The following is a 72,089-nucleotide window of genomic DNA, read 5'->3' as shown; positions in this document are numbered from 1 at the left end:
CAGACAAATCCCTGATACCAAACACACAAAGCATATTTCAATTTCATATTCCCCTGTTTCTGAGATACCCTAAACACATCTGTGCACACACTACCCACACAATCCCTGGTCTTTACTTCCAAGAACAATTTTTCTCTCCCTTCAGGATCATCTCAAGCCCCACCTGGCACACCCCGACCACATCCCTCAGGGCCACCAGTCAGCCTCTGCCTTCATTACCTCTCTCAGCTCTATGCAGATGCATTGGACCAACAGGGTCATCCCCACCTAGGACCAGAGCCATGAGCATAGAGGCCAGGTCGCCTAGTGGACCACCTGTCCACCTAGTGGACCATCTGTCCACCTATTAGACCATCTGTCCACCTAGTGGACCATCTGTCCTGGCTTAGGGACCTAATTTGGACTGCCGACTCTGGGGCTGAGCTAAATCAGACCAATCTTTCTCCCCTTCCCTATATAACCAAAGTTTATATGATACTCCCCTCAAGAGGAAGAGTAAGGGAGATGTCCAGGAAGATGCTTACCTGGATGTAGAATCAAGCGGAAGTTGAAACTCTGGATTGTGGGCAAGGATACATGCCATACCACACACTGATAGATGGTCCCATTGTCTTCCAGAGATGGCTTCAGCCTCAGGTGGCTAGTGATATTAAATGTACCATCCTCATTCTTGACCATGTGGTCAGTGGTGATGTTCTTAGAAAATTCCCGGAAGTGGGGATCATTCTGGGTCCACTTTTTCCACGTGATGTTAATATGCTCTGGGTAGAACCCACTTGATGTACATAAAATATGTTTGTCCCCGCTATCTTTCACCATGACTTGTTCAGACAAGTTGCTGACTGGCTGAGCTGCCAGGGGAGAAAAATCATTCTTTGAGGGTAGGTAGAGATTTGCTTATCATCAGCTCAATGTCAGACCCATGGCAAGCCTTCAAGAAAGCGAAGTAAACTGACTGGTATTCTGCTTAGACTAAGTGTTCTGGGTACGTTGGTCCCAGTGCCAGCGGGGGACTGATATGCTGTGACCCTGAATCTCAGGCAGTTTTATAAAGCAGAGTTTCTTAAGCCCCTCTGTGTCACAGATACCTTTGGGAATCTGAAGAATCCCTTGGAATAAACACTGATGTGGGCAGAGACTGCTAATTGCTGCCAGTCTCCATTCTTCCATGACACCTCCAAGTTAAAGCTGCTTCTCCCACCCTCCTCTGCAGCTGGGTATAGTCATGTGACCTAAGGGTCTGAAAGTTTGATTGTAATCAGAAGTGGTGAGAACAACTTCTAAGAAGTATCCTGAAATAACAAGGGTGTCTTAAAGAAAAGAACAGTGTCTCTCCCCCTCCCCTTCCTTCTTTCTACAGAATGGCTGGAATAGCATGTCATGGCTGAGGACAGAGAAGCTGTTTCTAAACACAAGGTGGAAATGCAGGTTGAGGACAGCAAAGTGACAAGATAAAAGGATCCTGGGTCCCAGATGATCAGAGCACTGCCATATCTGCCCTGGGTTGGCTACATTTTTGTGAAAGGAAAATAAGCCGCCTTCTTAAAAGCACTACTGACCTCTGGCTTCCCCTCTCACATGTAAAGATCTTGAAAGTCATCATTTCTATCCTTGCAACAGGAAAGAAAGCTGAGCTGAACATACTGAAAATCCACGGCTTTCTTTAGATTCATGGAAGAATTGAGGTGACAAGGCAAACCACCACCCTGTAAACCAGAGACACACACAGGCAGATTGAGAGAATCACAGCCAAGATCATAAAACCTTAGGCAGAATGTACTAGAGCAATAAACTGGTTGACATACATAAGTACTAACTCTGACAAAATGCTAAAGGATACGTGTGGACTAGGTTGAGAGTAAAAATCTCCTAGAGGCCCAGCCTTAGAGGGGGCCATACACTTTCATGAGTTGTACCTCCAAGAATCGTACCAGGTTCTCACTGTGAAGATCCAAGAAAAATCCCCTCCTGTTTTGAGCAGGGAAGAGAAGAAAGGTAACTATTTCAAAATATACCCAGGACTCCCTGCTGGTCCAGGGTTTAAGAATCCACCTGCCAATGTAGGGGACACAGGCTTGATCCCTGGTCTGGGAAGATTCCACATGCTGCAGAGCAACTAAGCCCATGTTCCACAACTACTGCAGCCTGTGCGCCCTGGAGCCTGTGTTCTGCAGCAAGAGAAGCTGCCGTAATAAGCAGCCCGCACACCACAGCCTGGGAGTAGCGCCTACTTGCTGCAACTAGGGAAAGCCGGTGTACAGCAACAAAGACCCAGAGCAGTCAGAACTAAGTAATCAAATAAAATTAAATATATATATATATATATATATATACACACACACATACACACACACACACACACACACACACACACACACCCAGTGCATTCTCCACAATAAAGGATGCTCTCAAGGGAGAAGAATTTGCCAAAGTCTTATCTGGCTTCCCTGGTGGCTCAGAGGTTAAAGCGTATGCCTCCAATGCGGGAGACCCGGGTTCGATCCCTGGGTTGGGAAGATCCTCTGGAGAAGCAAATGGCAATCCACTCCAGTATTCTTGCCTAGAGAATCCCATGGACTTCCGTCCATGGGGCCGCAAAGAGTCGGACACGACTGAGCAACTTCAACTTCACTTCAACTTATCTGACCTGGGATAGTGATGTTTAGCCAGCTCCAGCCCCCTCTAGCCTTCCTGTCTCACCTAGAAACACTTGTGAAGGTGAGACAGTCTAGGGCTCAGGCAACTCAAAGAATGAGATTTAATCAGAAAATTATCAACAGCTTCCCCTCTATGACACCTTACCACTACATCAACAGAGCCCTAGAATGATAACAGCAGATTACAGCTGAGAGAGCTGTTAAACACAGGCTCGATTTCAGAAGGAGTTCATGAGGAAACTCAAAGAAAACAAGGCAAGGGGCGGGAGGAAGACACCAGAAGGAACTGAAGTCTCTGACAGGCACAGCATTAACATTAAACAGAGTGCAACTCCTAGCCAAAGAAACCCAGATCCTCATACCAAAAGCCTATTCACCTCAGTTCCTATTATCTGATACGTAAGATCTAGTTTTCAACAAAAAATTACAAGGCATGCCAAAAAGTATGAAAAGACAAAGCAAGCATCAGACCCAAATTCTGGTATGACACAGATTTTGGAATTACCAGATAGGGACTTTTAAATAATGATTAGGCACATGTGCCCTAGAGCCCATGCTCCACACTGAGAGGCCACTGCAATGAGAGGCATCCCCTATTTGCCACAACTAGAGAGAAGTCCGTGGAGCGATGAAAACCAAGCACAGCCAAAAACAAATAATTAAATAAAACTATTTTTGAAAACATAGTAGCCTTCAGAGCAAAGAAAATTATCAGGAGGAAAAAACTAAGGAAATCTGAATAAACTATGTAAGTAAGTGTTAGTCACTCAGTCGTGCCCTACTCTTTCCGACCCCATGGACTGCAGCCCACCAGGCTCCTGTGTCCATGAGATATTCCAGGCAAGGATACTGGAGTGGGTTGCCATTTCCTTCTCCAGCGGATCTTCCTGACCCAGGGATCCAACCCAGGTCTCCCACACTGCAGGTAGATTCTTTACCGACTGAGCTACAAGCGAATAAACTATGGACTTTAATAAATAATAATGTATCAATATTGGTTCATTAATTATAAAAATACAGCATAAATGCAAGATGTTAATAGGGCAAGTGGGGTGCGGAGGCAAGAGTAATATGGGAACTCTGTACTATCTTTGCAATTTCTCCATAAATCTAAACCTCTTCTAAAAAAATAAAGTCTATTTATTTATTTAATTTTTGAAAGACAAAAAAATACTTTTATTTTAGGTTATCAGTTGCAGAGGAATTCTAATATACATCCCTACCTCCAAAATTGATATGTACAAAACATTCCAAGTCTTCAGTGAAATTGTGGAGGGCTCACAGATAGTGTCCCCCAGTTATACTGAATTGTACCCCCTCCCAAATTCATATGTTGAAGTTCTAAATCTATTCCCTCAGACTGTGACTATATTTAGAGATACAGTTTTTTTTTAATTAATTGGAGGCTAATTACTTTACAATATTGTAGTGGTTTTTGCCATACAATAACATGAATCAGCCACGGGTGTACGTGTGTTTCCCATCCTAAACCCCCCTCCAACCTCCCTCCCCATCCCATCCCTCAGGTTCATCCCAGTGCACCGGCCCTGAGCACCTTATCTCATGCATCAAACCTGGACTGGCGATCTATTTCACATGTGGTAATATACCTATTTCAATGCTATTCTCTCAAATCATCCCACCCTCGCCTTCTCCCAGAATCCAAAAGTCTGCTCTTTACATCTCTGACTCTTTTGCTGTCTCGCATATAGGGTCATTGTTACCATCTTTCTAAATTCCATATATATGCGTTAATATACTGTACTGGTGTTTTTCTTTCTGACTTACTTCACTCTGTATAATAGGCTCATTTCATCCATCTCATTAGAACTGGCTGAAATGCATTCTTTTTAACAGCTGAGTAATACTCCATTGTGTATATGTACCACAGCATTCTTATCCATTCGTCTGCTGATGGGCATCTAGGTTGCTTCCATGTCCTGGCTATTGTAAACAGTGCTGCGATGAACACTGGGGCACACGTGTCTCTTTCAGTTCTGGTTTCCTCAGTGTGCATGCCCAGCAGTGGGACTGCTGGGTCATATAAGCACATGCGCCGTGAGCTGGGGCAAACCCAGTGTGGTCCATACACTGCAAGCACTCCCCACACACGCCAGTGACATTTGTTTCCAGTGTTCCTCCCCACAGCACAACTGAACAAGTGACCACCTTCACCCCTGTGTCAGGGCAGAAATTAGACACTAAAGAGACTTGCAAACAGAAGAAGCCAAAATAAACAAAGAAGAGGGAACCGTTTTGGAAGTGACAGGTGTAACAGATTAAAACCCTGTAGTGAGCATTGACTAAGCATTGGAAGGGGCCTATAAACCTTGAGAAGAAGTATAAGCTGGAACAAGGAACTATCTGAAACTGAACTGACCCCACACTGCCCTCAACAGCTCCAGAGAAATTCCTAGATATATTTTACTATTATCATTTTTTAATTCTTTATAAGTTCTTTATTACTCCTTTAATTTTCATTTTTATAATCTATTATTACCTTGCAAAAAAGGACCCTATTTTAAAGCAAATTTCATATATATTTTTTATAATTTTTGTGATTTTGTTTTATATTTTTAATAATTGTATTTTTGAGAGTCTAACTTCTAGATTTTTAATATTTGCTTTTTGGTATTTATCAATTTTGTACCTTTAAGAATCTAATCTTCAGTTCCCATTTTTACTTAGGCGTGTGATTACTGGCTTGATTGCTCTCTCCCCTTTTGACTCTTTTTTTCCTCCCCAGGTCACCTCTATCTCCTCCCTCCCCCTTCTCTTCTCTAGTTAACGCTGTGAATCTCTTTGGGTGTTTCCGGCTGTGGAAACACTTAGGGAACTGATCACAGACTAGACTGGTCTCTCTCCTTTTGACTCCCTCTCCTCTCCTCCTGGCTGCCTCTGTCTCCTTCCTCCCTCTTCTCTTCTCTGTGTAACTCCATGAACCTCTCTGAGTGTTCCAGACTGTGGAGAGCAAATAGAGACTTGATTACTGGCTAGCTTGCTCTCTCCCCTTTTGATACCCCCTCTTCTTCTCCTGGTCTCCTCTATCTCCCTCCTCCCTCTTCTCTCCTTCATGTAACTCTGTGAACCTCTCTGGGTATCCCCCACGGTGGAGAATCTTCTCACATTAACCTAGATGTTTATCATCGATGCTGTATGGATGGAGAAGTCTTGAGGCTACTGTAAGAATAAGACTGAAAGCCAGAGGCAGGAGGCTTAAATCCAAAACTTGAGAACACCAGAAAACTCCTGACTCCAGGGAACATTAATCGACAAGAGCTCATCCAAAAGCCTCCATACCTACACTGAAACCAAGCGTCACCCTAGAGCCAACAAGTTTCAGAGCAAGACATACCAAGAAAATTCTCCAACAAAACAAAAAAATAACCCTGAGCACAAAAAAACAGGTGGCCAAAAGTCACACCAAACCCATAGACACCTCAAAACTCACTACTGGACATGTCATTGCACTCCAGAGAGAAGAGATCCATCTCCACCCACCAGAACATCGACGCAAGCTTCCCTAACCAGGAAACCTTGACAAGCCACTCATCCAGCCCCACCCTCAGGGAGGACCCTCCACAATAAAAAGGAACCACAAACTTTCAGCATACAGAAAGGCCACCCCAAACACAGCAATCTAAGCAAGATGAAAAGCCAGAGAAATATTAAGCAGGTAAAGGAACATAATAAATGCTCAGCACACCAAACAAAAGAGGAGGAGACAGGGGGTCTACCTGAAAAAGAATTCAGAATAATGATAGTAAAGATGATCCAAAATCTCAAAAACAAAAATGGAGGTACAGATAAACAGACTGGAGACAAGGATTGAGAATATGCAAGAAAAGTTTAACAAGCACTTAGAAGATATAAAAAAGAGTCAATCAATAATGAATAATGCAATAACTGAGATCAAAAGCACTCTGGAGGAAACCAACAGTAGAATAACTGAGGCAGAAGATAGGATAAATGAGGTGGAAGATAGAAAGGTGGAAATAAATGAAGCAGAGAGGAAAAAAGAAAAAAGAATTAAAAGAAATGAGGACAACATGAGAGACCTCTGGAACAATGTTAAATGCCCCAACATTCAAATCATAGGAGTCCCAGAAGAAGACAAAAAGAAAAGGCCAAGAGAAAATACCTGAGGAGGTAATAGTTGAAAGCTTCCCTAAACTGGGGAAGGAAATAGCCATCCAAGTCCAAGAAACCAGAGCATCCCAAACAGGATAAAGCCAAGGTGAAACACCCCAAGACATATTAATCAAGTTAACGAAGATCAAACGCAAAGAGCAAATATTAAAAGCAGCAGGGGAAAAGCAACAAATAACACACAAGGGGATTCCCATAAGGATAACAGCTGATCTTTCAATAGAAACTCTTCAGGCTAGAAGTGAATGGCAGGACATCCTTAAAGTGATGAAAGAGAAAAACCTACAACCCAGATTACTGTACCCAGCAAGGATCTCATTCAAATATGAAGGAGAAATCAAAAGCTTTACAGACAAGCAAAAGCTGAGAGATAGGGTTTTTACTGAGGTTGTTGGTAAGTTAAAAGAGATCATTAGGTTGACCCCTAATCTGACTCATGTCTTTTTAGAAGATTAGGATGCACAAGCACAGGAAAAAGACAACCAGCTACAAGCCAAAGAAAGAGGCCTCGGAAGAAACCAACCCTGCTGTCGCCTTGACCTCAGACTTCTAGATTCCAGAATTGTGCAAAAATTAATTTCTGCTATATAAGCCACCCAGTCAGTAGTGTTTTGTTATGGCAGCCCCCAGCCCATCCACAGAGAATCCAACCTACTTATAAAAGCAGAAAGAGGAGTTCAAAAAGGTGTTTAGGGAAGAATGTTGCTGTTGTTAAGTCTTGACTGAGCACCTGCCTTAAAACAGCACTGGCCGAGCATTTTCATACATGATCTTATGTAATCCTCGGAACACTGTGAGGCAGGTAAGACTTGTTACCTCATTTTGAGTGGGAAAATTCACAGGCAAAGATATTAAATGGCTGATCAGTCACTCAGTTTGGAAGCAGCAAAGTCAGACAGAATAGGATTCAGACCCATGAAACCAGAGTGCCATCTCTCTCCTTCCCCAGCTACCTTTCAGAGGTATCTCTTCAGTGAAGGCTAACTCCAGACATACCAGGGAAATTATCTAATTACTGTGAATATCTTTTACTGCTACTTTAAATGGACCAAGCTCTATTCTGAGCATTTTACCTGCATTTAAAAAATTTTTTTAATTGGAGTATAATTGCTTTACAATAATTTCTGCCGTGTAACAGTGTGAATCAGCTCTAAGTACACATCTATTCCCTCCCTCTTGAGCCCCTTCATCCCACACCCCCATTCCACCCTTCTAGGGCATCTCGGAACACTGGGCTGAGCTCCCTGTGCTGCACAACAACTTCTTGCTAGCTATCTTACCTGCATTTTTCCGAGCCACTTCCCTACAATCAATTCTCTCATAAAAAACACTATTACATGTGTTTATAGAGTTTCAGCGTGATTAAAAACTTGCCCAAAGTTGTTAAGAAATCCATGGAAGTCCTGGACTCAAACCTATGCCTATTTGACTCCTAGGCCCATGCTCTAAATCTCTGCTCCACTCAGCCCACCCACATCTCCACCGCAAGCCCCATCACCATGAGAATCACAGGGCACTGCCCTCAGACACTCACCTACAACCTCCAGCCAGACAGTCCCCTGAGCCTTCTGAGGAGTAACCACCAGCTCACAGCGGTACTCCCCTGCATCCTCCAGCCGGACACCAGGCAGCTGCAGTGAGGCGTCTCCCATCTCCAGACTCCGTAGAGACACACAGGCTCCACGTTGGGATGCCTCCCTGTGGTTCCCGAAATACTCAAACAGTTTGGTGTAGGTTTCAGACTTTTGAGTCTTCTGAAACCAGGTGATACCCATACTTTTGATGTCCAGCTGTGCTGAACCAGCGATCTTGCAAAAGATAGTCACATTTTCATTCAAGAAAACCATCTGAGTCCTCTCTGCCATCTCCACTTGCAGTAAACCTGTGGCAACAAGAGAAGGTTATGGAAGACCCTTGAAAGAAACATAGTCCTGGTACTCTAAAACACAATCATGTGACTGGAAATGTCCAGGGGGGTGGCAGGTCCAGGGGTGCATCCTCAGATACAAAACCCCTTAGTTCATGGCCCCTCATTAACCCACATAAAATCCTGGAACTTTGTTTTTTCCTTCCCCCAACCAACCCCACCCCCACCCCATCCACCCAGCCAATCCACTAAGATCCAAAATAAAGCAGTTTCCTTTCCACCAACCTGGCCTCTTCACTGGCTTTTGAGGGACCAACAGATGGAGCCCACTTTCGGTTACACCCATGCACTCCCAGTAAAGACTTTAGTGAAGTCAAGATATGCAGGTGGAGTCTATTTCCTTTTCTTTTTAAAGGGAATTTAAGGGACTCTCAGCTAGAATGATCCATGGCCCAATTCCTTCTCCGCTGTTGAAGAGGTTTCTGTTGAGTGTTTTTTGTTTTTGGCCACCACGGGTGGCATGCGGGATCTTAGTTCCCTCCCAACAGAAACTGAACCCCTGCCTCCTGCAGTGCAAGTGGAGTCTCAACCACTGGACAACCAGGAAAGTCCCAGAGTAGTCTCATTTCACATTTTTTATTTTTTCCCTCAGTTCCAGCAACTAGCATGATGCAAGGGAGAAAGAAGTTTACAGAACACCAGGGCACAAACTTGAGGAAACACTTGTTTTCGGGCTCCTACACGAGGGGACTCTGCACAAAGCAGGGATTCTGTATGTAATTGTTCAACAAATCAAGCAGCATTTTCCGAAAGCTACCTGGGGGTTATTCGCGCCCCTATATTGAAAAGCAGAGATACTACTTTGCCAACAAAGGTCCGTCTAGTCAAGGCTATGGTTTTTCCAGTGGTCGTGTATGGATGTGAGAGTTGGACTGTGAAGAAAGCTGAGCGCCAAAGAATTGATGCTTTTGAACTGTGGTGTTGGAGAAGACTCCTGAGAGTCCCTTGGACTACAAGGAGATCCAACCAGTCCATCCTAAGAGAGATCAGTCCCGGAGTGTTCATTGGAAGGACTGATGCTAAAGCTGAAACTCCAATACTTTGGCCACCTGATGCGAAGAGTTGACTCATTGGAAAAGACCCTGATGCTGGGAAAGATTGAGGGCAGGAGGAGAAGGGGACGACAGAGGATGAGATGGCTGGATGGCATCACCAATTCGATGGACATGAGTTTGAGTGAATTCCGGGAGTTGGTGATGGACAGGGGGGCCTGGCGTGCTGCGATTCACAGGATCTCAGAGTCGGACACGACTGAGCCACTGAACTGAACTGAACCCAGCCGACTGCGATCTCACGGCCTAGCGACCGCTACCCCTCCTCCCTCTTTCCTTCTCTCCCGCATCCTACCTGCGATGAGCTGGAAGCGCTCCAGCACCAACACCGACATCCGAACCCAGAGCAGCCACACGGAGCCCCACCGCACGCGTCCAGCAGCCCTCTTCGACATTGCAGTAGCCTAGCTTTACCGGCGGCCTCGAACTTCCTCTTTGTTCCTTTTTCCTCTTAAGAGTGAGCAGTGCCTAAGAAGTGGGTGGAAAGTGTATTCTCTCGCGTCCAGACCGAACTACAGGCGTATTTAACTAAGGGCGCACGTTCACCTCCTTAGGTCTCTGGGACCCTTCTGCAGAACTCTGCGATGTCGTCTTGGGCGCGGCGCGGGCGGGGGGCGGCGCGGGCGGGCGGGCCCGCCCGGGCGGCGGGCGGCGGGCGGCGGGCGGCGGGCGGCGGGCGGCGGGCGGGGGGCGGGCCCGCGGCGGGGGGCGGCGGGGGGCGGCGGGGGCCGGCGGGGGGCGGCGGGGGGCGGCGGGGGGCGGCGGGGGGCGGGCCCGGGCCCCCCCGCGGCGGAGGCGGATATGCGCATGAGCGGAGGGAAGGACGCGCGGACCGACGGACAGGTGGGCGGACGGGCGAGCTGTCTCTAGGATCGCTTTGTAAACGGGGCAGGATCCGATTGCCCCGGGCGCTGCTCTAAGGAAGATCCACTTAGGGTGGCATGATAAACTTGCTGTTGCTGCTAAGTCACTTCAGTTGTGTCCGACTCTGTGCGACCCCATAGACGGCAGCCCACCAGGCTCCCGCGTCCCTGGGATTCTCCAGGCAAGAACACTGGAGTGGGTTGGTGTCCGACCCTCAGCGACCCCATGGACTGCAGCCTACCAGGCTCCTCCGTCCATGGGATTTTCCAGGCAAGAGTACTGGAGTGGGGTGCCATTGCCTTCTCCCTAGGGGATGCCATCTCTGGGGCCGAGTTCACCCATTGCCTTCGAGCTCTGGCTGTTGCCCACCTGCCTCTCTGCCTCCGGTGGGGAATGGGCTGGTCAGCAGCCGGCTAGCTCTCCTCTGGTGTTTGCTCAGTCCTTTGTTCTGTGAGCGGGCCTGTCAGTACCTTATGTTAGAGCTTTTCACGGGAAAGTTCTCACTCTCTCTCTTTCCTCTTTTTTTTTCCTCTCTGGCTATCCCTTGGTTTGGATTGCTATCTCATGTTAGCTCCCTCAGATTGCCCTCGCATTCAGGCCTGCTCCTTACCCTAAGCAATGCAGCCTGAGCCTCCCTATTCAGCCCCTCTTGCTGGTGGCGCACACGAGCGTCTGTGCTACTTCTCTGCTGGGAGTTGCAGTTAGGCCTGTAATCTGTGGGTTTTATTTATTTATTTTTTCCTCCTGGTTCTGATGCTCTCTGAGCTTCCAAAACTCCCCACAGACCCACCTGTGAGAGGGTGTCCTCGTGTTTGGAAACTTCTCCTCTTTTATGACGCCCTCCCTGGGAGGGTCTCCATCCGTAACTCTTTTATCTCTGTTTTTATCTTTTATATTTTGTCCCACCTCCTTTTGAAGACAATGGGCTGCCTTTCTGGGTGCCTGGTGTCCTCCGCCAGCGTTCAGAAGTTTTTTGTGGTATTTGCACAGCGTTCAAATGAACTTTCAATGAATTTGTGGGAGAGAAAGTGGTCTCCCCTTCCTATTCCTCCGCCATCTTAGGACCGCTGCCTGCAATGTTGAGTTTTAAGTCAGCTTTTTCACTCTCCTCTTTCACCCTCATCAAGAGGCTCTTAAGTTCCTCTTTACTTCTTGCCATTAGAGTGGTATATCTGCATATCTGAGGTTGCTATTTCTCCCAACAATCTTGATCCTGGTATTACTGACATCATTAAATAACATCCTCTATGGAAATGTATGATAAATCCCTATACCTACCCCAAATAATGCACACAGTTGTGACATATACATATCACCCTGTAGAAAATTGGAGAAATTGCCTCAAAAAGTAAGCAGAATAAAATTGGCAGCTTTCACTATTTTTATTAGCATTTAAAGATTAATCAAATTTACATTAAATGTCTACTTATGTTATCATCTTCTCCAATTTCACATATTTTGAATTCCTGCAAACACACAAGAAAACATATCTTCTGTTTGCTAGTCTTTCATTCAACCCCAAAGCACACAGCAGACGCTTCACAAATGTTTCTAAAACAAATGAGTTTAACATCGTAAAAGAAATTATATTCCAATAAAAATAAAAGAATAAGGCATATTATACTATGCATGGATCCATTGATTATGAAAAGAAAGGGGAGAATGACTTTGTTCAGACCCCTTTGACAGAGCAGAGGCTGCGCATCCTCAACTCCTCTTGACAGCTAGGATTTGCCTCACTCAGCCTTCCTGAAGGGTTTTCTGATGACCGACTCACATAGCCTGGCCCCATTTTCTCCCACTTTCTCTCTCTGAAACCAGGTTTCCACTGGGAGAACTTGCTCTCTCTGCTGCTCCAAGCAGGGCCATTTGTGCAAAGATTTGTCTCTTATGCGGTAGTCCAGCACAGCTTGTAATGGGATGTATAAGGCTGTATATAATTCTGGAGTTTATTGTAAGAAATCTCAGTTTCTCATAAACCTAGCTTTTACTAGTAATAAAGTTATTGTTTTATCATAAATAAATAAGTTAGTTTTATCATGAATAAATAAAAGAAATGAGCTTACATTCTTAGACATCTCATGTTGAGACATGGTCCTCAAATGCTGGTTAATATTGAGGCCATTTATATAAGACAATCCTGTCCAATGTGTTTTTGGAAGTCACATACAACTTGGAACCATATTTAAATTCAAGAAAACATCCAACAAGAAATAAAAACACTGAAGAAGAGACATGCACACGAGGACAAAATAACAGAGACTGCTATTTGTCAGTCCACTATTTTCTCCTTCTTCATTAAAAAAGTCACCAATTTTTTCCCTGAGTACTGGGATCACCAGAATAAAAGACTACATTTCCAAGCTTCTCTTGGAGCACACTGTGGCCATATGACAAAGTTCTGACCCAAGTAATACAAGTGGAAGTTCAGTTCAGTTCAGTTCAGTCGCTCAGTCATGTCCGACTTTTTGCGACCCCACGGACTGCAGCATGCCAGGCTTCCCTGTCCATCACCAACTCCTGGAGCTTCCTCAAACTCATGCCCATTGAGTCGGTGATGCCATCCAACTATTTTATCCTCTGTCATCCCCTTCTCCTCCTGCCTTCAGTCTTTCCCAGCATCAGGGTCTTTTCCAATGAGTCAGTTCTTCACATCAGGTGGCCAAAGTATTGGAGTTTCAGCTTCAGCATCAGTCCTTCCAGTGAATATCCAGGACTGATTTCCTTTAGGATTGACTTGTTTGGTCTCATTGCAGTCCAAGGGACTCTCAAGAGTCTTCTCTAATACCACAGTTCAAAAGCATCAATTCTTTGGCCCTCAGCTTTCTTTATAGTCCAGCTCTCACAACCGTATATGACTACTGGAAAAACCATAGCTTTGACCAGATGGACCTTTTTCGGCAAAGTAATGTCTCTGCTTTTCAATGTGCTGTCTACGTGGTCATAGCTTTTCTTCCAAGGAGCAAGCGTCTTTTAATTTCATGGCTGCAGTCACCAACTGCAGTGATTTTGGAGCCGCAAAATATAAAATCTCTTACTGTTTCCATTGGTTCCCCCATCTATTTGCCACGAAGTGATGGGACTGGATGCCATGATCTTAGTTTTCTGATTGTTGAGTTTTAAGCCAACTTTTTCACTCTCCTCTTTCACTTTCATCAAGAGGCTCTTTAGTTCTTCTTTACTTTCTGCCATAAGGGTGGTGTCATCTGCATATCTGAGGTTATTGATATTTTTCCCGGCAATCTTGATTTCAGCTTGTGCTTCATCCAGCCCAGCATTTCTCATGATGTACTCTGCATATAAGTTAAATAAGAAGGGTGACAATATATAGCCTTGACGTACTCCTTTTCCTGTTTGGAACCAGTCTGTTTTTCCATATCCAGGTCTAACTGTTGCTTCCTGACCTGCATACAGGTTTCTCAAGAGGCAGGTCAGGTGATCTGGTATTCCCATCTCTTTCAGAATTTTCCACAGTTTATTGTGATCCACACAGCCAAAGGCTCTGGCATAGTCAATAAAGCAGAAATAGATGTTTTTCTGGAACTCTCTTGCTTTTTCGATGATCCAGCGGATGATGGCAATTTGATCTCTGGTTCCTCTGCCTTTTCTAAAACCAGCTTGAACATCTGGAAGTTCATGGTTCACATATTGCTGAAGCCTGGCTTGGAGAATTCTGAGTATTATTTTACTAACATGTGAGATGAGTGCAATAAATGGAAGTGTTTTGTGTTATTTTTGAGAAATGTCCTTAACGGGAGGGATATGCTCTTTACCCTTTCATCCCTCTGCTGGAAGGAATGCAGATGTAATAGCGAGAGCACAAGCAGACATCTTAGACCACAGCGTAGAAGTCACTCACCGGGGACAATGCGACAGCAAAACAGAGGGGTGCTGGGTCCCTCATGATTTGTGAAACTTCCCTACCAGACCTAGGATGACACCCCAGAAGGTGTTCTTATTTTCAGCAGAATTTAATCCTAATCACTACAAATGGTGGTGGAGTTACTTTTGTTTAAAGTAGACTGAGGCTTTAAGACGTGTCTCGGTTTTTTAAAATCTTCGAAAAGCTAACACCGAAGGATATACATAGACGTGTTATATGATGTTTTTCCAGGCAGAAGTAAAGTCCCTATGTAGAATTTATGGAGAGACAAATTTGAACTCAGCATAAGAAAAACTTCTCCAACAAAAGAACGGTCATTGTAAGTCACCCCACAGGCAACCATTCACTGAACTCTGACAGGTATGGTCTGAATGTAATGGATTCAGGTGACTGAAGCACAGTCCTTAGCCTCAAAAGGCTATTCTAGACACTGCTTGTCAAAATAACTGAGACATAGGACCTTTGTAAAAAAAAAAATTCAACCTAAAATATTGTATAGCGTCCCTTATAAGCAGAATCTTTAAAAAAAATGATACAGATGAACTTATTTACAAAACAGAAACAGACTCACAGACTTAGAGAATGAACTTAATGGTTGCAGGGGTGAAGGATAGGGGAAGAAGGGATAGTTAGGGAATTTGGGATCAAGAAGTACACACTGCTATATTTAAAATGGATAACCAACAAGGACCTACAGTATAGCACAAGGAACTCTGCTCAGTGTTATGTGATAGGCTGAATGGGAAGGGAGTATGTGGGAGAACAGATACATGTATGTGTATAACTGAGTCCCTTTGATGACACATGAAACTATCACAACATTGTTAATTGGCTATACCCCAACGTAAAAGAAAAAGTTAAAAAGAACGAGAATATCCAACCTATTGAGGACTGATATTTTGTAAAATATAATAAAAATGAATTCTTAGAAAAATGAAATCAAAAGACATAAAAATTAAGCCTCCAATTTTTACTATAAAACAAATGTAAAATTATTTTCAAAGGCACAACTAATTTCAGTTTCTATGTTTACCCCTCATTGTTGGGTGACACTGGTGTATAGACAGCATCAGTTACAGAACATACTTTGAAAAATAACGGTCTAGACAAATGCAAGTTGAGGGCCATTCTATAAAAGAACTGGCCTGTACTTTCCGAAAGTGTCAACATCATGAAAGACAAAGAAAGGTTGAAGAGCTATTTTAGATTAAGGGAAATGAAAGAGATGTGAGAAGTAAATGCAAAGCTTGATTCTGGATTAAATCCTAGATTACCAAAAAAAAAAAAAAAAAAATTGACCATGAAGGACAGTATTGAGACAATTGGTGAAATCTGAATATGGACCAGATGTTAGATCAATACTTTGTAATGTCAACTGAAAAAAATACATAATCAAAAAACTGAGAATTGTGTTTTATTCATTGGTCTTACTGAGGACTAAAGCCCAGGAGAGAGCCTCTTGGAATAGCAAAAGATTCCCATTAACTAAAGAAAACCATACATCTCAAGTAATGAATTTAGAGCTTTTCTATGTATGGAAAGATTCAAGAGTCTGGGCTCATTGAAATCAAGTCTTTGATAAGCACCTCAACTCGCTAAGGCTGGTATCCCGTTTATCTCCTTCCTGAGTTCCTCGCGGGATACACAGCTGCACAGAGAGCAGCTATGGAGGCTGATGATGGTGGTAATGCAACATTCTTTATTTACAGAAGTGGCAGACCATATCCTTTGTCCACAGGAAATTTCCTGAATCTGAATAAGATGATAATTTGACCACTTTTAAAAGATGGTTATTATAAAAGAATGTCCTTGTTCTTAGGAGATGCTAACTCACAGATTTAGGGTAAAGGATCACAGTGTCTGAAACTTCTGAAATGCTTCAGTAAAAAATCAGAATTGTAGAGAAATAGAGAGCTTGACGGCAAATGTGGCAAGCTGCTAACAACTGATATATCTAGGGGAAGGGCATTCTAGAATTAGCTGACCTATTGTTGCAACTTTTTTGGATAGGCTTTTTTTTTTTTTTTCAAAGTTAACAAACACACCCATGTATACAACTAACTGCAATGTATGATCCTGAATTGGCTCTTTAGCCTAGCAAAAGTGTATTAGTGGGATAATTGGCAAAATTTAAGATTAGTTAATAAAATATTAATGTTGACTTCCTGATTTTACAAACTCTGTTTAAGGTGTTAACATTTGAAGAAGCTAGGTGAAGGGCATATACTATTTTTGCAAGTTTTTTGCAAACCTGAAATGATTTCAAATGGAAAAGTAGGGAAATTTTAGTAAAATTAGTAAAATCTCACAGTCTAAACTTTAGAGGTTTTTCTCAAGACTCTAGGAGGGGGGAAAAAAATCATATAGTTGGAGAATGACGGAGCCAAAGTCCTAACACCCAGACCCCAGAACTTTCCACCCATAATCAGAGATTCTTTGTCACTGTTCTTGAATTTAAGTGGAAATGTTTCCTACATGTTACAAACACTAGTGTGTGCATGCAGGTAGCTGAAAGTGAAAGTTGCTCTGTCAAGTCCGACTCTGAGACCCATGGACTATACAGTCTGTGGAATTCTCCAGGCCAGAATACTGGAGTGAGTAGCTGTTCCCTTCTCCAGGAGATCTTCCCAACCCAGGGATCTCCCACATTGCTGGCAGATTCTTTACCAGCTGAACCACCAGGGAAGCTGGTAACTGAAGTGACATTTAAATGCTTATAGAACCTTCATAACATCAGTCAGCCTTCCTCCCCAGCGTAGATTCTCTAATGTTGGTTGATTTCCACATAATTTACCAGCAGTTCCCAAACTGGTCTGCACATTAGAATCACCTGAAGATCTTTCAAAAATTTCAAAGCCCAGATCGCACTCCAGAAGAATGAAATCACAATCTCTGGAGATGAGACCCAGGATCAGTCTTTTCTGAAGCTCTTAGGTGATTTCAATATTGAAGACAGGAGCCTAGAAACTACTGTGATTTTCACTTCAGTCCTGTCCCTGGAAGCATATATGTGAGTGGTAAGTCATTTCAGTCGTGTTTGATTCTTTACAATCCTGTGGACTATAGCCCACCAGGCTCCTCTGTCCATGGGATGCTCCAGACAAGAATGCTGGAGTGGGTTACCATGCCTTCCTCCAGGGGAATCTTCCCGACCCAGGAATCAAACCCGCATCTCTTATGCCCCTGCACTGGCAGGCAGACTCTTTACCACTAGTGCCCAGATGACGTCCACTTCCATCCTATCACTGGATAAAAGTCTACTAAGAAATATAGGAGAAAAGGTCCCCTCCAGGGAAACAATTTCTAAGACCCTGAGGTTCCATGACTCTGCAACTTTAATGTTTTGCAAATAATTCATTCTTTCAATGTTGTCAAATTTCTTTTTCCCCAGAAAATTACAACAAATACTACATATTTTTCTGATTTTACATTTAATATAATTAAATATAAACCTATACAAATGATGACAAGAATAATATTTTCTGACAAATATTTCTCTGGAAGAATTCTTACAACATATAGCCAAAAAACAAATTCAAATATAGCAAAGTTTTATAAAGTCTCTGTGTCTTCCTAATTATCAAATTAAAATCCAAGTATTTATTTGTAGTCTTAAAAATAGCCCAAAATATCTAAATAAGCCAAGAAGAATTACATCTGAAGACACTTCAAACTAATAAAATTTCTTCCCAAAGTTTAAGATCAATAGAACATTTTTGGCCACATACTGATAAAAGGTTATTTTTTTAACATTTAATTTTTGAAAACTTCAAAATCCCCCCAAATTAATTGTAACAAATAAAAGGTCTTTATAATCTTGACCTCAAATAGGATATATAAACCATTATTATTAAATGGTTTTTAGAATATAATAAATATTGATAAAATATGGGTTATACAATATTGGTCTCCTTCATGAGAAGAAAAGGCAACAATGAAAAAAAATCTTTTTTTATGTTTTAATTCCAGAAGACAGTTTTTTTCAAAAGACACAAGGTAACTAATGGTCTTCTCTCCAGACCTGTTTTAGGCACAAGCTTACACACAAACACATATTCCTTCCAAAACTATGAACTTTCAGTTAGAGGCTATATAAATGAGTACACATACAGATACTTTGAAAATTGCAAGGGCTTGGAACTTTCATGTGCTAATAGATCCTGGATTAACCACCTCAGAGAAAGAAATACCTTCAGTGGGAAGGGGGCTCCTTCTGCCTCCAGGGCCCATCCATTCTTAGGCCCTTAAACTGGATTGACAGGGGAAAACTGAACTACCTGTAAGTCACCAAAGCCATCGCAAATGAATGAAGGTCACTCTGGTCATTAACTGCCTTTAAATTGTTGTCCTTAAAAGATTTAGCCTCTATTTTATCTTTAATATAATTTTTTTGAAAATTAATCCTGTTTTAATAAAATCACCTCCAAATTTTAATTAGTGATACAATAGACTCCCTTAGAGGAAAGATTAATAGTTTGGAATTACAAGGGAAGAGGAGAATTTATTTGAAATACTGGATAATAAGTGCCATGCAGATGGTGGCCATGAAACCTTAAGATTTTAACAATGGTACTACAACTTTCTATATCCCTCTAAGCTTTCTCTAATGATTAAGGAGGTGCCCTGGAAATACAGTAGTGGAAAAGTCAATAAGCCTTAGTGTTAGTCGCTCAGTCATGCCCGACTCTTTGCGACCCCATGGACTACAGCCCACCAGGCTCCTCTGTCCATGAGATTTTCCAGGCAAGGATACTGGAGTAGGTTGCCATTTCCTTCTCCAGGGGATCTTCCCAACCCAGGGATTGAACCCGGATCTCCTGCACTGCAGGGAGATTCTTTACTGACTGAGCTACAAGGGAAGCCCGGAAAAGTCAATACAAAGTAGAGAAATGGTAGAGTACTTAGAGAGGAAAGAACTCAATTAAAACTCAGATCGTCCAGGCAAAAGTAATAATGAAACAATACACTATGCTACTTCTCATCTAATCAGTGAGTGCACGTGCTAAATCACTTCAGTTGTGTCCAACTCTTTGTGACCCTATGGACTGTAGCCCACCAGACTCCTCTGTCCATGGGATTCTCCAGACATGAATATTGGTTGCTGTGCCCTCCTCTAGGACATCTTCCCAACCCAGGGATCAAACCCACATCTCTTAAGTCTCCTGCACAGGCAGGTGGGCTCTACCACTAGCGCCACCTGGGAAGCCCCTCTCTTCATATCAGAGATTGTCAAATTTATGTCCTGGTCTTCCTGTCCCCCAAAATACTTATTTTCCTTTACTAACAACAGTAAGATGGAAAATGTCTGTTGGGATGCACAAAGTATTTTCATAAACACTGTTATTATTTAAGGAGGGTATCAAAAAGCTAAGGAACTGGACAAGGGACTTTTACAGTAGTCTGAACGGATGCTTTTGCTCCATAACCTGTTTCACTCTGTTAAAGGGAGGGAGTCAGGACATCTCTACTCGTGAGTCAGAAACTTTCTTCAGAGTTAGAAGCACTCTCTGCAGTGCTCAGAAACCACTCTAGGAAGATTGCCTTGTTGCCTAACGAGCCCTAGAAAACCTGACTTTTCTGCAAACATGGTTTTCTTTTCCCCAAGATCAATTCTTGACTCTGAATGAAACAGAGATGTGTATGTGTTTTCAGAGAATGAAACACATCAAAGGAAACAAGAAATGAATACAGGATTAGGACTGAGTTTTAGTCAGGGAAAAAGTTAAAAATACACATTCTAAGATAACCTTACTCAATGCTAGAGAACAAGAAGGAAAAAAATGGTTCAATACTACCATTAAAAATGTTTAAAACATCAAGGGACATGGCAAATATGTCTCAAAAAGGAAATAATCTGTAAAATATCACTATTCAAATAAGGAAATATTTATGAAGTAACAACACCAAGAAAAGAAAGGATAAAGTTCAAAAGTAAAGCAAACTTAAATCACTTTAACAAATGTAGTGTAACAGTGGACAGCACAATGGGTAAAGTCACATGGAACAAAACAAGTATAGAATGGCAAAGGCTGAACACATGTTTCTTACTCCATACACAGGGAATCTAAAGTAAGGATAAGGATTTAATTAAAAGGCACATATTCTCAGATCACTAAAAAAGAGCATTTTAAATGGACTAAAATTTAAAAGTAACATTTTAATACAATGATTCACAGGAGGTGGCAAAGAATACTAATAGATGGAATTTTATTTTTTCTCTCCCTTATTTTTAAAACACTCAGACAAGGAAACTTTAAAATTAGAACTTTAAAATCACATGGAAAATAAATTATTCATTAAAAAATTTCAGAGTAGCAAAATTTTAAGAATTGTAAAATGATATATATATATATTTGCAAGTGAATAGGATTTATTAAGAAGGAAAGTACAAAGCTCTCAACATAGATGCCGAGAGGGGATAAACAGTCCCTTAAAATGAGATATTTTAACAATTAATTGCAAGATATATTTTCATAATCCTGGACAGTCTTAGGAAACATACTCATCACTAAGGATAAAACAAAAGTAGGAGGAATTCCCTGATGGTCCAGTGGTTAGGACTCGACACTTTCATGCTGTGAGCCTGGGTTTCATCCTGGTTGGGGAACTAATATGCCACAAATTGTGTGACATGGCCAAAAAAAAAACAGGAAGGAAGAAAATTTGCACAGCTAAAGTCGTATCTATTGCTTATACTAGACTGTAAACAAATTATAAACAAAATAAATCTTATTTTTAAAGTTATTTAAAAAAGAAAACTTGTTTAAAGGCAGGCAGAGCTTGGAAGGCAACTGGAATGGTGAGCCTGTAAGAAAAATACAGTCAAGGGCTGGCTGACCAAGCTGGTACATGGCATTCATCATCCAGACTATGACTAATATCAATTAAAATACAAAATAAATTTGTGAAAATTATAGACATCTGTAAGCATGAAAAGTTTTATTTGGAGGGGCTCCAAAATCACTGCAGATGGTGATTCCAGCCAAGAAATTAAAAGACGCTAGCTCCTTGGAAGAAAAGTTGTGACCAACCTAGATAGCATATTAAAAGCCTCTGCTTTTTACTTTGACAACAAAGGTCTATCTAGTCAAAGCTATGGTTTTTCCAGTAGTCATGTATGGATGTGATAGCTGGACTATAAAGAAAGCTGAGCACCGAAGAATTGATGCTTTTGAACTGTGGTGTTGGAGAAAACTCTTGACAGTCCCTTGGACTGCAAGAAGATCAAGCCAGTCAATCCTAAAGGAAATCAGTCCTGAATATTCACTGGAAGGACTGATGCTAAAGCTGAAGCACCAATACTTTGGCCACCTGATGTGAAGAACTGACTCACTGGAAAAGACCCTAATGCTGGGAAAGACTGAAGGCAGGAGGAGAAGGGAACGACAGAGGATGAGATGGTTGGATGGTATCACTGACTCGATGGACATGGGTTTGAGCAAGTTCTGGGAGCTGGTGATGAACAGGAAAGCCTGGCATGCTGCAGTCCATGGGGTTGCAAAGAGTCAGACATGACTGAGCGACGGAACTGAACTGAACTGAAACATGAAATGTAAGTTTTTTCTACATAATTCTAATAGGAAATATTCGGGGGGAAATCCTAAATTTCTAAAATGTAATAAAAGGTTTTATTGGTTTTGCTTTGTTTTTGTCTCAATAAACAGGTTGGTAGTGCTGGTAACCATAAGTCCAAATTTTCAGTTTGGTGTCTTCACCACTTGCTGCTGCTGCTTGCTCTGGCTCAATTCTTGAATTCTTTAAGCATGGTTACTAATTCATAACAACTATACAATCATAAAAAAGAATGAAATAATGCCATCTGTAGCAACATGGAAGGACCTGGAGATTGTCATACTGAGTGAAGTTAATCAGATAAAGACAAATGATGTCACTTATATGTGGAATCTAAATACATGATAGAAATAAACTTATTTATAAAAGAGAAACAGACTAACAGACATAGAAAACAAACTTATGGTTACCAGGGGGTGAGTGCATAGGGAGATAAATTGGGAGGCTGAGATTGACATATACCCACTGCTACTGCTGCTACTGCTGCTAAATCGCTTCAGTTGTGTCTGACTCTGTGCGACTCCATAGACGGCAGCCCACCAGGGTCCCCCGTCCCTGGGATTCTCCAGGGAAGAACACTGGAGTGGGTTGCCATTGCCTTCTCCGATATACCCACTACTATACATAAAATAGATAACTAATAAGGACCTACTGTACAGTGCAGGGAACTCTACTCAACATTCTGTTATGGCCTATATGGGAAAAGAATCTAAAAAAGAGTGGATACATATATAAGTATAACTGATTCACTTTGCTGTACACCTGAAATTAACACAATATTGTAAATTAATTATACTCCAATAAAAAAATTTTAATGGAAAACAACAAATAAATTATAGCAGCACTATTTATAATAGCCAAGCAATCTAAGTGTCCATTAACAAATGAATGGATAATGAAGATGTGGCATATGGAATGGAATGGAATATTACTCGGTCGTAAAAAAGAATGAAATATTGCCGCTGGCAGCAACATGGATGAACCAAGAGATTATCATACTAAGTGAAATAAATCAGAGAAAGATAAATATATAACTTATATGTGGAATCTAAAAAATAATACAAATGAACTTATTTACAAAATAGAAACAGACTGACAGACAGAAAACAAACATGGTTATCAAAGGAGAATAGAGGAATGGAGGGATAAATCAGGAATATGGGATTAACAGATACATAACACTATATATAAAACAGATAAACAACAAGGATTTACTGTATACCACAGGGAATTATATTCAATATCTTGTGAAAACCTATAATGAAAAAGAATCTGAAAGAGCATATGTATATAAATCAGTTTGCTATATACTTGAAACTAACACAATACTGTAAATCAACTATAGTTCAACATAAAATTTAAAAAACTAAAAGCTGGAAAAAATTGCCGTTTATTAGATCTAAGTTGTTGGATTTTCATTAACTAATTGATTAATTAAAACAGTATGGAAAGACTGAAGTCCTGCTAATGATATTGTGTTAAAGAAAAAACAAAAAGCAAAGAAAAGATCTGATTTCCTTCAAATCTCATACCTTGAAAACAAGCTGTCCTTACAGTCTTCCATTTTATCATCTACAGGAACTCTGCATTTTACTGAATACACCTTAGTCTCTCAATACCAACAAAACAAATGCATTAAAGTATCAAGTTGACGTACTTGGTTAAGAGTAAAGATGATCTTCTCTAGCAGCTTTTTCAGGAGACACAAATCTTGCATGAAAATTATAAAAGTCATCATCTAACTCTGCCTCTTTTTCAATTTCTTCTTTATTTACTGTACAGCTATAAAAGAGAAATTAAACTTTAGGCACTAACAAAAACCAGACTTGTCAATGTGCTTAGTCGTTCAGTTGTGTCCGACTCTTTACAACCCATGGACTATAGCCCACCAGGCTCCTCTGTTCATGGAATTCTCCAGGCAATAATATTGGAGTGGGTTGCCATGGCCTTCTCCAGGGGATCTTCCTGACCCAGAGATTGAACCCATGTGTCCTGCGTTGCAGGCAGCTTCTTTACCATTGAGCCACCAGGACTCAGTGACAGACTTGTCAATATTTCTCCCTAAAAAAACATTTTGGCCGTCCCTGGTGGCTCAGTGGTAAAGAATTCATCTGCCAATGCAGGAGACATGGATTCCATCCCTGCCCAGGAAGATCCCACATGCTGCGGAGCAACTAAGCCCACGAGCCACAACTATTGCGCCTGTGCTCCAGAGCCCAGAAACTACTGAGTCCATGTGCTGCCACCAGTGAAGCCCGGGCACCCTAGAGCCCACTGCTCAGCAACAAGAGAAGCCACCACAGTGAGAAGCCCACGGGCAGCGACTAGAGAGTGGCGTCCTTTGCTGCAACTAGAGAAAACCCAACACAGCAATGAGGACCCAAACTGGCCAAAGGATAAATAAATAAATATTTAAACACACACACATTTCTCATCACCTCTTTTATTAGCTTGACTATCTTAAAAAAAAGTCACATTATCACAAATTTTTTCTTTTTCTTTTTCCTCATGTGAAAAACAGACCTGCTCTTAGATTTACAGTAATACAAATATGTCCAATTAGCATGAAAAAATGCTGTTGTAAACAAATCTTGGTTAAACAAACAAACAAAAAAGAGCCATCTCTCAAAAAGATCTTTTACCACTACTTCTAAACTCCTAAATTTCAGTTTCCTTCAGGGAGAGTCAAATATTATAGAGGACTATTGTCTTTGAAAATATAGCTTTAATTATATATAGCTAAGTATGCTATAGGGCTTCCCAGTGGCTCAGTGGTACAGAATCCGTCTGCCAATGCAGGAGGCACAGGTTTGATCCCTGGGTCAGGAAGATTCTCCTAGAGAAGGAAATGGAAACCCACTCCAGTATTCTTGCCTGGTTAATTCCATAGACAGAGGAGAATAGTGGGTCACAGTCCATGGGATCGCAAAAGAGTTGGACATGATTTAACAACTAAATAAAAACAAGTATACAATAAAATGCTTCATGGAAATTCATATGTGAAACAAAATTCCAAATTACTTATACATACTACTAAGTCAACTAAGCCAAAGACTTTTTAATATCTAAAGAATATAAAAATGAATGGGGTAAATCGAACAGAGGACCAATACTTTGTAAGAGAGCTGGAAAGAATAGGATTAGCAACTCTTTAAGAAACAACCCTCAGTAATAAATGCCCAACACTCATATCAACTGGAATTCCTTATGTCCATAAATAATCTCAGGCTAACAATTCTATTTTTAATAAATTATAATTTATTGGAAACTAAGGTATGTCTACATTAACATCTGTCCCTTATCTGCTCATGCCAAAAAAGCATTTTGAAAAAGTTCTCTATGCTCTCCTCCAATTAATTTTTATTTGAATATATTTGATATATGACATTGTATAAATTTAAAATGTAGAACATGTTATTGTTTAGTTGCTAAGTCATGTCCAACTCTTTGCATCCCCATGGACTGTAGCCCACCAGACTACTCTGTCCACGGGATTCCACCAAAGTGGGTTGCCATTTTTCTTCTTCAGTAAAACGTGTTACTTTGATATATTTAATGTATTGCAATATGACTGCTAGGTTTCCCAGGTGGTGTTAGTGGTAAAGAACCTACATGCCAATGCAACCATAATAGACACGGTCTCCATCCCTGGTTCAGGAAGATCCCCTGGAGAAAGGCATGGCAACCCACTCCAATAGTTCTTGCCTGGAGCATCCTATGGACAGAGGAGCCTGGCAGGCTGCAGTACATAGGGCTGCACAGAGTTGGACATGACTGAAGCGTCTTAGCACATATGCAATACGACTGCTGTTGTATTGATATTTGTCACATAAAAGTACAATATCATTGTCTCCATTACTTTCTGATTTGACCCCAGTCCCCCATCTAAAAAGTTTTATCCTATGTGAATCCGTCTTATCACAATACCAGTTACATATAAAGTCATCAACAAAAGGATACCCCAGACCATTTAAAAATATTTCCTATAATTTAAACAATAGAGATAAGAATTCTTCACCATCTCTAGAAAAATAGCATTACTCTGCTGAGTGATTTTTGTGGGGTTTAAGATACATATAAGTAGAACTTTTCTAGATTGCTATAGTCAATTCTAGGATCCATGATTTAAGGGGAAAAAATCTGAAGTGTTTGGAGGAGTATGCAATGATTATTTTAAAATTTATAAAATGAGAACTGTTTTTAAAATTATTATTAATGTTAAGAGAAGCAATTAAAATTTTGAAGTATTACTGTGGATTTGTTCACTTAGCAGCTGTAAGCATGCTACAATAGGGGTAGGAAATTAAATATTATTTCCTAACCTCCCTTGCAGCTAGGATTCCATATATGATTGGTTCAAATAATTGGTTGCACTCACTTGAAACTTTTACTCAGAGCTGAGTTCCATGGGGAGAGAAGCAGGACATGAAGTATCCACTTGTGCTGATCTAAAGTGTGTTAGTGGTGGTGCTCTGGAACTGGTAACTTCATGGCTTCCTAATCCAGTGGGTGGCTTCCTGATTTAGCAAACAGCTTCTCAATTGTTCCTAAAGGAGCAGCTTCTTCGGCAGCCTAGTCTTGTGATGCAGTTCCTAGAAGCTCAGCCTAAGTTCCATTCTTTCAGCCCTCCCAAAGATGCTGTGAGCTATCTATACACCCCTCCCACATTAATTCCATTCTGTTTGACAGCTGAAGAGGATTCAATGACCTGCAATGAACAATCTTAACCTATACAGAATTTGGTAACTAGACGTAAGGTATAGCAAGTAAAGAGATATTAAGAATAGAACTTGCTTAGTTGAGGAGGTCAGGTTTGGGGCAGTGATATCTCATGCAAACTCAGGATAAGGTATCAGAGAAAATGGTAATAGAATTTCAGAATGCTAGCACGTGTAGGCTCTTTCAGCAAAGTCCAACAAGACAGATGTGACTTAGGCTAAGGATGGTCAGGTCTAGAGAGATGGAAGGGAATGTAGCTTTGCTGAGAGAACTGCCATCTATCTACCAAATAAATTGATAAAGTCCCAAATCTGGAGCCCTGAAGAACTAAAAAAGGCAACTACTGTACTACCATACTCCAGACTGAAACAATTATAAATAAAGGTTCTGAGGAAGCTGCTAAAGCTTTCACAACCTTTCCAAGAACCTTCCCTTAAGGATTTTCTGCCAAGTAATGGGAACCATCCTAAAGAAAAACATCAGAGTAAGACTGTTGTTACCCCATCCCAGCCTACAGTTCAAAACAATACTAAGTAGGTCCCACTCATTTAAGACCCAAAGGGAGAGAAAAAACATAGAGGCCAGCAAGTAAAAGATGAGGTTCTTTGTTAAAAGCAATCGTGATAAGATCTTTGTGCTTTCTCATGGTAATAATTAAAGAAAACTGACCAGAGACCTACTAAGTTTTTAGGGAACTGTTTTGCCAAAAAGCAGAAGAAAACAAAATACAAATAAAAACCCTAAGCCCAAGCTGAAACAGCTGTAACTTTCTAAAACAATTCCCAAGGCCCTAAGCCCATAATAACAGGAAGAAAAGTGTGAAAGCTGTCCACTCTTCAAGAAGGGGACACTTTCCAAAGGCCACTTGTGTCCTTGAAGGTTACTGGGCAATAAAAACATCCTAGAGGGCAATGCCAAGGGCCCCTGAGGACATAAGATGAGGGAGTTCCTCCCAGAAAGGTGAAGCAGGGGTTGCCTGATAGAAAAGCCAAAGAATGTATTTATGGACAGAGCAGAGAGCTATTAGCACCTTGCTAGTTTTGCCACAGAGTATTTTTTTTTTTTAATTTCCATGGATGTATGACTGCTATGTTTCCTGTTTTCCTCTTTTCTAAAAGGTTGATTTTGCTACAGTTACCCTGTACCTATTTCATCATGCATATGGGGCTCAGGGGGCAGACACGCTGCTTTTTAGTTTGCAAGTGGTGGGAACGTAAGAAACCACATTCTATCCTCATGAAGGGGACTATACTCAGATATCATACGCTTTGTGTTACAGTTATTAATGGATTCGATTTTGGTGGTTTCCTTTTGTGGTAGGGGAAGTCAGCGTTCTCTGTTTCAGAAGAATGTACAGAGATATTTAGGTCACCAAAAGGCTGATTAAGTTTTCAGAGCTGTAGCTGCCCATCAAATATTCCCCTTTCCCTTCTGAAACGGAATTTTTCCCTACCTAAAGAATCCTAATTTTTAGCTGGTCTCACTTACACTGGATTTCTCAGCTTCCCTAGCAGCTAGATGGCAATGTGACACAGCTCTGGCCAACGAGATATAAATTCAAATGCTCTGGGAAAACTGAATCCAGGACGCTGACTCAGCTGGGGAAATTTCCTTTGGTTGCCCTTTGCCCACTGCTTCCAAAAGCCACTTTGGACAATGAAAATGAAATAACTTGAGAATAAAAACCATGCAATGAGGAGAGCAGAGCAGAAAGATGGGAACCTGGACACTACCTACTTACAGATTTCTTATATGTAAAAGGCAAAAACTCTTTTTTAGTTAAACCAGCATTCTCTTTGGCTTTTCTGTTACATGTAGCAAAACCTGATCTTCAATGATAGAGCATAATGCAAAAATATTGTAAATGAAAAATGACCTTAAGGGGTAGGAGAAGCTGTTTGTTAGAAGAATTTCTAGCAGTTAGTATTGCTGAAAGTTAAAAGTTTCAGGAAAAAGTTACTAGCAAACACTGGGGAATACTATGGTATTCTCAGGAGAAGAATCATTAATATCAAAGAGACTTTTATTGAGAGAGGGGATGATAAGCACCCATAAGAGTATCTATCTTTATGAATAAGTGAAAGCAATTTATTTTAAAAGCAATGGATGGAACTTTCTCACTTAAATAGTTACTAATAATTTCATTAAATTATGGCATAGGCTGCTTAATTAAATAACTAAAGGAGAACAAGGGGAAAAGAAGGGAGGTATGAAAATGACAGCAGGTATTGAGTTTGTTTCCTTCCTGGTTCTGATAGGCTTCAATCCTTAAATATCTGTGTTAAAAGAAATATGTTCCCGTTTAAAAAGTATCTTCCTTTATTCCACATATGCTTTAAAATATTTATTGAGCAGAGGAGAAGGAAGGGAGGCAAAAAGATGACACAGATGATGATTCAACAATTTTCTTCCAAGTTCTGGTGGACTTCAAACTTTAAATGTCTGTACAAAAGAAAAATATATGCCCTTATTTTAAAGGTATCTTCCTTTACTCTAAATATTATTTTATACATAGACATATTGAGTATTTGTTTCTTAACTATGCTTAACCACAGATCACAATCTAAAAACATGTTCTCTGATAATATCAATAATTGATTAGGAAGAATTATGAGTAATATTGAAAAAAATCATTTTACCATGTATATGGCTATCAAATTACATAGCTTTTGAAATGTACTAGTACATAAAGATTTTAGAGGCATTTTCATTTTTCTATAATACAAATTGCTCTGTTTCTACACATAAAGAGAAAGTAGCACAGATATTAGTGATTTGAATATGTATTTGTGACAAAAGTAAATTTCTATTTATTCCATTTTTAAAAATTTTCTCAAATAAACAAAATTACATACGTGGCTAAATCTTTGATTCTCCACCAGGTGCTGATGGGGAAATCTGTTGTAATTTTTTTTGTTCCATCTGCTGTACAACCTAGTGAATGGAAAAAGAATGTCTTAAAAGTAAGTATTATTTTCTCTGCTATGGATGACCTTTGCCAAAGGACAGCAAACTAACTAAAAATTGTTTTCCAAAATGAGATATTCACATTCTAAAATTAAGGGCAACTACTATCAGCAATTATATGCCAATAAAATGAACAACTTGGAAGAAATGGACAAATTCTTAGAAAAGTACAACTTTCCAAAACTGAACCAGGAAGAAATAGAAAATCTTAACAGACCCATCACAAGCACAGAAATCGAAACTGTAATCAGAAATCTTTCAGCAAACAAAAGCCCAGGTCCAGATAGCTTCACAGTTGAATTCTACCAAAAAATTTAGAGAAGAGCTAACATCTATCCTACTCAAACTTTTCCAGAAAATTGCAGAGGAAGGTAAACTTCCAAACTCATTCTATGAGGCCACCATCACCCTAATACCAAAACCTGACAAAGATGCCACAAAAAAAGAAAACTATAGGCCAATATCACTGATGAACATAGATGCAAAAATCCTTAACAAAATTCTAGCAATCAGAATCCAACAACACATTAAAAAGATCATACACCATGACCAAGTGGGCTTTATCCCAGGGATGCAAAGATTCTTCAATATCTGCAAGTCAATCAATGTAATAAACCTCATTAACAAATTGAAAAATAAAAGCCATATGATCATCTCAATAGATACAGAGAAAGCCTTTGACAAAATCCAACATCCACTTATGATAAAAACTCTCCAGAAAGCAGGAACAGAAGGAACATACCTCAACATAATAAAAGCTATATATGACAAACCCACAGCAAATATTATCCTCACTAGTGAAAAACTGAAAGCATTTCCCCTAAAGTCAGGAACAAGACAAAGGTGCCCACTTTCACCACCACTATTCAAAACAGTTTTAAAAGTTTTGGCCACAGCAATCAGAGCAGAAAAAGAAATAAAAGGAATCCAAATTGGAAAAGAAGAATAAAACTCTCACTGTTTGCAGATGACATGATCCTCTACATAGAAAACCCTGAAGACTCCACCAGAAAATTACTAATCAATGAATATGGTAAAGTTGCAGGATATAAAATCAACACACAGATATCCCTTGCATTCCTGTACACTAATAATGAGAAAATAGAAACAAAAATTAAGGAAAAAATTCCATTCACCATTGCAACGAAAAGAATAAAATACTTAGGAATATATCTACCTAAAGAAACGAAAGACCTATATAACCTATAGTTATATAGAAAACTATAAAACACTGGTGAAAGAAATCAGAGAGGACACTAATAGATGGAGAAATATACCACGTTCATGGATCAGAAGAATCAATATAGTGAAAATGAGTATACTACCCAAAGCAATCTATAGATTCAATGCAATCCCTATCAAGCTACCAACAGTATTTTTCAGAGAACTAGAACAAATAATTTCACTGTTTGTATGGAAATACAAAAAACCTCGAATAGCCAAAGCAATCCTGAGAAAGAAGAATGGAACTGGAGGAATCAACCTGCCTGACTTCAAGACAGTATGGTACTGGCACAAAGACAGAAATATAGATCAGTGGAACAAAATAGAAAGCCCAGAGATAAATCCACACACCTATGGACACCTTATCTTTGACAAAGGAGACAAGAATATACAATGGAGAAAAGACAATCTCTTTAACAAGTGGTACTGGGAAAACTGGTCAACCACTTGTAAAAGAATGAAACTAGAACACTTTCTAACACCATACACAAAAACAAACTCAAAATAGATTAAAGATCTAAACATAATACCAGAAACTATAAAACTCCTAGAGGAGAACATAGGCAAAACACTCTCCGACGTAAATCACAGCAGGATCCTCCGTGACCCACCTCCAAGAATATTGGAAATAAAAGCAAAAATAAACAAATGGGACCTAATTAAAATTAAAAGCTTCTGCACAAAAAAGGAAACTGTAAGTAAGGTGAAAAGACAGCCTTCAGAATGGGAGAAAATAATAGCAAATTATTAATAGCTGCAACTCCTGCAGCTCAATTTCAGAAAAATAAATGACCCAATCAAAAAATGGGCCAAAGAACTAAATAGACATTTCTCCAGAGAAGACATGCAGATGGCTAACAAACACATGAAAAGATGCTCAACATCACTCATTATCAGAGAAATGCAAATCAAAACCACAATGAGGTACTATTTCACGCCAGTCAGAATGGCTGTTATCTAAAAGTCTACAAGCAATAAATGCTAGAGAGGGTGTGGAGAAAAGGGAACCCTCTTACACTGTTGGTGGGAATGCAAACTAGTACAGCCACTATGGAGAACAGTGTGGAGATTCCTTAAAAAACTGGAAATTGCCTTATGACCCAGCAATCCCACTACTGGGCATACACACTGAGGAAACCAGAATTGAAAGAGACACGTGTACCCCAATGTTCATCGCAGCACTGTTTATAATAGCCAGGACATGGAAGCAACCTAGATGTCCATCAGCAGATGAATGGATAAGAAAGCTGTGGTACATATACACAGTGGAGTATTACTCAGCCATTAAAAAGAATACATTTGAATCCATTCTAATGAGGTGGATGAAACTGGAGCCTATTATACAGAGTGAAGTAAGCCAGAAAGAAAAACACCAATACAGTATACTAACGTATATATAGGGAATTTAGAAAGATGGTAACGATAACCCTGTATGTGAGACAGCAAAAGAGATACAGATGTATAGAACAGTCTTTTGGACTCTGTGGGAGAGGAAGAGGGTGGGATGATTTAGGAGAATGGCATTGAAACATGTATAATATCATATATGAAACGAATCGCCAGTCCACGTTCAATGCAGGAGACAGGATGCTTGGGGCTGGTGTACTGGGATGACCCAGAGGGATGGTATGGGGAGGGAGGTGGGAGGGCGGTTCAGGATGGGGAATACTTGTACACCCGTGGCAGATTTGTGTTGCTGTATGGCAAAACCAATACAATATTGTAAAGTAATTAGCCTCCAATTAAAATAAATAAATTTATATTAAAAAAATAATAAAATTTAGGGCAGTCAACAATGCCATTTAAAAAATAATAAAATTTAAAATATAACACCTAATTTAAATATTATAGCACAAAAACAGAGGTATGTAGCAAAGACCCTAGAATCCTTTTTAATGCCACAAGCCTTTTACAAAATACCACCTGATGGTATTCCAGCTTCTGAGCCTCAAGTTGTTCATGCTGACGTTGTAGGTCTTCTTTTTGTTTCTGAAGCTCATCTGCCTTTTCCTTAAGTTTACTTTCTTGTACGGAGATAAGATTTTCATATTCCTTCAGTTCTTCCTCTGTGAAGAACTGTTGCTGGTCCAATGTCTAAAAGACAAAAAAAATGAGAAAAGAATAACCTTAGAAATAAAACAAAAAGCTCTGATTCAGTTTCAAATTCTGTCATTAATAAAGTACAAAAGAATATCTATAGTATTGTATCTTTGGGGTAAGAAAGAAGGGGAAAAAGAAAATATATACTTATATTTTATCTGGGCAAAAAGTATGACAGGAAGGAAAACTCCAGAAACTACTGAGACTGGTTATTGGTCCATGAATCAAGGTAAATTGGAAGTGGTCAAACAGGAGATGGCCAAAGGAGACATCGACATTTTAGGAATCAATGAACTAAAATGGACTGGAATGGACAAATTTAATTCAGATGACCATTATATCTACTACTGTGGGCAAGAATCCTTTAGAAGAAACGGAGTATCCTCATTGTCAACAAAAGAGTTTGAAATGCAGTACTTGGGTGCAATCTCAAAAATGACAAGAATGATCTCTGTTCGTTTCCAAGGCAAACCATTCAATATCACAGTAATCTAAGTCTATCCCCCAAGCAGTAATGCTGAAGAAGCTGAAGTTGAATGATTCTATGAAGACCTACAAGACCTTCTAGAACTAACACCCAGAAAAGATGTCCTTCTCATCACAGGAGACTGGAATGCATAAGTAGGAAGTCAAGAGATACCTGGAGTAATAGGAATATTTGGCCTTGGAGTACAAAATGAAGCAGGGCAAAAGCTAACACAGTTTTGCCAAGAGAATGCACTGGTCATAGCAAATACCCTCATCCAACAGTATAAGAGAAGACTCTACACATGGACATCACCAGATGATCAATACCAAAATCAGATTGATTATATTCCTCAAAGCCAAAGATGGAGAAGTTCTATACAGTCAGCAAAAACAAGACAGGGAGCTGACTGTGGCTCAGATCATGAACTCCTTATTGCCAAATTCAGACTGAAATTGAAGAAAGTAGGGAAACCACTAGACCATTCAGGTATGACCTAAAGCAAATCCCTTATGATTATACAGTGGAAGTGGCAAATAGATTCAAGGGATTAGATTGCCTGAAAAACTATGGGCAGAGGTTTGTGACATTGTACAGGAGGCAGGGATCAAGACCATCTCCAAAAAAAGAAATGTAAAAAGGCAAAATGGTTGTCTGAGGAGGCCTTACAAATAGCTGAGAAAAGAAGAGAACCTAAAGGCAAAGGAGAAAAGGAAAGATATACCCATTGGAATGCAGAGTTCCAAAGAACAGCAAGGAGAGGTAAGAAAGCATTCCTCAGTGATCAGTGCAAAGAAATAGACGAAAACAATAGAATGGGAAAGACTAGAGATCTCTTCAAGAAAATTAGAGATACCAAGGGAACACTTCATGCAAAGATGGGCACAATAAAGGACAGAAATGGTATGGACCTAACATAAGGAGAAGATATTAAGACGAGGTGGCAACAATACACAAAACAACTATACAAAAAAGATCTTCATAACCCAGATAAACAAAATGGTGTGATCACTCACCTAGAGCCAGGCATCCTGAAATGCGAAGTCAAGTGGGCCTTAAGAAGCATCACTACAAACAAAGCTAGTGGAGGTGATGGAATTCCAATTGAGCTATTTCAAATCCTAAAAGAGGATGCTGTTAAAGAGCCGCACTCAATATGTCAGCAAATTTGGAAAACTCAGCAGTGTCCACAGGACTGGAAAAGGTCAGTTTTCATTCCAATCCCAAAGAAAGGCAATCCCAAAGAATGTTCAAATTATCACACAATTGCACTCATCTCACAGGCTAGCAAAGTAATGCTCAAAATTCTCCAAGTGAAGCTTCAACAGTATGTGGACTGTGAACTTCCAGATGTTCAAGTTGGATTTAGAAAAGGCAGAGGAACCAGAGATCAAATTGCCAACATCCACAGGATCATTGAAAAAGCAAGAGAGTTCCAGAAAAACATCTATTTCTGCTTTATTGATCATGCTAAAGCCTTTGACTGTGTGGATCACAATAAACTGTGGAAAATTCTGAAAGAGATGGAAATAACAGACCAACTTACCTGCCTCCTGAGAAATCTGTATGCAGGTCAAGAAGCAACAGTTAGAACTGGACAGGGAACAACAGATGGGTTTCAAATTGGGAAAGGATTACATAAAGGCTGTATATTTTCACCCTGCTTATTTAACTTATATGTAGAGTACATTATGTGAAATACCAGGCTGGATGAAGCACAAGCTGGAATCAAGACTGACAGGAGAAATATCAATAACCTCAGATTTGCAGATGACACCAGCTTTATGGCAGAAAGTAAAGAACTAAAGAGCCTCTTGGTGAAAGTGAAAGAGGAGAGTGAGAAAGTTGGCTTAAAGCTCAACATTCAGAAAACTAAGATCATGGCATCCAGTCCTATCACTTCATGGCAAATAGATGGGTAAACAGTGGAAACAGTGGTTAACTTTATTTTGGTGGGGGGGGGCGCTCCAAAATAACTGCAAATGGTGACTGCAGCCATGAAATTAAACGACGCTTACTCCTTGGAAGGAAAGTTATGATCAACCTAGACAGCATATTAAAAACAGAGACATTACTTTGCCAATAAAGGTCCGTCTAGTCAAGGCTATGGTTTTTCCAGTAGTCATGTATGGATGTGAGAGTTGGACTATAAAGAAAGCTGAGGGCTGAAGAATTGATGCTTTTGAACTGTGGTGTTAGAGAAGACTCCTGAGAGTCCCTTGGACTGCAAGGAGATCCAACCAGTCAATCCTAAAGAAAATCGGTCCTGAACGTTCACTGGAAGGACTGATGCTGAAGTTGAAACTCCAATACTTTGGCCATCTGATGCGAAGAACTGACTCAGTGGAAAAGACTCTGATGCTGGGAAAGATCGAAGGCAGGAGGAGAAGGGGACAACAGGGGACAGGATCGTTGGATGGCATCACCAACTCGATGGACATGAGTTTGAGGAAGCTCCAGAAATTGGTGATGAACAGGGAAGCCTGGCATGCTGCAGTCCATGGGGCTGCAAAGAGTCGGATAGGACTGAGCAACTGAACTGAACTGAATGAGATTGGTCACCTACAGAATAAACAGAGAACTGGGTGGTAAGGACAAAGAAAATGTGAGAAAGAAAATCATGCTTCTTTGAATAAATCTTTTTTGCACAGATGTGATTGCTGGTAATATGTCAATGTTTCACATGTTCAATAAATAAATAAAATCCATAAAGACAGAAAACTTCTCCATATTGAATACAAATAGAAACAAATAAATAACACTTTAAAGTGAACAAAATACTTCACAGAATGGGGAGGGGAAAAAAAGAACTAATCCAAGAAACTTGTGATCACAGTATTTGGACTATATGCGCTTAGGCTAAAACAATGACAAAAAATGTAAACAAATATTAAAGTCTGGTTTTTCAGAGATATTGATTAGCAATTCTGAAACTTTTTGTAAATCCTATGATTGAAGAAATAAGTAAATATTATTCCCATCAAAAACCTAACAAATATTCCCTTGGTCCTGGTAATACTACATTGAGGATCTATTTTATAAAATAAACCTGAACACAGAAAAACTTTATAAAAAATGTGTTAATAGCAGCACTATCTTTTTAAGTAACAATAAAAGACTAGAAATAACCTAAATGTCTAACCCTCAGAAAACCGTTAAGTACCTCCAAAGTTATTAAAACAGTGCTTACCAATACTTTTGAAATGATGTTGAATGATTCTCTTTTAAGGATTCTGGCAGTGGATTAGACAAGTTACTTTTCATATTACCAAAGGTAAAATAGTAATTTTACATTGGTAAACTTGGATGACACCACCTTAACCAAATAATCAAAGTTAACCTAGCCAGTTATAGAAATAATCAGCAGCATATGCTTCTTGATATGATGCACTTAACATCACTTCAGTGATATTCCTACCAAAAGTAGGAATCATAAAGAAACAGCAGACAAATTCAGACTGAGGGTCATTCCACATAATAACTGGTCCGTACTTTTAAAAAATATCAGTTACTTCATGCAAATAGAGGGAGAAAAAGAGGGAGATAGTGACAGATTTCCTCCTCTTGGGCTCTAAAATCACTGCAGATAGTGAATGCAGCCATGAAATTGAAGACGTTTGCTTCTTGGCAGGAAGGTTATAACAAACCTAGATAGTGTGTTGAAAAGGAGAGAGATTACTCCTCTGACAAAGGTCTGTATAGTCAAGGCTATGGTCTTCCCGGTGGTCACATACGGCTGTGAGAGCTGGACCGTAAAGAAGGTGGAGCACCAAAGAATTGATACCTTTGAACTGTGGTGCTGGAGGAGACTCCTGAGAATCCCTTGGACAGCAAGGAGATCAAACTAGTCAATCTTAAGAGAAATCAACCCTGAATACTCACTTATACACAGTAAACTATGATATAAATTCAAATACCTTTGGTGGGGAGCAAATTGGCAGCTATGTTTAGAAACTAAAACCTTCTCATAAAACTTGAGAAAAGTTCTATTCCTAAGAATTAATCTTAGGGAAATCATCACAGATGCCCCAAAATGCATGAACAAATGGATAGTTATCACAATTTTATTTATCACAGCAAAAAAAAAAAATAGTCTAAACCTGGAAGAATGGCTATAAAAATTATGCTATCACACAACTGCATACTAAGTTGTCATTTTTTAAATGATGATTTTGAGACATGGCTTTGGAAATTTTTCATGAACTATCACTAAATTTTACAACATAGAATTTCACAAAGTCATTTATATAGTATAAAGCCATTTAAAACATATATAGATATGAATTTTTATATATATGTAAACTAAAAATGGGACAGACACTATTTATACACTGTATGCTATATATATGCATAATACTAAATACACAAAGGATTTCCAAACTTGCATAACACAATGCATAATTTGTGTCTACTTCTGGATGGTACAATTACATGTAACTTCCACTTCACTCTTCAAATGTATCCATATTTTTAATTTTCAAGAATGAACATTATTTTACACTTAAGTACAATTTTAAAAAGACTTCTAATTACATGCAATGTGATTACTAGTAGAGATCAGCTGCCACAGCTTTTCAAGAAATCAAGTTCATTATTTTACAGTGACATTTTATGTGAAAAGCCAAGATGGTAAAACTATCCATGCAAACATAATGGCAAATAAAAGTTAAAAGGGAATAAACTGATATAAATTTCTTGAACCTAACATCCCATTTCAAGTAGGTTGTCTTACCTCCCAGCTATCTGGCTCTAAGAATTCCTTTTTTTCTGTAGCTTTTAAAAATTCCTCTAGCGTCACCAATCGGTCTTTGTTAGTATCAACCTGATTAAAGGAAAATGTATATGTAAAGTAAAATAACTCTTTCTCATTATTTAGACACTAGAAATTCTTCTAATAGATGCTGCTATATAAACATACAGCAATTAGCATTAGCCTAACATCCATAGAAACTGAGGGAAAAAAAACAAAGCAACACTCAATACCATACTAGAATCAGAAAATAGATAACTTTCTCTTCCTTATAATTCAAATTTGAAAATACCTGAAATCCCCAAAGATCACCAAGTTTGAGTCTGCAGATATGACTGATTAGACTAATATTATTTTCCTTCCTCTTTTTTCCTTTTGAAGCTAAGGGCTTGGGCAACAATCTTTCCAGCAAGAGGACTTTTTTAGGCAAGAATAAAGGAGTTTAAGTTAAATACTCACAGCATTTTTTTCCTAAAAACAAACAACTAGCTAAATCAAAGATGAAGTTGACAACCTTTCTAAATCCTTTTCAGTGGCTCTTATAGACTATGGCAAATTCAGTTACAAAATTGAACTCTATGATGGCCAAAGAAATTCATTTGTTATGTAAGATGCCAGCACTCAACAGAAATCCTAGTTTACCATGAAAAGCTCAAATATCAGGTGAAAATCACTGAAGCAATGCAGTGGGCTTGGGGAATTCCCTGGTGGTCTAGCAGTTAGGACTCCACACTTTCACTGCTAAGGGTCTGGGTTCAAGCCATGGTCAGGGAACTAAGATCCCACAAGCTAATCACACGAGCTGTGTAGTACAGACAAAAACAAAAACCGTGGGCTTAAGTTATCCTGTCTATGATGGCTCTTTCAGAGTTTTTAGCTTAATAACATGAACAAGAAATAAATATTTGTTGTTATAAACCATTAAGGCATTGAGTTTTTAATTTCTTAGCAAAAATTAATTTTTTACTTCTAAAGAATGTTTTACAGCATTCTTTTATATGCAGAGCATCTTAATCTTTAAACATTTTAAAGTAGTTACAAAATAATTTTATTTACACTAAGGGAATCTACTGACAATTATGAATCAATAATGCAAAGTACAATTATATATCTATTCTGTATATTTGTTTTCCATTTAACAGTAAGATTTATTGCAAGAACTTGAATAATCCGCAGAAGTAACAGGTAAACATTTCAAACATACCTCATTCATTACATGTTCCCTCATTCTAAGCCTTTCTTCCTCCATTTCTACCATATCATCCTCTTCATTTTTGGGGTCATATACTTTCTCCAACTAAAAAGAAAATTTTAAAACCAACATAAAAGAAAGGAAGGTAATAGAAGGAAAAAAGAGAGAGCAAAGCCACTGAATACTTAATGAACTCATTTACCTCTTTAGTAAATAGGGCTTCTAATTCTTGTTCATCTAGGAAGCCATCACTATTGACATCTAAAGTTTAAAAGTTACAAATGCAAAAACTGATTTTAATGCCTTAGAAAATAGACAGTTAAAGTACAACTAATTACAAGTGGTTTGCAAAACTATTACTTCGATAAAGCATCAACATGCTACAGAAAAAGGTTTCTTTCTTTTTGTGAAGCCTCCGATCAGTCCAACTGATAACAATTCACTACTTACTCATAATTCACCATAGTTATTGAGAAAAATATATGTTAACCAATTTTTGCCAAAATATAAAGCAATGTACTTTAAGACTATATTTTAATATTACAGCCTAATGTCTGTTAGATGCCACCTAGCTAGTCACAGAAATACCTTCACTTTACAGAGAAACTTGCAGTAAGTCATATGATGATTCAAAAATAAAAGCAAGTATAAAGACAGCTACTGAACTAAAATATTTTATACTGCAGACCAGTAATAAAGACTATTATACTACCCTTGAGAAAAACTCTAAATATTTACTACCAATAGGACTCAATTAGAAAAGTGTAGCAGAAATCAATTAAGACTAAAGCATCTATTATTTTTCAGACAGAAGCTATAAATATTAATATTTGTATCAACTCTGTTACCATGTAATTTGAAAAATGTCTTGGGGTCGAAGTCATTAGGATCCAATCCATCAGCCTCTTCCCACACTTCTTTAAGTTGGTCTTTGCTTCCCTGTGAATCAATTAAAAAAAACACACACACATAAGACAAACTGTAATCCATATAGAGACTCAGATGCAAAACTGAAAAACTATAAAAAATTAACTCAAGATTTTAAGAACTAATAACATGATAAAATTCTATCTGGCACAAAGAAGTATCTTCATTTAATTGTGATTTTATATATATTTTGTTTTGTTTTAACTAATTAATTTATTCTTAATTGAAGGATAATTGCTTTACAAAATTGTGTTGGTTTTTGCCATACATCAACATGAATCAGCCATAGGTAAATTCACAGTCCTTACTGGATGATTAACTTTAGGATGATTTTCATGCTTTTTCTTCATTTCTGCAAATTTAGATTCTTCTTCTTTTCTCTTTTCTTCACTCAGTGTTTTTAAATATTCTCTCCTTTCATGTTCCTTCATCATTTCATACTTTTTAAATTCTTCATGTCGAGCCTTATCATAGTGTTCCAGATCACTTGTAGCCTATAAAGCAATATTTAAATTAAATAAGAAGATGTGCTTAAAAATATAAATAAAAGCTTCTTCCATATAGCATACTGTCTAACAGAAGGTAGTATAGGAGGGCTAAAACATACTCAACTTTTGTTTTAAATTCTACCCTTCTAATTTAGTCATTATTATTGTCAGAGATGGGCTTCCCAGGCGGTTCAGTGGTAAAGAATCTGTCTGCCGATGTAAGAGACGCAGGTTCATACTCTGGGTCGGGAAGATCCCCTGGAGAAGAAAACGTCAACCCACTCCAGTATTCTTGCCTGGGAAATCCCATGGACAGAGGAGCCTGGAGGGCTACAGTCCATAGGCTCAAAAAGGAGTTGGACATGACTTAGCAACTAAACCAATCAACACTATCAGAGGTGTAGGCATTCAAAGAAGCTAGAAGTTCAAAGCTAGTTTCAACCTCAGGAAGTTCTGCATAAGCAAGTAATATATACACTTACTTTAAAAAGAAGAAAAAGGAAGAGACTGTATCAAATCTGTACCATGCAGAGAACTAGAATCGTTTCTAACAACTTAACTAAACGCAAGAATACCCAGACTAGAACATCTAGTCTGCTAACTCCATACAGTACAACACCGGGGGTCTATGAACTGCTATCTAAAATTCCTGAGGCCAGATGTGTTTCAAAATCTTCAGGATTTTAGAAAAGATATATGGCATATATGCAATATTTTGTAACACCCATGAAGAGTATAAATAGATTAGCACTTCCTTATCAAAATCTAGGAGTACTCATATTAAGTAAGCTAGGAAAAAAAATATAAATAGCCTTACTAGAATTCAAGCCAGGTTTCCATTTTTATAGTATGTTGGATTTTGGAATTGTTGGCAAGGGATTACAGATCTATATGTCCACATTATTATCTGTCCTAATAAGAGTTACACTCTCTCCCTTTAAAGATATTCTAGAGAGTATACAAAAGTTATACTACCATTTCATGGAATTTGTCAAATTACAAAATCTCAAAGGTACAATAAAAATAATACATTTTGACAATTATTCTCACCGCTTTGATTAGCATATCTAAATCTGTAGATTCAAACTTGTTAGGATTCAGGTGGTTTAGATGATCAAATTGTTTTAGAAGAGCATGGTGGTCTATACCTGTATCTGAAAGAAAATGAGAAAACTGTAAACAATAAGTTACTAGAAGCTAGAATCATAAATTAATATGAAGATACATAAGAATAAAAATTCATATTTTATAAGAAAATTCAACATTTTAGATTAAAGGTTAATTTTTTTTAAAGAATATTGTATACATTGTTATTCTAGGCAAAGATAATATCCTTGAATCTGGAATGGAATATAATTTAATGTGTGTATTTTAATGTTATTTCAAGAAAGACTAGTTGACTCTCAGTGTAACTTACAATAAAAACTTTTTTCTTCTTTTTAATTTATTTTTTATTGAAGGATAATTGCTTTATAGAATTTTGTTGTTTTCTGTCAAACTTCAACATGAATCAGACATAGGTATACATATATCCCCTCCCTTTTGAACCTCCCTCCCATCTCCCTTCCCATCCCACCTCTCTAGGTTGATACAGAGCCCTGTTTGACTTTCCTGAGCCATACAGCAAATTCCCGTTGGCTATCTATTTTACTTATGGTAGTGTAAGTTTCCATGTTACACTTTCCATACACCTCACCCTCTCCTCCCCTCTCCCCATGTCCCAGATATCCATCAACAGGATTCTGGTAAATAAATTATGATATATCTATATAATGGAAGTATATGCAACTGCTAAAAAAAAAAGAAAAAAAAGATGGTCTCTGCATATTAATACAGAGAGATCTCCAAAATTATTAAAGGAAAAATCCATGGCACAAAATGTATATTGCATATATCTTTTGCATAAAAAGAGAGGAAAAATGTGAACTTTTATTTGTATTTGCTTATGTATGAGTAAAGACACTCAGGAAGGATGGTATTAGGGGGCAGTGGAAACTAATAATGTACAAAACTATCCAGGAACTTTCTCATACTCTTGTTTTAAGCCATATGAATCTATCGCCTACCTTAAAAATTACACCTCCCCAATCCCTATGGCTCAGCTGGTAAAGAACCCACCTGCAATGCAGGAGACTTGGGTTCGATCCCTGGATTGGGAAGATCCCCTGGAGAAGGGAAAGGCTACCCACTCAAGTATTCTGGCCTGGAGAACTCCATGGCCAGTATAGTCCATGGGTCACAAACAGTCAGAAACAACTGAGCGACTTTCACTTTCAAATTAAGCCCTTCTTCAAATTATCAGAAATTTTAACTCATAAATTGTGAATCAAGGAGAAAATATGTATAACTTTTCGAAGGATGTAAGACAGTTTACTTTAGATAATGAAATCTAGCCCCTGTTTTGGAATAAAGAAAACATTGCCAAGATTAAGGAGATGGAAGTTGTCTAAATGCAAAGAAATCTCAAACCACCTTAGGCCTGGCTTCAAGGACAGAACTGCCTCATGTGTCTGACTACATGAAGCAGGATGGTATGAGTTAATTTATCTCTCACTGATGTCCTTAGGATAATGATTCAGGATAGTGAGTATTCGGTACTTGTTTTCTTAGTCTATTCACCAGCAGAGAGTTTACCCTCTACACTGAAGTGAAGTGAAGAAGTGAAGTGAAGTCGCTCAGTCATGTCTGACTCTTTGCGACCCCATGGACTGTAGCCTACCAGGCTTCTCCATCCACGGGATTTTCCAGGCAAGAGTATTGGAGTGGGTTGCCATTTCCTTCCCCAGAGGATCTTCCTGACCCAGGCATCGAACCCAGTCTCCCACATTGTAGGAAGATGCTTTACCATCTGAGCCACAAGGGGTCCCCAACCTCCAGGACATAATGCCTGATGATCTGAGGTGGAATGAACGAATGAATGAAAGCCGCTCAGTCCCGTCCAACTCTTTACAACCCCATGGACTATACAGCCCATGGAATTCTCCAGGCCAGAATACTGGAGTGGAGGCATTTCTCTAGGGATCTGAGGTGGAGGCAATGTAATAATAATAGAAATATGGTATCCCCACCACCACCAGTCTATGGAAAAATTGTCTTCCACGAAACTGGTCCTTGGTACCAAAAAGTTTGGGAACCACTGCTCTACACAATTTCTCCAATATGATCCATTGACCAGAGGTACATGTTTAAAATGCATATTACTTATTCCCAGAATCAGCATATATAGAGGTAAGATTCAGTAATTTGTATTTTTAAACTAGCTCCCCAGGTGATTTTTATGCAACTGGAGTTTAAAAACTGATACTCTGTCCTTAGTAAATATTCAGATATTTACTGATGACAATGAACCACCCCAATAACCATCCTATACAGGCATATTATACAGAATCCAGCTTGAAGTGTATCCCACTTGCCAAATCTGGCCCCTGGGTTTTGATTCATAATTAGAAAGGCCATTCCAAGACAGTAAAGGAATTCACTTATGTTGTCAACTTTGCTTTTATGGTTTTATTTCCTACACTTAAATCTTTGGTTTACATAAGCACTTATCCTGATATATATGAGATATAAATCCAACTATACCTTTTTCCAAATGCGTATCCAACTCTATTAAGACCACTTATCTCATTAATGAGATACCACCTTTAATACAAACTAAATTCCATATGCATTTAATTTTATTTCCGGAATTTTTATTTTGTTTCACTGGTCCTTCTACTTACATGACAAAATCATAGAGTTCTAATGTCTGATGTTCAATGATATGTTTTGATATCTAATATATCAAGTCCTTCTTCTTTGTTCTTCCTAAGAGGCATATTGCTTTTCTTGCTTGTTTCCCCTTTTCATATGAATTTTAAAATTAACTTGGCCAGTACCAGGGGAAAAACGTACACCTTTTTTATTTGGATCATGTTAAATTTATAAATTAACCTAGGAAGAATTGACATGTTTATAATGCTGAGTTTTGTGTCAGAAAAATGCTATGTCTTCCTCGTTTTTTCAAGTCTACTTTTGTGTCTTTCAGAAGCATTTTCAAGTTTTTATCTCTAAGTCTTTCACATCTCTTAATAGGTTTATTTTGGGTATTTTGTTTTTGTTGGTATTGTGAATAGTCTTCTCTTCCATTCCATCTCCTAACTGGCGGTTGTTTGCACATACGAAAAAACATTGACTTCTATATATTGCTTGTGTGCATGCTAAGTTGTTTCAGTCGGATGCAACTCTTTGAGACCCTATGGACCATAGACCACCTCTGTTCATGGGATTCTGCAGGCAAGAATATTGGAGTGGGTTGCCATTTCCTCCTCCAGGGTATCTTCCCTACACAGGGATTAAATTCGTGTCTCTTACATCTCCTGTATTGGCAGGAGGGTTCTTTACAACTAGCACCACCTGGGAAGCCCTCTGTATATTGTTTACCTTGCTGAATTTTCCTGTTGTATATACTAAGTTTTTCAGACAGTTATTGAGTTTTCTAAGTGCCTATTATCTGCAAATAGAGATGATTTTATTGCCTACTTTCTATTTACCTTCAATTTTTTCATTTGTATAATTGCTTTGATTAGTACCTCCAATACAATATTAATTAGTAGTGGTGACACAGCGAGCATTGTTTTGTTTCTGATTTTAGTTAAAATACATATTTGTGTTTCTCCAATAAGTATGTGTAGCTGAGCTGGACATATGTGATCATGTTACAGAAGTATCTATTGATTACTATTTTATGGCTTTAAAAAAATTAATTAGATGTGTTAATTCTTGTCAAATGCCTTTTCTGAATATATGGAGGTGATCGTATGAACTTTCTTTGAGATAGCTTCACATTTCAAAAACTCTGCTTCTTAGCTGTGTAATCTCCTCATAGTCTAAAATTAGAATATGGGAGGATAAATAGGCAGAGCCAGAGGAGTTTTAGGGCAGTGAAACTACTCTGTATGATACTATGATGGTAGATACATGTCATTATAAATTTACCTGGACCCATAAACTGTACAACACCAAGAGTGAAGTATAAACTATGGATCTGGAGCTATCATGATGTGTCACTGTAGGTTCATCAGTTGTTGGGAGACGTTGGTATTGGGGTAGGCTGTGAACATTTGGGGACGGGGGTATATGGGAAATATCCGTACCTTCCCCTCAATCTTGCTATGAACCTTATATTCTACCAAAAATAATTATCTTAATTTTTTAAAAAAAATTGAGGAGAATTCCCTAGTGTCCAGTGTTTTAGAGTCCACACTTTCAAGGAAGGGAGCCCAAGCTCGATCCTTGGTCAGGGAACTAGATCCCACGTGCCGCAATGAAATTCAAAGATATCCCATGCCACAGCTGAGACCAGGCACAGCCAAAGAAATGCATAAATTGATAAATATAATTTTTTAAAAAATACAAACTTGAAAGATTTATTCCAATTAATTATTTGTCCTTTGACTTTGCAAGTTCTTTTGTCACCAAAAATTTTTTTCTTCCTGTATCTACACATATAATAATTTATAATATTAGATTCTCTAAAAAGTTAATCTTGCATTCCTAAAATAAATCCACTTGCTATGACAAAGTATTCTTTTAATGTCTAATAATTTTGGTTTTGGCATCAATACATGATAAGAGTGTGGAAGTTTCCTTCTTCCTCTATGCTCTGGAATACTTTAAATAGCACTGACAATCTGCCCTCTAATGGTTTAGTGGAATTGCCTTTGGTATTGTCTGAACCTGGTGTTTTTGTGGAGCTAGCTCTGACAATTTTTCTATTTCATCTATGGAAATTGTTCTAATTAGTTTCTCTCCCCTTCTTTCTTTTGGTCTTCTTTGATGTTATTTTTCCTCTTTAAAGTAATGGTTTAATTCATTATTTTTCATTCTTTCTTTTTTGATATAATTTTTTAAGGGCAATCATTTTGATTTTTGAATGACATTTTAAAAATTAAGAGAAGCCAAATCAATTCTAACATTAAATTTTGACTAAAGGAACATGGTCTCTAAACTGACCTCAAAACCAAATATTGGAATTTTCTGACCTTTTCTTTAGCACTTACCTTGAAAAGAATCTAATTTAGCTTTAATCAGCATTCTTAACCTTGCCACTTCTTGCCTTTTCAGTTCATCAAGTTTTGTCCTCACGTGGTGACTTACTAAATCCAGTTCTTTGCTTAGCCTCCCACTCTGTTAACAAAAATGATAAATTAATATTATCTATTCCATTTCACTTTTAGATAAGATACAATATATCTAAAATAGGGCTATGATAACATAGTGATAAATGCTTTGACTAATTGAGATAAATTTGATATGACAAACAACATTTCTTTCAGAAGAAATTCAGTTTGTAACTCTAAATTAAGGCATCTAAAAGCCATAATTAAAGCAAAAACAAGAAACTCAAAAAGTAACTTAAATTGTAAAATGGTACAGCCACTTTGGAAAACAATTTGACAATTCCTCAAAAAGTTAAACACTGAGTTACCATATGATCCTGCAAATCCATTCCTAGATATATACCTAAAGAATAGAAACATATGTTCACATAAAGTCTTAACTATGAATGTTCACAGGAGCATTTTTCACACTAGCCAAAAAAGTAGAAATAACCCAAATGTCCATCAACTGATAAATTGATAAAATATGGAATAGCCATATAATGGAATATACCAATACATGCTACAATATGCTGAACACTGAAACCACTATGCTAAGAGGCCAGGCAAAAAAGGCCAAATTTTGTATAATTCCACTCATATGAAATGTCCAGAACAGGCAAAACCACAGACATAGAAAGTAGATTAATGTTGGCCAGGGGCTGAGGAGAGGAAAGGGGGAGAGATTGCTTAATGGATACAGGGTTTCATTTTAGAGGAAACAAAATTGTTCTAAAATTAGATAGTAGTGATGGTTATATAACTGTACATATATCAAAACCACGGCATTGTACACTTTAAAGGGGAAAATTTTATGGCATGTTAATTATATTTTGATCAGCTTTTTAAAGTAACATAGCTTCTTTAAGCTTTAGTCATTCCATATATTAAAAACTTATTAGAATTCATCTTTTTTAGGTTGTCTCCTTTGATTACTTTTTTCATAGATGAATATATACATGCTTCAAAATTTAAGAAACAAAATAGTTAGTGGTTTACTTTCTCTTGTTATAAATGCATTTGCAATCATAAACTGCAAGTCTAACTAGCAATCAGGCACACAAACCCTTCAGGATTGAGTCAAGGGGGCCTGCTGAGGAAAGGAAGGTAAAGAAACTCCACAAGGGAGACCAAGAAAGAATGTTCAGAGTGCGGAGAGGGGACCAAGAGCATAGTCTGTTACAGAAGCAAAAAGAGTAGTATATATCAAGGAGAGACGGTCACTATTATTGATAGAACAATAGTTCTCAAGGAGAAGCACCAACATCACTTGGGAACCTCAGAGCCACAGGGCACTAGACTTACTGAATCATAAAGTCGGGAGGTGGGGCCCAGAAATCCGTTTTAACAATTTAAAATTTTGAGAACCACTGAGATAAAATAAAGGAGTCCGGTAAGAAGAGGAATAGAATGTGCACATTAGATCTGGCAATTAAGAAGTCATGACATCCTTCGCAAAAGCACACTCAGGGAAGCGGCCCAGGCAATGCCATGGTCCTCCCAGTTAGCAATGCTTGGTAAGGGAAGAAAGGTAGTATGAGTCTCCTTTCAAAACGCTTAGCTGAAAAGGAAAGGACAACTTCTAATTTTTTTTCCAGTTTTTCCTGAGAAAAGAGGAATTGCCTGGCTGTTTGTAATGATTCTGTTGGGTTGGGTTTTGTTGTCTAGTTTTACTCATTTCTTTTTCATTAAATAACTGTTTAACTTACTCCATTTTGTCTCCGCCTCTTACCCGATACAACCCCATAAAGAAAAGGACCTGACTGTGAAAGGGAGACAGTTATAAAAGTATTCCCATACCAAATAAGACAAGCTAGTTGCCTTCTTTTCCCTGGTTATCTCTATATAGTAACTCCCATTATCCACATTTTTGTTAGCCCTCAAATAATGCTCTTAGTCCTAACTGAAGTATTGTAGATAAGAGACACTGAAAGCTCTATATTAGATATCATTCATCCCAGGAAATTAGTTCCATAGCTCAAATAAATTTTTCAAGGAAACACAGGATTATTCAGGGAATTGTGGGTATTATCTAAGGGAAATAAGTCAGGCAGAGAAAGAAAAAATGCTGCCTGACGTATGTGGAATCTAAAAAAACAGAACAAACCAACTAGACCCAACGAAAAACAGACATATACAGAGAATAAATGGGTGGTTGCCAGAGTGGAGGGAGGTTGGGGAAGAAATGAAATGGGTGAAGGGGATCAAGAGGTACAAACTCCCAGATATAAAATAAATAAGCCATGGGGATGTAATATACTACATGGGGTGTGCAGTCAATAATATTGTATTAATTTTGTGTGGTGACAGATGGTTACTAGACCTATTGTGGTCATTATTTCCCAAAGTATATAAATGTCAAATCACCATGTCCTAAACATTAAACTAATATAATACCATATGTCAAATATATGTCCATTAAAAAAAAAAAGTAATTCTAAAATAAAATAAAGATAATTCAAGGGAATTATTGGCATAAGGCTGTTACCATTCTCCCAGAAAAGTTTCAGAGGAAAGCTGTGAACTAAAAGCCACACACAGGCTCTGATAGTAGCCACAACCTTATGTAGGTCAGACTTTCAAAAGGGGCCCAGACCAGGGACAGAAACTAAAACAAGAAGGATGCTTGATCCAGAATGTTTCCTTCAAATGAAGTTCTCTAATTCCGATTCTAGAAACAGCTGAGATAATTTTTTAGGAAAGTTAAAAACAGATAAAAATAACATAAAAAAGCCAATAAAACTATCTTGAGAGATATAACTGAAAATTTAAAATTATATCATTGGATTTTTTTTTTTTTTTTTTTTTTACTTGTGACTCTAAGATAAACCAAATTAAATGGATTCATTACCCTTCAAGGATGGGCTTCCCTAGTGGCTCAGATGGTAAAGAATCTCCCTGCAAGGCAAGAGACCTGGGTTCAGTCCCTGGATCAGGAAGATCCCGTGGAGAAGGAATGGCAATCCACTCCAGTATTCTTGCCTGGAGAGCCCCGTGGACAGAGGAGTCTGGTGGGCTGTTGTCCATGGGGTCACAAAGAGTCGGACACAACTGAGAGACTACACTTTCACTTTCACCCTTCAAGGATGGGCTTGAAAAGAATCTCTCATGTCAGATCTTGTTTTTTACAACCTCTTTTCTTTATTATGAGTACTAAGGAGAGGTCTAGGACTAAGATAATGTCTAATAAATGGGTTTCTTAGGACAGAGGCAAATTAAACCTCCCCTATTGAGATAAGATATGGGCCATTACATCTTCTATTAATCTGGATCTGATTAAACACCAGAACTAAACTTATTCTAAACCTTTGAATAGCTTCCTGCTGGCCTCCCATCATGTTTTGAGTCTCTTACCATGATGTACAAGACCCTCTGTCATCTAGCCCATGATTCCTTCCAACCTCATCTTTAGGCCAATTATGGCCTCCACTTCCCAGGCTAGCTTCCAGAAACACTTCCTACTCCTAGGTTCCTATATATCTCCTGAACCTTGGCCTGGGATGCCTCCCAGTCTTTCTCCTTTTCTCAGCCACATCTTTAAGCAATAGTCATAATCTCTAGGAAGAAAGATGACCCATCTTCCCTCACTGCTTTATACTAAATTAGGTGTCCAATCTTATATTTCCAAAATGCATTATACACTTACCGTATATTCATTGTAGTAATCTTTTTCTTGGTATTAGTCTCCCTTGAGTTCTTTAAGGGCTGCAAATGAGACCCATCTTTGTAATCCCAATACTTAGCTCAGTGTCTGGCATGATTAAATATTTCTCAAACAATTATTTAATTACATTTACCTTTATTTCCTCTATGTCTGCTTTCTGGAGCTTTTCTCTGAAATGACTATCTGTTTCCAGCACATCAATCACTTGCTTGAGGTATTCATCGTAATAAAGTCCAGTATCCTTCAAATTAAGAAACAAACAATAACTCTTCTGAAAGTTTTTCCTTCCCTGTATCTAAAGATCTCAATCCTAAAAAACAAAACAAACAAAAAAAGGTCTAGAAAAATGGTATTGAGACAAACCTACTTTGACAGTTTGGGCAGTCAAAGTTAAAAAACTATTTTTCAAATGAAGAATGTTGTATCAGAACCAATGTCAAGTTTTTCCTATGTAAAAGCCAATTTTCTATATTGCTTAGGCAATGTAGACTTAACCAATAATATTAAAATTATTGACTTTACCCCATTGTCACCTGTCTCCTTCACTGTTATGTGTCTCTTCTCTGAATATAATGTTCTCTTGGCTGGTTATCTCCATCTTGGAAACGTATTATGGTTAATTCTCTTATATACTATCTAATATACTAGTTAGATATATATATCTAGTATAACTACATTAAACAAATTTTGTCTAATATTAAACAACAACATATACTTATTCATTATACTTTTTACTACTTTTTGAAAAATAGTTCCTAAATTTCCAATTTTATAAGTAATAAATTTATTTAAAATTCTTCCCACAAGGTTATCTTTGTCATTTCACTTACTGGTGGTTCTATCTTTGCACTGTCCACAGGCTGAGCAGCTTTTACTTTTGTCTTGTCTATGTCTATAGGCACAGCTTCAAGAGCAGTAAGTGCACATGTAACCAAGAAAAAACAACACTGCGGAAGGATAGTCCTCCACTTCATCTGAAATAAAGGTACAATTATATTAAGGTTCTGAAAAAACATTTCCAAACTATATATATATACACCACATTACCACATTAATACCACATTAATAATACCACAATTAGTAATATAATATACTCAATTTTAGGGAACTTAATTCTAGGAATTCTAGAATTCTAAGAAAGGGGTTAAGAATAGATTATAACACCAAAAATAATGCTTAAAGTAGATCACTAAGGAAAATCAGGAAAGAAATGCTTTTCCACTAAGATTAAAACGACAAGTAAACAAAATTTTAAAGTTTAAACTGCTTATATAAGAAAACATTTGGTTAATTCAAAAAGCTTCAAATAAAGATGGTAATGAGGAACTCAATTAAAAAAAAAATAGCCCAAGTTTAAGAAAGGGAGAAGAGAAAACTATATATTTTTTCTCAATTAAAATACTAAAGAGCCAAAATTATTTCTGGATATGATATTTAAATTAGCTTTGATCTAATTTTGAAAGTAATTTGCTCTATGAACATAAATTGATTTAAAAAGACAAATAACTGACTACAAATATTCTCTTAACCTTACCAGACATTATTTTATCATAGCCAGTGTTGTTCATTGTTCAGTCATTAAATCATGTCCAACTCTTTGCGACCCCAGCAGCATGCCAGGTTTCCCTGTCCTTCACTATCTCCTGGAGTTTGATCAACTCACGTCCATTAAGTCGGTGATGCCATCCAACCATCTCATCCTCTGTTGCCCTCTTCTCCTCCCACATATGACAAAGTTCTTTTTGGTCAACAATTTTTCAAATAAATAGGTCAATAAAATATCAAGCAGGATGCAACAGGGTTGAAGCAAAAGAGTAACAAGTAGTGCTGGTCGCACAACATTATTCAAATCTTGGGGATCCCTGGTGTTCCAGTAGTTAAGAATCCGCCTTGCAAGGCAGGGGACATCAGTTCAATCCCTGGTCCAGGAAGATCCCACATGCCACTGGGCAACTAAGCCTATGTGCCACAACTACTGAGCCCAGGTGCTGCAACGACTGAAGCCTGTATGCCTAGAGCCTGTGCCCCGCAACCAGACAGCCGCAACAGTGAGAAGTCCAAGCACAGCTAGAGAGCAACCCCTGCCCTCCACAGATAGAGAAAGCCTGCACACAGCAACCAAGAGCCAGTGCAGCCAAAAATAGATAAATAAATCTTTAAAAAAATATTGTTCAAATCTTGCTTATTAATTTTCTACTTCATAAGGATATTTGTAGCTCCAGAGGATCTACTACAAGAATTGGAGTGAATAAAAAGCTCATACTTAATTTATTTGATATACACAGACTGATAATGGATCCAAGTCAAAAATAATGGCCTGACCGTCAATCTGGAATATGCATTATTTAATTCAGAGACTTCCAAACTTAGCTGGCCATGGACTTTTTTTTAAGTAACATGTCTTTATCCACAGAACACAGTTTGGAAGGATACACTGCCTCATTTTCACCACAACCCTAGGTAGTATATAGCAGTGACTCATTTTACAGATGAAGAAATTTTTAATGGAAATGATTCACTCACACAGCATTGTCTTGAATTAACATAATCACTAGAATTCACATTTTAGTGCTATTTCTAGTATATCAAAATTTTTAGCATCATTATTGAGATACAATTCACTTGCCATAAAATTCTCCCATCTAAGGTACAGGATTTGTCTATTCTATAAAGACGCTACTCAAAGTTTAGTTCTCAAACTTAGAGGATAAAATCATCTAGGAGCTTGTTGGAAATGCAAATTCTCAGGTTGCACCCAAGACTTCTAGAGTCAGACTCTCTGGGGTAGGACCCTGGAATCTGATTTAACAAACATTCCAAGTGATCCTTACATATGTATCTCAAGTCCAAGACTCACTCTTCTCTAGGACACTAGTCCTTCAACACGACTGTTGTGAGTAAATGTCACTTATAATGAAATGTTTGGGACATACTGGCTCAATGAAGTTTAATATGTTCCCATCTTCGTAAGACTTTGAGGATTTGTGACGGGCTGCTCGGCATTAGGAATCTCTAACAGAAGGATGGTTTGTTTTTCCACAGAATCTTTTCCTGGCCATGAATCACCTCCTCTTCTCACAACGATTTTTTATGATAACAAAGGTTTATTTCTCATTCATGCTTCATGCCCACTATAGGTATATGTTTTGCCTTTGTTCTTTTGAGATATAATTTACATGCTATAAAACTTACCCTTTCCAATCACACAATTCAGTGGTTTTTAGTATATTCCCAAGGCTGTACGATTATCAACATAATCCAATTTTAGAACATTTTCATCATGTCAGAAAGAAACCACATACCTATTAGCAGTCACTCCCATTTCCCCTATTCTCTCAGTCTGTGGCAACCGCAAATCTGCTTTCAGTCTATATAGATTTGCCTACTCTGGACATTTTATATAAACGGAATCATATAACATATCGCCTTTTCTATATCTGGCTTTTTTCGTTTAGCATTATGCTAAATGTTGTAACATGTTGTAACATGAATCAGCACTTCATTTTTTTTACAGCTGAATAGATAGTCTACTGTATGGATATTCTACATTTTGTTTATCAGTCCATCAGTTGATGAAAATTTGGGTTATTTCTGCTTTCTTTTTTTTTTACTAAAGATTACAATAAATGGTCTCCTTTTTTGTTGTTGCTTTAAAATTTTATTTATTTATTTATTGGTCACACTCAGTATTTGCTGCTACAAGTGGGCTTTCTCTAGTTGCAGGGAGTGGGGGCTACTCTTCATTGAGATGCACAGGCTTCTCATTGCGGTGGCTTCCCTTGCTGCAGGGCACAGGTTCTAGGCTCCAGGGCTCAGTAGTTGCGGCTCTCAGGCCCTAGAGCATGGGCTTAGTAGTTGCGGCACACAGGTTTAGCTGCTCCACAGCACGTGGAATCTTCCCAGACCAGGAATCGAGCTCGTATCTCCTGTACTGGCAGGCAGATTCTTAGCTACTGCACCACCAGGGAAGTCCTACTTCTACTTTTTTTGGCTAGTATGAATGATACTACTATGAATATTTATGTTCCAGTTACTGTGTTTGGCACAACAACTTGAATTCTTTCTGTTGTGTATCTAGGAGGAGAATTGCTAGATCAATTCTGTAACTCCATTTATAATTTCTTGAGGAACTGCCAAACTGTTTTCCATGGCAGCTATATCTTTTCCCACTACCACGAGTACTATACAAGGCCTCCAATTTCTACATCCTCGTGAACACATGCTATTTATTGTCTCTCTTTTATTACAGCCAACCTACCGGGTGTGAAGCAGTATCTTATTGTGAGTTTGATTTGCATTTTATTGGCTACTGATGTTGACCATCTTTTCAAGTATTTATTAGCTATACCTTTTACCTTTTAAAAAATTAATTTAAGAAGTTTGAGTTAGTTTTTTTAAAATTCTGAATTGAAATTTTTGTTTACCTTTGCAAGTCCCCTATGCCACTGTAAACAGGCTGACCAATCTAATGACTACTAGACAACACTAGAGTTTTAAGTGTAATCATGACTGAAAGCCCAAGTTAACTGCTCAAGTCAATTTTGATGTCTTCTACATATACTTCTGGGGCTTAATTGAGTCTCAATGGCCCCTAACATGGTACACATATAGTTAGAAAATGAACAATTGCTAAAGTGATTTGGGCATGCGTGCTAAGTTGCTTCAGTCATGTCCGACTCTTTGTGACCCTATGGATTGTAGACCACTAGGCTCCTCTGTCCATGGGATTCTCCAGGCAAGAATACTGGAGTAGGTCGCAATGTCCTCCTCCAGGGACTCTTCCCAACCCAGGGATAGAACCTGCATCTCCTGCAGCTCCCGCACTGCAGCCAGATCCTTTACTGCTAAGCCATCATGGAAGCTCAAAATGATTTGAATAGTCTCTACAATGTGCATGTGGAAAGTCAGCTCAGTGATATACCTCCATAACTTCATTTTGCAAACCCCACCAGGAACTGTGACTACTATCACTTGATACAGTCAATCCAGAGTTTAAAAGACCCTTTCACACAGACTCTTTCCTCCACCCTGGGTTCATCTCCAATGTTCCTCAGGCTCTCCTTTTCCCACCATACAACACATACATTAATAAACAGTTCTGCTTAGCAACTGGAAGCTATGTTGCATGCTGTTAAATATGCCCTTTTTTATAGTGTTCACCTTTACTTCAATACACAATAGAAGCCTGAGAGTAATAAAAATAAACCTTAGTTAAATACAGTCTTGGAAGTGGAATCGCTTCACCAATTTGTCATTTCTACTCTCTCATTCTTTTTTCAAGTCTATCATAAAATGAAGAGAGTCATGGAGGAACGTGTTTGTGTATATGAAAATGTCTGTGTGCATGCGTCCTGATAGCGTCTCAAAGTGACAGTCTCTGAGCATCTGCTCTAAAATAGTGGATGAGTTTATGGTGCATAAACATTTAACTGAGTCCTATGCTTATTATAAATAACAACAGAAACCATCTATTGAGTGTCTACTACGTACTTCCCTGGTGACTCAGCTGGTAAAGAGTCTTCCTGCAAAGTGGGAGACCTGGGTTGATCCCTGGGTTGGGAAGCTCCCCTGGAAAAAGGAACGGCTACCCACTCCAGTATTCTGGCCTGGAGAATTCCATGGACTTTATAGTCCATGGGGTCACAAACAGTCAGACACGACTGAGCAACTTTCACACACACACACACACACACACACACACACACACACTACACATACTATGTACCAATCAGTATGCTAAATTTTTTTATTACATTAATTTAATTCTTACAATGGCCCTGTGAAATAAATACTATTATTCTCATTTTAAAGTACAGGAATCTGAAACATATCAGTTACAAAATTTGAACTGGGTCACATGGCAGTAAGTGGTAGATCCAGAGTTTGGACCTAGGCGTAACTGACTCCAAAGCCTATGTCTGCTTTTAAGCAGTGATTCTCAGTGTGGTGGTCCCTGAGCCAGCAGCACCAGCACCACTTGGGAATTTGTTAGAAATGCAAATTATCAGGGCTTACTCCAGATCATCTAAATCAAAGAATCTTTGAGGGAGGTGGGGGGTGAGGGGTACAAAGTCTATTTTAACAAGCTGAAGCAGCTAACATTTGAAAACATACTGTTTCCCTTAGCTCTGTTATTCACAAACCTCCTCTGCAATGAGAGACAAAGAGAATGCTTATCTGAAAAGTAAATTTGATCCTCAAGGAAAAGAAAAATGGATGATACTACCACGTGTAAAATAGACAGCTAGTGGGAAGATGCTCTCTAATACAGGGAGGTCAGCTTGGTGCTCTGTGATGATCTAGAGGGATGAGACGGGGGAGGTGGGAGGCTCAAGGGAAAGGGAATGCGTGCATGCTAAATCACTTCAGTCGTGTCTCTTTGCAACCCCATGGATGGTAGCCCACCAGGCTCTTCTGTCTATGGAATTTTCCAGGCAAGAATACTGGAGTGGTTGCCATTTCCTTCTCCAGGGGATCTTCATGACCCAGGGATCAAACCCCACATCTCTTAAGTCTCCTGCATTGGCAGGCAGGTTCTTTACCACCAGCAGGAAGTAGAAGGCTCAAAAAGGAGGGGATATATGTATACGTATAACTGATCCACTTTGTAGTACAGCAGAAACTAACACAATATTGTAAAGCAATTATACTCTAAATTTTTTAAAAGGTGTTATACCTAAGAAGAGTAAGGCAAGTTAAATTTAGGTGTATACACTATCCACTTGCTATGTGATCATAGGTCAGCCAATTAACTTTCCCCACTTGTTTCCTCATTTTTTTTAATAATGAATTTTTTAAAGGAGAATTCAATTAGACCTCAGTATTATTTACACTCTTAGATTCTATTATTAGTAAATTCCATTGAATAAAATGTAGATCTTTTCTGCTACATTATCAGAAATACTAATAAAATTGTTTGTATTCACACCAATTGTAAGAAATGATTAAGCTATATGATTTGTAAATGCCTTTAAACCAAACACTGCTTATTCAGCCAGCTGAAAACGACCTTGGTAGATCAAATAGAAGATTTAGGTGATGGGATACAAAGAACACAAAAATCAACTACCAATAAAATTTCCTCTCTAGATATAGTAAAAATGAAGTAAAGCCAGGAACACCTCACACTTTGGATAGAGTGTGAGACATTGTACACTTTTTAAAGAGTGAATTTTAAGATATGTGAATCATACTTCAACTTTTTTTAAAGTAATGAAAAATAGAGCAAAACACCTGAGCTTGTAAAAGAGATGTGAACATTAAAAAAGGAACAATTACAATTTGCAAGTATAATTTACTATAAAAGTATGTACGTTTTAAAATTAGCTAAGCTCTATAACTTTTCATAATTATCCAGTTTTTACATTCTTAATCACTTTTGTCTAGATAAAATGACTATTATGCTACTAGAAAAGTGAAAATCTTGCACTATAATTTTGGATTTATCTGTTTTTCCTTATAATTCTGTCCATTTTCCTTTGAATATTTTGAGGCTGTGTTTTTAAATGTACACAAACAAGATTGGACGTGAGTCTGAGTGAACTCTGGGAGTTGGTGATGGACAGGGAGGCCTGGCGTGCTGCGATTCATGGGGTCGCAGAGTCGGACACGACTGAGTGACTGAACTGAACTGAAACAAGATTTTCTAGGTTTCTGGTAGATTTAATCTTTTTCACACTTGAGTGACCTTTATATCCTAATTTGCCTTAAGGTCTATTTTAATAGTTTTTAAACCAGTTTTCTTTTGATTAGTGTATAGATACACATACATACCCACACACAAACATTCTCACATGCTTTCTTAAAATTCAGCATAACAATCTTTCCAACTAGAATATTTTCTCTGTTTATATTTAATCAAAGTACTGACAATGTACGTAATTCCTCAGTTTAACATCTCAGAAATCAGTGCTTTTCAGTTAATAGAACATTAAAAAGTGGTTGACTAAGTGGCAGTAGCAACATAATCTTTACTGCCAACACAGACATGAACTTTATTATAGCTATTCCTACCGCCATTACTTTAGACTGAGTTTTTGCATTTTTGGTCTCTCACAAATTGAATTTAATTGCCATTTAATATATCTTCAAAAGGACTAAATTATGATTTGGCATTAAAATGAAAGGCTATTTGGGGGAGTTCCCTGGTGGCCTGGTTTGACCAGTCAATCCTAAAAGAAATCAGTCCTGAATATCCTTTGGAAGGACTGATGCTAAAGCTGACGATCCAATTCTTTGGTCACTTGATGCAAAGAGTCAACTCATGGGAAAAGACCCTGACGGTGCGAAAGATTGAAGGCAGGAGAAGAAGGGGACGACAGAGGATGAGATGGTTGGATGGCATCACCAATTCAATGGACATGAGTTTGAGCAAAATCTGGGAGATAGTGAAGGACAGGGAAGCCTGGCGTGCTGCAGACCATGCCTTCACAAAGAGGACACGACTAAGCAACTGAACAACAACGACAACTGGTGGCCTAGTGGTTAGGATTTGGGGCTTTCACTGCCCAGCGTCAATCCCTGCTCAGGAAACAAGATGCCACAAGCCTTCTGGCCAAAAAAAAAAAGAAAGAAAGAAAAAGCTATTTTGTAAACATAGAAAGGAAGTAGTTGATACTAGTAAAGCAAATATTTGATGTTAAAGGAATAACTGCAACTTTACACTTTCTTGTAAAGGAACATCTAAGTGTTTCACCTGACTACAGACAGGAAGATACCCACAAATAGACAAAACTACCTTACATTTTGAGATATAACAAGATTATTTATAAACAGCCAAACAACGCAAATGAAGGCAGCAGAAACTATGTCTCCAATAAAAAAAATTATATAGAATATTAACACTGATTTGCTGGATTCATGAATCGCTAAGGCAAATGTCAACTTGTCAGAGACTTCCAACCAACACTGAACAGAAGCCACATAACTTCCAAGTAATTTTGAGGAAAAAACAACAAAGATGAATTTAGTCAACAGGAAATGCTGAAAAAATCCTGATGCTCTTTTACAGGCCTCAAAATGATACAGTAATGCTAAAGGTGCTAAAGAGACTGATACTCCAAGAATGAGCTGCACAGAAAATAGCATATTACTCTAACACTGGCATAGGCATCTACGGCCAAAAGTTCTTGCCATATTAAATTTTAAACTACAAAAGAATTTCCAAAAAATGTTACATGTGAAAGAGGGATTATGGCTAGGAAAGGAAGGTTAACTAAAGCTGGCTTGAATGTCCAAGAGCCTTTAGTAGCCTTTCAAGTGTATGAATTTAGTTCTGGATGCATTCTGAGGCTGCATACCTGAATATTTGAAGAATAGGTTGCCTGAAAGGTATCCCAACTGGATGTTATTTCTGATGCCATGTCTAGACAAACTGTAACCGATCAGTGGTAAACAAACCACTGATGAAGGGACTGGGGAAAGAAGATGAATCTGACAACTTCCCATCATCATCTTTTGAAAAGAGCCAGCATCAAAGCTTGTAAGATGATGATCATCTTCAGGAATGCACTGGCATCAAAGCTTGTAAAATGAAGGTCAGAGGCTTGGAAGAAAATTCCAGGCAAATGGTTTTAAAGAAACTCCTAGAATTAAATCACCATCACTCTCCACAGTAGAGAGGAAAATGTCATGTGGGAAAATACAAACATTCACAATTCTGAATCAAGGAATCATTTCAGAAGACTTAGGTTATGAATGCGAAAGAGTCTTAGAAATACCTTAACTGATTTATTTAGCTTCTTTAAATTTCTTAATGTATCTGCAAATGAGATGTAAGAAAAATCTGTATGTTTAAATATATCTTAAAAAGCACTTTCGGTAAACACAGAATGAAATTCTAAGTGATAAAGAACTCGGTTTTATGGTCAATATGTATTTTCTATGGTATAAAATGGTGTGTCTTAATATCAGTGTGTTAGGGGAAGCGCACTGACTGAAACTGCCCACCCTGGCCAGGCACCATAGTAACCATTTGCATGAGCTGTTTTAGGACAGGAGGTCCTAGTAACAAGCACAAAACTAATAAGCCACCACCAATCAGAAGAGTTCAGGAAAGGTCAAAATGAGATACCACGTGTCCGACCACCTCCCAGAATCCTTCTTGCTGGCATCCATCTTGGCTAAGCAATGCGCGTGTCACCAAGGACTCTGAGTCAGAATGACCGGCCAAAGACAACCCGGAAACTAACCCCATCACCATAAAACCCAAGACTCAGAGCCATGTGGCAGAGCAGTTCTCCTGGGTTCCCTTACCCTACTGCTCTCCCCTTGGGCTCCCTTTCCAATAAAATCTCTTGCTTTGTCAGCTCAAGTGTCTCCTCAGGCAGTTCATTTCCGAGTGCTAGATAAGAGCCCACTGTCTGGTCCTGCAAGAGGTTCTCCTTCCTGCAACAAATGGAGTCTTAGAGTCAATGAAACACCACCTTTTGGGGGGCTTTCTATGTACCCTGCCTCTTTACTATTTATTTCCTTTCCTTTCTTGCCTGTATTTAAATTTTGTTTTTGATTGATAAAGAATTTTTTAAATATACTTTTCCCTTCTATTAATTTTGAATCTTTTAGTGTTTATTTCATAAATAATTAGGACAATTAACTTACTGGAGCCTAAAGCTAATTGAAACATTTACTCCTTAATAAGGCCTCAATAAAAGTTAATTGTTGTCATAATAAAAGAAATGAACATTTTTCTAGCTCATTAGGTACAAAAGTAATGTTATAAAAATCTCTTTAAATGCCAAGATAATGTCAAATGTGTCAGAGACAAGTTTCCAGATTTTCGTGAATCCAGTAATATATAAATGTCCATACAAAAGGAGAGATGAGTGATAAAGAGAGGCAATGGAGAAAAAGGGTAACTAATTTATTGATACTTTTCTTCCACTATCAGATCAGTAAGAATGGCCTTCTCCTTTCTTTTATCAACCTCTTTGTCCATAAGAACTGAGACCTAAAGAGAAAATACTGGGCTAAATGAGGTTGACACAGTAGACTGATCCAAACCAGGATAGGCTGAAATTAACACTCTAAAGTAGGATAATGTAAAATTCTAAATCAGGAAGTGATCTCAAGACAGCATGGAAAGCACGGATCCCAAAGGCATTAGAGCCTTAAGCAAAAGCACAAAATAAACAAAGTTCTTAAGCCTCTCCTAACATTCAGTAGATACAAAATAATTCCCCTCAATTTTCAAGTCCTAAAAATAAGCTTCTCTATCCTTCCCTGTCTCCACCAAAAAAATATTCCCATTCATACACAGAGGCACATTTCTCAGCTACTGATTCTTACCAGTAATTATCTGGATTAAGTCTACCTGGGGTGGGTGTGGGTGTGAGTGGGTAGGGGTGTGTATGTGTCTGTGTGTGTGTGTTTCCTGTTTTGCTTATAGGGACAAATATCCTGGTAGTGGTTAACAAGAATGGTCGTGGGTAAGAAGGGTGAAGAATACAGAAAACTGAAACTAGTTTGTCTTGCTTTCCTTTCAACAGTCTCTCTTCCTTCCTCATTTATCGGTTTCTCCCTCCAACCTGCTTCTTTTACTCCTATTGCTTTTAAATTTAAGACTGAAGTACGTTTTCTTTACTCTGTTATCTGTTATTTATTAATTTAACAAACACTTACTAAGTAGCTACTATATTCCAGATATTATGCTGGATACAAAGGTAAGTGAGATAGACACGGTCTCTACCCTCATAGGGTTTTCAATCCAATGTGGAAGGCAGCCTATTAAGTAAACAATTGCAATTTGAAAAAAAGCTGCTTATAAAACAACACATAGCATTATGCTTTCTATTAACTGAAAAAAATTTAAGGCATTAAAATTGTATTCAGCAAATAAGATATTTTCAGTGAGTTGACTTACAATGCTAAATGCTCCTTATAATCTTTCTAATATCCCTAAATGATAGACTGAATCTTTAAGTTCTTCCCTTACCAATTTCCAGTCCCTAAATTTCAGTTTCCTTTTCTCAAAATTTTATTTCAATTCACTTTCTTTACAGATAAAATGGCAATTGAATCATTTAATGTGACAAGTATAGGGTATATTTGGGCTTCCCTGGTGGCTCAGACGGTAAAGTGTCTGATTGCAATGCAGGAGACCTGGGTTCAATCCCTGGGTCGGGAATATCCTCTGGGAGGAAGAAATGGCAACCCACTCCAGTACTCTTGCCTGAAGAATTCTATGGACAGAAGAGCCTGGTGGGCGACAGTCCATGGGGTCGCAAAGAGTCAGACACAACTGAGAGATTTCGCTTCACTTCACTTCTATCCATAAACTTCTAGAAGGAAATAAAATATTGGTATACCTAAGTAAATTAGGCAAGGGAGAGTAGTTAAGTAAAAGGAAATTTCAAGACAGTTAACAGTTGAGTGGTTAAAAACACACACACACACACAAAACCACAACATCTTTTAACCAACAAAGGCAACAATGTTCCTTGCATGACAACATTGAACTTAAAAGTATCTTAAGGTGGATAACAATTTTCAACATAAATTTACTTACTGATGACTTATTATGTGATACTCTTTGGATAACTTATCTGTCTTTTTAGTACTTTGCATAAAGCAAGTGGCTCAATAAATGTTAGCTATATAACAAACATCTACTATCGAATATTTATGGGTAATTTTTTTAAATAACCAGAACAAATACCCAATTAAGACAGAAAGCCTTCTACAATGAATCCTGGGATAAACATAAAAAAAAGGAAAACAATTTGTTAGATGAAAGTTATTTCCTTCTGGAGATAATGGCCAGACTTAAAACTCTGACATGACAAATTACTGAAGCTTCTTTGAGTGCTTATCACAGCACACAGATCTCAGGGATGAAAGAGAAAAAGATTCATATTGTGCAAACACTTCTACTTGCCAGTCAATATCCAAATCTTCCCTTCCTCTGCAATAACAAAAGCCCAATTTTATTCAAGGCAACCATGCATTCAGCTACATCTCCCTGCTTCCCTGGCTTGGGATAATCTTTTGGTTATTATTATAACCAAAGGATAACTCCTTTCATTCAGAATAATCTCCTTTAAGGGAGAGGTTGCATCTTTCTTTGTCTTTGTCTTGCTACCCAGAACTTTGCTTTGATGGATACAGCTCTGGCAGCTATTTTGGACTGAGGACCAGGGCCACATTTTAGGGATAACAGATCAAAGACCTGGAAAAAGTTTCAGTCCCTGGCAACTTTATGAAGCTACTAGCCTAGATTGCCTACTTTAAGAATTACTTCACATAGGGAAATAAACATTTTATGTTTAAGCCACCACTAAGTCTGTTTTCATTTTTGCTTTCTTAACTGATCGTGCAAGTGTGCTAAGTTGCTTCAGTCATGTCTGACTCTTTGCAACCCTATGGACTGTAGCCTGCCAGGCTCCTCTGTCCATGGGATTTTTCCAGGCGAGAATACTGGAGTGGGTTGCCATGCCCTCCTCCAGGGGATCTTCCCGACCTAGAGATCAAACCCATGTCTCTTACATCTCCTGCATTGGCAGGAGGGTTCTTTACCACTGAGCCACCTGGGAAGCCCTCTTAACTGATCACTTACCTTCAAACAGGTAAAGAATTTCTATCTCCCTTTTACAGATGAGGTAACTGAGATCCAGAGAGGTAAGATGACTTGCACAATATCAAATTAGTGAAGAGGTGGGTCTGGCTCCTGTCTCAATGCTTTTTCACTAAAAACTGACTCTTTGCAGGTTCTAAATATAAAAAAAATAAATAAAAATAAACATAAACATAAATTTAGGCTTATTAGAGTGGTAGTGGCACATTATAGTGTATATATTTGTCAAATTCTGTGAAAATAAAAGGTGCCAATATTTCTATACTGGGGAAGGAGTCTATATCATATCCCTGTGGGGAAGGAAAAGAAATTTATTATCCAAATAGAATCAAAGACCCAAATAAGCAAAGATATTTATTTATATGCCAAGGTTTTATCATATTTCTCTTCTTTTAAATAGTTAAGAAAAGTTCAAACTAAAAGCTTATTTTTTCCTCTTCAATGAGACTTCAATATACAATCTAAGTTTCCCCATTTAATCCTTAACTGGATTTTTTTCTTAAAATCTTTACCTAGAATCCTTTTTTACTCTTATTACCACTTTTAAAAATTAAGCTTGGCCTATGCCTTAAGCACAGAGATCAGTAATAAAGCACAATATCTCAAATTCTTTTTTGAAACCCACCACCCAACTGTAAAATATAAGGCAGTTATATTGCAAACTCACCAATGAATATAATCAATTATTTCTAAGCAGTATACAGAGAAAATAAGGAAATAAAATATCTTCAGATTTTAAGAACACATATTTATTTCTTTTCATGGTACTATAGTTAACATAAAATTATCTGAGCAGGAGAGTGATCATATGCAACTTATGTTGGAAAGGCACATGACTTTTATTAGCATGGTAAAAATAAACCGCAGATTGAATCCTAACCACTCCCATTTACTGCCAAGCTACTTGACTCTCTGAGTCTCGATTTTCCTATCCAAAAATCAGACTAATACTTCTTCATAAGCTTTTGACTGGATGAAAATAAGAATGGATACAGTGGAACTAGCACAGTACATGGCAACAGTAAATGCTTCATAAACAGTAATGCCCTTCCTGTCTTGAAAATTTAATATCTATATATTTAAATAATAAAAATCGGTGTTGTAAACACCCAAAGTCATTGAACTTGAACAGCAATAAGCTAGTTTGACATACAACCTTAAAATGTCATTTTTTTTTTGAAAGGCCACCTTAGCGCTCTCCTTAGAGCATTGCCACAGCCAAAGTCTTGATGCAGGTCAATGAAAAAAATACAACCCACAAAAGAAGAATATAATCTCTTCCTCTCTGACATTAAAATAAAGCTTCTGGAAGAGACCCAGGTTTCTTCCTTCAAGTCAGGAAACTTGGGTTGCTTCAACCTACTGTCAGTGTCAGAATTCTGACAGAGAAAAGGAGTGGGGTGGAGAAAAATAGATGGCTTCTAAATTTCTCCATGGCAGCAGTGAAAAGGGCAAAAGGCAACCTACTGCTCAACTCCATTTTTCCATTTGAAAGTGACAGTCAATAGGAAAGTGAGATTCAGAATAAAATATCAGATGTATGACCAGCTGAGCTGTATTCTAACCCTTCCCTGTATCAAGATATCAGTATAGATCTTAATGACTTTGATGCTCATATCTGTAGAAAAGGACACCAATCAAGAAAACCAGTATTTGCCTTTTTTCTCAATCTTAACAGATGGCTATTTAGTATTATTTTTTTTTAATCAACTCTTTTTAAAAACTGAAGTATAACTAACTAATTTACAATGTTGTGTTACTTTCAGGTACACAACAAAGTGATTCAGGTATACATATATATATATTCTTTTCAGATTATTTTATATTATAGGTTATTAAATATAGTTCCCTGTGATATACAGCAGGTCCTTGCTGCTTATCTGTTTTATTATTATTAATGTGTGTATATTAATCTTAAACTCCTAATTTATCTCTCCCCAACCCCTACAGCATGCTTGATAATGAGTTTCTGAAAAGCAAATACCATTGCTCATATGTATATTCAATAAACATAAAAGCAACAGCAAAATTTTTAAGTTTATTAAAATTATAGTGTCTTCATTATTTATACATACTGTACTTCAGAGCCTCTTGAAAGTGAAAGAGGAGACTGAAAAAGCTGGCTTAAAGTTCAACATTCAGAAAACAAAGATCATGGCATCCAGTCCCATCACTTCATGGCAAATAGATGGAGAAAGAGTGGAAACAGTAGCTGACTTTATTTTGGGGGGCTCCAAAATCACTGCAGATGGGGACTGCAGCCATGAAATTAAGATGCTTACTCCTTGGAAGAAAAGTTATGACCAACCTAGACAGCATATTAAAAAGCACAGACATTACTTTGCCAACAAAAGTCCATCTCATCAAGGGTATGGTTTTTCCAGTGGTCATGTATGGATGTGAGAACTGGACTGTAAAGAAAGCTGAGTACCGAAGAATTGATGCTTTTCAACTGTGGTGTTGGAGGAGACTCTTGAGAGTTCCTTGGACTGCAAGGAGATCCAACCAGTCCATCCTAAAGGAGATCAGTTCTGAGTGTTCATTGGAAGGACTGATGCTGAAGCTGAAACTCCAATACTTTGGCCACCTGATGCGAAGAGCTGACTCATTTGAAAAGACCCTGATGGTGGGAAGGACTGAAGGTGGGAGGAGAAGGGGACAACAGAGGATGAGATGGTTGGATGGCATCACCGACTCATGGACATGAGTTTGAGTAAACTCCAGGAGTTGGTGATGGACAGGAAGGCCTGGTGTGCTACAGTCTACGGGGTGGCAGAGTCAGACACGACTGAGCGACTGAACTGAACTGAACTGTACTTCAGTATGTCAAAAAGTTCTGCCAAAAAATAAAAGAAATGCAGCTGCTATTTAATTTTTCATTAGGTTGCTTTAGATTTTTAAAATCAGAGCATGCTGGAACCAGAAATGATCTTAGAAGTGGTTTGGTTCAGATCCTACTTTTATAAAAGGTTTAAGGCACAGGTAAGTTAACTGACTTGGCCAAGATCACGTGGCAGAGCCAGGATTGGAATCTGGCCTTTAGAATTAATTCTAATGAAATATACTTTTTACCAGATTGTGGTGATTTTAGAAAACTTAGATTAGTCATTAAAGTTATCAAGGTCTTTCCTTGAATAAATTATTTTAAATTGTTAGAAGCCTGTTTTTTAAAGTCTATAAATTAACTGCATGTCTTAAGCATAACAGTTTCCCCATTTTAGACCTTCAATTATTTTTTAAAAAGTTAATCATCTATCATGTCAAATATAGTCAACTCAATTACTCACAATACTTAGAGGATTATTTACTTTAAGAATTATTTTTGATACATTTTTAAATCTTACACTTGATTCCTCCAGCTATCCAATACTTAAAAGGGTATTTCGCACACTTCAGTCACCCAAACAGTCCTTAGAAAGTGGAAAACGCTTAGAAAGTGTGTATTCTAAATAACACAAAAATTAGTTTGGTATGTCTGCTGCTGCTGCTGCTGCTGCTGCTGCTGCTAAGTCGCTTCAGTCATGTCCAACTCTGTGCGACCCCACAGACAGCAGCCCACCAGGCTCCCCCGTCCCTGGGATTCTCCAGGCAAGGACACTGCAGTGGGTTGCCATTTCCTTCTCCAATGCATGAAAGTGAAAAGTGAAAGTGAAGTCGCTCAGTCGTGTCCGACTCTTCGCGACTCCATGGACTGCAGCCCACCAGGCTCCTCCGTCCATGGGATTTTCCAGGCAAGAGTACTGAAGTGGGGTGCCACTGCCTTCTCCGTTGGTATGTCTAGGAGGTATATAATATGTCCCAAAATAAAAAGACACAGGTATTGAGCATGCTACTGATACTCTATATTAGTGCCCATAATCAATTACCACTATTTTGAAGTGTACCTTTATTGTCTTAATTGTGCAAGTCATTTTAACTGGTATTTACAGAGCACAAACCAACTTGGCAAAAAGCATACTGAAAAGGTATATACAAAATGTGTGGTATAAACAATAAATACCTCGGGAAATGTAAATACAACATGGACTCCACCCTTGCAAAACAGATAAAACTAGAATAGATGGAGAACAACATGGATAACTACAAGGAGACAAATGAATTTTTCACTCATCTTGGAAAGCTGGAGCAGATCATGGGGAGTTTCAAGACCAAGATGAGAAACAGAAGTTCCTGTGTTCACCTTAATAACATGAGGGATGTTATTTGATATTTCATTTCTAATTTAAATTTCCATGTTTTTTCTTAAACTTTGGACTCTACTGAGGAAGAATTGTTGCAATATCTGTTTGTTCAACATTTGTTGAACTTAGTTTTCAAATTTTATAAAACAAGAAATACAACTTGGCTTAAATCTGAACAAATCCAAGGCACTATCTATGAGGGACAAGATGTAAGAATCTGGAGACTGCCTCACACTATTCAACCAAATTTATGAGGGAGGATCTTAAGAAACAAGTAATTTAAGTAGGTTGTTAAAAAAAAATACTATAAGCTACCTGATCCAAATCTATTATACCATTAATCATGTTACTTTTCATGCATTCCTTAAAGCAACCATCTCATCAATTCAGTTCTTATAAGGAAAGTCCACAATTTCCTTCAAACAAAATTGACAATCAGATATAATTGCATTTAACCTCTCTTCTCCCTCCTCTTCCCTTTTCTAACCAAAGCAATACATAGTTTGGTGTTCATATTCACCCATGGATTTAATAGCTTTAATAAAAGGCTTAGATGGCAGCATTCTTATTCAATTGTGTAAATGGACACTATCCAGTTTAGGAGTTAGTAGACACTTTGAGACTTTCAAGAGGTTTATGTCTCCAAGAAACGAGAATGGTTCAATGGTTCAAGTTCATATTTCCTCTCTTGCTTAACTTTATAAAAATAATTGTCATGCAAAACCACTGCCCAGAACTATCCACAACAATAAACTAAACAAACGTTTAGTCACTCAGTTACCATTTAGCAGGTGCAACAAGAAAGTACCGTCTTTCTCAAACTCCATACCACCATCTCACATCTAAAGATTTGTCGCTTAGGGAAAACAATACCACCACTGGCACGAACTTTCTCCTTTCCTGATGTCAGCGGCTGCCAGCTTAACAACCGGCAGAAGAGCAGGATTCACCGGCCTAGCTCAGCTCGGCGTCGCGGGATGTGGTGAGCATCAGCTTGGAAGTGGTAGGTGTGCCCTGTTCACCAGTGAGCACCTCCTTCGCCCATCGCCCTGCCAAGGCCAGGCTGGAGCCCACCCCGGGACTCGGTCCTGCACTTACCGCCCCTCGCCTGCTCTTCGCCAAAAGCCTGCCCCTTGATAGACCCCAAAGAAAGCACCAGTGCCCTGCAGCGGGTGGAACGGAGAAAGGGACCCCGCGCCTCCAGCTAGAGCTGGAACCTACTCCCCACTGTGCCCGTCCATAGTGGAGCTCCCACCATCCTCACTGCTGGGGCAGGGCAGGAGAACTGAGCTTTATCTCAGGACCCGCTCCAGCCTCCCGATCTTCACCCACCTCGAGGCCGCCAGCTTTACGAAGCCGGGTCTCCAAGAGCGAGGCTCCGCCTGCTGAATGCTTGCAGGGAACAGGCTGGCCTCTAAAGCCCCCAGCCGCCGGCTCTGCTCTGTACTTCTACCCACGGCGCGCTCCCGCCTCCTTGCTGCCATGGCGACAGCCCGAGTCCCCGGCAGCCGCTGATTGGTCCCACCGGGAGAGTGGAAGGCGCCGATTGGCTAGGGCGGAGACCAGGCCGCGCCGGAGGGCTAGGAGGCGGGCGGTGTGGAGCTCTAAGGCGTAGGAGCCTCGGGGAGGGTGAGCCAAGAGGGACGTGGCGCTCTGCGGCGCGGACTAGGAAGCCGCGCCCCTTCCTTCTCGGGCTTTCATGGAGAATCCTGTGGAGCAGGATTTGGGTGGGTGAGGTGCTTACCCGGGACCAGGACCAAAAAACAGGTGTCTCCTCGCCCTCGGCCGCCGGTGCGCGCTGGCAGCTCCCAGACTGGTCAGGCGGTCAGGCGATTTTCGCCCGCAGGCCTTCTTTGGGTCTAATACCCCGGCCTCCTCCTTGGCGGGAATCTTACCCGTATTTGTAACCTCACCTACCCCGGTTTTGTTATGCCGTGGGCCACTGGGGCTTGATTGCTTTTTGTTTCACCTTCTCTCACACCCGCCTGCGGTATCTTTCTTTTCTCCACACCCTCCTTCTTATGGAACTGAGACATCTGCTCCACATCCATCATTTTAAAGATGGGGAAACTGATCCTCAAAGATACTCGTGGCTCGAGGATTAGAGAAACTTTTGGAGCCTCCAGGCTGGTTTCGATTGAGTCTGCTAAGTAATGGCATCTTTCTCTGAAGCTATTTTCTGGCTTGTGAAAATGGTGTTCATCTCAGAGTTGTTAGTGAAGATTAGATAAGATTCCAGAAAACCAGTATAGAACCTGCTGCATATGTTAGTAATGTTAGCTGCTTTTTATCAGGAAATAATACAGGATAGTAGCTAAATCACCTATTTGGAGCCCAACTGCCCACAAGAAACCAATTCCTTGACTCGCTTAAGCGCTCTGTGCCTCACTTTCCTTGTCTGTAAAATGAGAATAATAATAGTATCCTCCTCTTTACAGCATAAGTAAATAGAAAAGTGACAGGCACATAGTAAGTGCTCAATAAATGTTAGTACTTCTCACTCTAGTGGCTGAGCCAGGACTAATTCAGCTCTCTAGATTCCAAGACCAACGATCTCTACTCTTACACAACTCTCATCTGTACACGAAGAACAGTGCCTAAAAATTCAGCTTTTTTTAAGGTTCAGGAGGAAGTGCTTGTCCCTTTTCTTAAAATCTCAAACTATCTCCCTTACTGTCAGGAAAGTCCTAGTATGTTGTGACTGCCTCCACTGAAGGTTTAATAGCAGAGGCAAATGTAAGGAAAATAATCATAGTTCTGATGGAGAGATTGAAGAATGAAAGCACTAGAGTAAGAAAGGATGTTCAAGAAGTTATGGTGTAGGAACACTAAATCTCTATCTGAAAAATATAAATACTAATATGAGGGTATTGGTAATATTAATATAACATTAGTAACCAATGTTAGTGTTAGATTAGGAGAAAAGCCACCTCCCATCTCTGTGGAAAATACTAAATTGTAAATACATCAAAAGCAGGAAGTATCTTCCACATTTTTATTACCCGTTATCTACCACAGGGCCAAACACACTGTGCTTGATCTAAGCCCTAACATTTGAGATAAACCCTTTAAGGGGAAGCCCTGAAAGAGCTGGTAATTTTCTACACTATTATCAAGATAAATATTTATTATTATTATCTAGTAACCCAATGGAAAATAAGAAATTGGATTAGTCCAACAACACAATGGAAAGAGAAAGAACCATATCTGGGTAACTGAGATGTGGGCAATATTCTCAGCAATATTCTGGGGTGAAGGAAGAAGAAAATAGGAAGGCAGGGCAGACAGATGAAACAGCAAGATTCAGGATTAGGAGAGACCACTAAGGAAGATATTTCAGTATGTCATGTGCCTGTAAAGCAGGCAACAGCATCTACACCAGTAAAGATGCTTTTGTGGTGGAGAAAAATAAGAACGTTAATCATGAACCCTGAAACTATGGGCTGAGGGACTTATAAGGAAATGTTACTTTATTTAATAGGTAAAACTCCAAACTTGGGGCTTTGGCACTAATGGAAAATCTGTTGGGGAGGAGGATGGAAGAACACACTACTGCACTGTTCAAGGAAGAAAACAAGGCTTTGGAGTCAAAACTAG

General features: G+C 38.6%; 2 protein-coding genes across 4 annotated transcripts in view; both read right to left on the bottom strand.

The window, feature by feature from the left end:
- Positions 1–10,381, bottom strand: part of NCR3LG1 (natural killer cell cytotoxicity receptor 3 ligand 1) — a 13,085-nt gene extending 2,704 nt beyond the window's left edge. Inside the window, exons 1-3 of the mRNA XM_005689580.3 lie at positions 10,081–10,381; positions 8,341–8,688; positions 525–851 (exon numbers count right to left, since the gene is read on the bottom strand). Coding sequence (XP_005689637.2) covers positions 525–851; positions 8,341–8,688; positions 10,081–10,180 — 775 coding nt within the window. The 5' untranslated portion in view covers positions 10,181–10,381. The remainder of the gene's footprint in view (positions 1–524; positions 852–8,340; positions 8,689–10,080) is intronic.
- Positions 29,125–69,974, bottom strand: NUCB2 (nucleobindin 2). Of its 3 annotated transcripts, XM_018059610.1 has the most exons (15): positions 69,825–69,974; positions 64,294–64,447; positions 60,996–61,127; positions 51,572–51,715; positions 50,875–50,982; positions 46,979–47,105; positions 41,988–42,091; positions 40,758–40,943; positions 40,371–40,461; positions 39,725–39,783; positions 39,535–39,627; positions 38,313–38,402; positions 32,938–33,108; positions 29,679–29,757; positions 29,125–29,265 (listed from the first exon to the last, which is right to left on the bottom strand). In XM_018059610.1, the coding sequence occupies exons 4-14, from the start codon at positions 51,713–51,715 to the stop codon at positions 29,683–29,685; spliced, it is 1,248 nt and encodes a 415-aa protein (XP_017915099.1). In that variant the 5' UTR covers positions 60,996–61,127; positions 64,294–64,447; positions 69,825–69,974; the 3' UTR covers positions 29,125–29,265; positions 29,679–29,682. The 3 variants fall into 3 exon arrangements, with proteins under 3 accessions (XP_017915099.1, XP_005689638.1, XP_017915100.1); XM_005689581.3 differs by lacking the exon at positions 60,996–61,127; XM_018059611.1 differs by lacking the exons at positions 60,996–61,127; positions 64,294–64,447.

The sequence above is a fragment of the Capra hircus genome, chromosome 15, assembly GCF_001704415.2.
Source record: "Capra hircus breed San Clemente chromosome 15, ASM170441v1, whole genome shotgun sequence".
NCBI classification, from domain to species: domain Eukaryota; kingdom Metazoa; phylum Chordata; class Mammalia; order Artiodactyla; family Bovidae; genus Capra; species Capra hircus.
This window is presented reverse-complemented; position numbering and strand designations above follow the sequence as displayed.

Bases quoted from the DNA above. Each gene is read 5' to 3' on its own strand.
- NUCB2 (XM_018059610.1), bottom strand. From the start codon at position 51,715: ATGAAGTGGAGGACTATCCTTCCGCAGTGTTGTTTTTTCTTGGTTACA. The intron at 40,944-41,987 runs GTGAGAATAATT...ATTGCTTTATAG, and splicing joins TAGATATGCTAATCAAAGCG to GCTACAAGTGATCTGGAACA. The intron at 39,628-39,724 runs GTAAATGAGTTC...TTTTCTTTTTAG, and splicing joins AAGCCCTATTTACTAAAGAG to TTGGAGAAAGTATATGACCC.